Here is a 57954-nt window from a genome sequence, read left to right as displayed (position 1 = left end):
TGAAGGCAGGCTCCACTGTAACGGCTCCCTTCCTGTTGGAAAAAAGTGTTATAACAGCGCCCCCTTCTCTTCGCACTTTGAAAGTGCAAGTGGAACACACAGCAAGGCACAAAATTCAAACTCAGCCCAATGTAAGAGACAGTTATTTATAGGAATGCTTTTGAAATGAACAGTGCAACTTATGTAGAAAAATAAAACAATCTGTTAATACACACATAAATACCAGTGTGCTCTGTACTGATTACACCATCAGTTATCAGTAAATATTTTTACAAAAATATCAAAAATAAGTGTGACATTTCCTCCGATTCAATCAACTCTAGAACGATTTTTTTTGTGGAAAAGAAACAGCAACAAACTTAAAGGTGCTCATAATAGGTTTCTGAAGCATGTAACAAAACAGTAAAACCAAACAACAAAAAACAAGCACACTGTAAATCAAAGAACACACACAAAACACATGAAGTTGAAATAAGAAATTATAACAGTGTAAATAAAACCGCTTCATGTTTCAAAATTTATCGAATTTATCAAAATACGACCTACTGTCTTCAAGGTTGTGTGCCATAACATCCATATTCGGCGAGTCAGGCATCCTAATTTAACTGATGTATAAAAAGGTGGAAACCTCAGACCTGACCACAGTCTCTCATGATGGTGTGACTGCAGTTTAAAAGCTCTCGAAGACAATAATCAAACTGCGCTCTGAACAAAGTTGACAGTGGATTTTATGGCACAAAACTATTATGTAGGTGGGAGAAGCTCAGAGCAGCAGCAGCTGAATTGCTCTTTCTTCCTCTCCTCATTCGACCGAGATCTTCAGGGCTTCATGAAGAAAGGATGAGCCAGGGCTTTGGCGGCTGAGATGCGGCGACTCGGTCTGAATACCAAACATTGCTGCAGGTGAAGAGATGTTACACCTTACTAACGGTTTACAGACAATTACTATCCCTACTTTGTGAAATCACATTCTCAAAGTTGTTTGTTGCCTTTGATTAATCTTAGATTTTTGAAATATCACTTAGTCAAATCAGCAACACAAAGAACAAAATATTACTTATATTAAGACACAAAAGCAAGCAAGCAAGCACTGCACAAGTATGGAGGACCAAAAATGCCAAATAAATAAATATTTTAAAAATTTAATTAGTCATTACAATACTTTACTGAGTGTAATTATAATACAGTTTACTATTAATTTGTATAATTAATATTTCTATTAAATAGTTTATTTATTTTTATATATTTATTTTATTTATGTATTCTTTTTTTCCTTTTTGTACTTTTTTTCAAATGATTTTAAATTGTATAATTCTTAATGCACTTCTGTTTCTTTATGCAAATAAGGTGGGAGTCATTCAAAGTTTATCAGTAGGTTAACTTTTGGCTATTCTTTAAATAATTTCAGGACATGAAACAGCCTTGTTTAATTAGGCGGAATAATGCAAATATATTTGAATAAAAAATTTTAAAAAAAAATAAAATGGAACGAAAGGGAATAAATATAAAAGTAGAAATTTTAGAAAAAAAATTATCGTGAGTTTTAATATTAATTTAATAACTGGCATAATAATTAATGACGTGGTTTTTTTAAATTAATTAGTTTCTTTTTTATTTTGGGCAGTTTGGGTACTCCGTAGAGCGTGGATATGGGAACACTGGCTGCAAGCTGTGTAACAGGAACAGAACTGCTATGACATTTGGTTTAAAATGTAACGTTTCCATCAGAATGACACACATTTTTTTCAGTCCTGAGTTTAAATGCAGTGGCATCAATGTGTCCTGAAAATATAACATTTTTTTTTAACTCTGCTGTTTTTTAATGCTCTGCAAATATAAACTGTCTAAACTAAGATGATGAACAAGGTAAACATTATGTGGCAAACATGTTTGCCATGGCAACATAAGCTAAATATGCACCGCTCTGACTAAAAACAGCCTCATAGCGCTGATAGCAGGGCTGTGTACATCTCATGCCCTTTTTTTCATAAATTCAACTATTCTATTTTTTCTACTTTGTTGAATGAGTGATTACGGAGGGGATGTGGACACAGCTGTCATAAGTGCAACGTGAACACACAAACACAGATCTGCTCACAGACAAGAGGTCATTCTCATCTGGGCCCAGGTTGGGCAGCAGCTTGGTCAGAGAGCCTTGAGGTCCCCAGTTGACTGAATATGAGATCGGGCTGTCCGTGGGCCAGTCCTCCTCACCAGGCAAACCAATCACCCTGAAAAACATAAAGCAAGGAACAACCGTGCAGCAGCACAAAACACAGAGTATGGTACAATCAGAAAAGTTATGATTTGTATGGAAGGGTTCTCCCTCTTCTTTCTAAAAGCCACGGCTAAAATTTGCAAAGTTGCATCTGGACAAAAGCAAGACTGCATTAGGGCTGCCACGATTAGTCGACTAGTCACGATTACGTCGACTATCAAAATCGTCGACGACTAATTTAACAGTCGACGCGTCGTTTGAAGCTTTGTAAGATCCTAAAAGATGCAGGAATAAGTAGTAGGATTTAAGAGTGTAATAACGGACTGAAACAGAAGATGGCAGCACTGCGTGCACAAGGATGCCAGCTGCCATTAAACCCCGAAGAAGAAGAAGCTGTGTCCCAGAATTCATAGCGCGGCCCAGCTCAGTTTCCAACAATGGCGGCAGCTAGTTAGTTTTAATATTACTCTTATTATTCTTACTGGGTCACAAAATAAACGTTTAACATATTTTCAGAAGAAAATTTAGCTGTGTAAACTTCAAATATCTGCTCAGTTTATCAAGACACCACATATTTTCAAAAGCGCTCCGACGTTTTCGGAGACATCTGTTACCCACCAGCTCGATAGCTAAGCGGGGTTCAAGGCTCACCAGAGCCGGTGAGAGCACCGAACTCCCGGCAAATCGTTTTCAAACCTACCGCGGTCTTTCGCTACTCAGGTTAAACATGATATATAAATCATTTAGATAACTTAAAAATGTTATTGTTTTTTGTTTTTTTTTAGTATTTTATTTGTTCCTGAGTAAATCGGTTTGGCTGAGATTAAAGTTAAGGTTAGAGTTTACACAGTTTAAAGTTAAATTTATTAAAGTTGACACAGCTGTCAAGCAGACAACTGATTATCAGAAGTGTGAGGTGCTTGAGAATATACTCCGGTGTCCTGTTATATTTTAGATAGCAAGGAGCAGACGGCTGAGTTTATTAAACTTCACCTAAACAGTCTGCAAATTTCATTAACATTTAATAAACTATCATCTTGTCTTTATTTTTAGTTAGCACATACCTAAAACACTTAAAGCTGTAAGCTAATGATAGTTATATAATAGCAGATGCATGCTGGTGCAATAAGCTGTACGTTGTACATCCAATGGATGCATGATCTGATTAGTCGACTAATCGCAAAAATAATCGGTGACTAGTCGACTATCAAAATAATCGTTTGTGGCAGCCCTAGACTGCATACAGCCCTGTGAAAAGGTTATTTTTAATGTGACTATGTTATAAATCAACAGGGTTAACAGTCAAAGTTCTCTTCATTGTCCTTGATACAACAAAGGTAAACAAACTTGGATATATTTACAAACTTTTTGGTGAGGAGGATGGCTTGCATGGTTTAGAGGAGGGGGTTACTAATGTTTTGACAAATTTTCTTGCGTATTTTTGCAGTCAGCTGTAAAACTGGTAAAACTGGCATTGACCGCATCTTTGACTATAGACTTTTCTAATTTCACCTTGTCTCTTCTTTGCCTCCTCTGCTTGCATCTCTGTGGGGAGACTAAGACCCAAGAAGAGCAATAAAGGATTAAGCAAACTAAGAAATGAGGAAGTTAACCTCCAGCAGCCCCCAGTCCCTCAATAGAAAGGCCTACTTTGGTTCTGGGTTGGCTTTATCCCTATTGTTTTGGGTTTGGACCAACGATGACATGCACCACAGGGATGAAAATTCAAATGCTTGACCGCTTCATGTGTTTCTTGGTGCATTTTCAGTATTATTGTTACAAACAACCCTGCATGACAGCAGAGAGGCAGTGCAGAGCAAAGAAGCTCTCCCCCCCTTTTTTAAAGATATACACAAAAAATAAAAACACTCACTGGAAGATTTTTTGCAGCTGCTGCACCTCTGTGTATCCCCGAAACAACGGCCTGTGGGAACAAAGCTCAGCTCAAATCACACGCCAACTTCATCTCTATTTTCACAACTGTACAGAAGGTTTTATCTCTAAATTTAGAATAACATTCCAGTGTCAAATATGTCTTCCAGCGATACAAAGTCTGAGCGGCTCTTACCTCAAGAGGAAGAGCTCAGCAAAGATGCATCCAGCACTCCACATGTCCACCGAGGACATGTAAACAGAGTTCAGCAGCACCTCAGGAGCTCGATACCAGAGTGTCACCACCTGAGCAGAAACGGGAGAGAATATAAGAAATAAAGTTACAGGCGGGGGTGGAAGAAGTAAAGAAAAGGAATGCGTTTTTTTCACCTCAGGCCCAAGAACAGTGCCGAGTATATGAAAACTGTGTTAAGATAGGATCATTGTAGTGAAATGTAATCCTCAACATCAAATTTCTGTTGTCTCACTTACACCTGGGGTAAGAGCAATATTAAAGGTGAGGATCCGTGCCAGTCCAAAGTCTGCGATCTTGACTTCTCCACGGCTGCTGATGAGGACGTTTTCTGGTTTTAGGTCTCGGTGCAGCACCATGTTCATGTGTAGGAAGTCCAGGCCCTGCAGCAACTGCTGCATCACATCCTGGGAGCAGCATGGCAGTAATTACGATTCTATCTCTAGCTGTGAGCTTTGACTGCAAAGCAATATCAGATCATGACTCACACCTTTATGCAGTCACGGCTCAGTCCAGAAGCAGGAGCTTTTGAGAGGTAGGTGGACAGGTCCTGGTCAATGTATTCAAGGACCAGTGTGAGGTCCAGGCTCACGCCCACTGGTACAGCAGTTGCATCCAACAGCCTGTAGAGTAGTATACAGCAGTAGTGTTGAAACAAGTCATTGCACACAATTAATGCACAAGTAAAATGAAACCAGTTTAGGATAAATGTCAAAAAATCAGTTTAGAATAGTGGAAAGCTTGAAATTAACAGGACAAAGGGATGTTTAAAGTGAGGCTAGAGAGGAATTGTGGCAGGATGTTAACAAAAATAGAGGATGGAAAGACTGTACACAGATACCCATGAAATGATTTTCCAATGCTACCCTGTAAGCGTTCCCATAAAATTAAAAGGAACAAATCAAGCATAGTGCATGTAACACGAAGAGCCATCAGAGGCTACAGAATGAAGCTACAGAGTAAATAACATCAGGTCTAGCAAACTGGAAAAATAGCATCTCATACAAACCTATTTTCCATCTCATACTTAGATTTTACATGTAAAAGACGGGTATTAGTTAATAGGATATAAATGAGGGGTGCTATATGTGTATCATCAGTGTGTTTTGTCTAAAAAATTCAAATGTAGCAACTCAAGATCATCATTACAGCATCTGGAAGACATCAGTGTGGTTTCCTTCTTTGTGTCACGCCTGGTTACCTGTTCAGGTGGCTCTCTCCCTATGCCAGTACAGATTAGGGTACAGCCATTTCTTATTGCTGTAATTTCTAAGTGACCAATTAGTTGCAAAGTTTAATGTCAAACTTTGGTAAGTTCTATATTACAATGCTTTTATTACAATGCACATTTAATAAGATCATCTTTTTAAAAAGCAAGAAAACACTCTTATTAACGAAAAAATAACGTGTAAATATGAAAACGCATTAGCTAAAAACAATAATTATATTTTAGCATTAAAAACAGCATTTGGATTAAAGAGCTTGTGTATAATGGTGAATTAAGCACTGCAGAAACATCAAATATGATTTTGGTAATTACCAGTCTTGTTCATTTAGGGCAGCTGTAGACAAAACTATACATTGAGTAATAGTCTTAAAAATTGTTAAGCACTAAATACATTTTTTTCTTTTTATAAGTAAAATTTAAAAAAAAAAAAACAGAACAAAAGGGCCTTTCTTTAAAGATAGATTATGTCACACTGTGTTGTATTAGGACTGTAAATGACATATAAACCTACTTGACTATGTTGGGATGGTTAAAGTGCTGCATCTTGCGCAGCAGCGCCACCTCTCGGATCATGAAGGCAGGGATCCCGGAATCCGACGTGTCTCCGTGGATGGTGAACTTCTTCACCGCGAGGAGGCGCTGTTTCTCTCCCACCTCTCTGGCTTTGTAAACTTTACCATAGTAGCCTTGTCCTACTTCTGCCAAGAGCTCGTAGCACAAGGGTTGAGTGCCGATGCTCATTGTTCTTGAAATTCAGGGTAAATTAACCTGAACTTTGCACGAAAGACACACTTTTAGGGTGACAACGGCTCACACGGCCTTCTAGCTGCAGTCACAGTAAGCTAGCTAATGAGGCTCTGCGAGTAAACTGAGGGTTTGCAAACGGTAATAAACAGCTGTCACAGCACCGCTTCAAACCACCTGTAACACCGTTGTTTTTATGCATTAATAAACCCTGAATTGTGATTAAAATAGCCGCTGTTGTTCTTTAATTTTACCTGAGAGTGTTCAGCGCCCTTTTCGCCACCACCCGGCGACGACGGGAAAATGTCTTTGCATGACTGTCGCCAGCATGACAGAAATTATGAGAAAATCACACCCCTTTTAATCGCCAACTAATCAGAAAGCGCAAAACCTGCGTTTAGCTAGGCCCACTCCTGGTACACGTGTCCACGCTGCTGTCAAATGTCACTGTACACAGCATGCTGCGTTCAGGTGTTGGATATGAACTGAGTCCAGCGCACAAAAACAAAACAAATAAACAAAGAAGAGCTTTTGGCAAGTGGCCATTTTTTTAGTCCTTCACTCAAAGCTGAGTTTAGATGCTAATAATTACTACTGAAGTGGGTCTGCTTTACATGGAAAATTTCTAAAATTATTGGAGAAATGCATCCATCCATCTTCCCAGTACAATGAGAAATTAATTTGACCTTCTCATAAAACACACAGTGCACCAGAGATACAGTTGTAACCATTTTATTATTTGCACCCCTTGTTTAATGTTTAATGAAAGAACTGTTAAAAAAAAGTAAATCAAACATATGTCATAATTAGGCACATTATGTGCAAAAGAAAATTAGCACAAAATACCACACAACACGGTGGATATTAATTCTGTCTTTGTGAATGACTCACAAAGCATTTACATGAGTCATGTTAAAGCCTGAATAAGTACAAGTAGGCTTTTATAAGGACCACATTATTCAGACATGTTAAATCTGGTATTACAGACCACTTAACCAAACCACAGAAGAGAAATGTAAATTAATATGAGTTCTCCAAGTGTTATGGAAGATTAAACTCTCTACAGTATTTTAATGTTACTGATGAGCAAAAGTGTCACCACACAGCACTGATTAATTGCTGCATGAAGCGCTCTCTCAGCTAAATGGTGTTAGGCAGTTACTCCCCTTTCAGCTTGGAATTAATGAATGCTGTCCTCTTTGCCAAGGCGATGGTATCCAGATGGAGGTTTCGGTTGAGAATGGCAGAGCCGCAAGTGAGAACTCCGGCGAGGGCGCCGGCGAAACCGCACAGAAACAAATCCTGGCCTGTGAAACAAAGGCATCAAGTGTTATACATGCAAAGTAAATCACAGCACACTGACTGGATGTTTGGATGTTCTAAACACACAGACTCACACACACCTGTCAGATAGAGGTTCTTCAGTGGCGTCTGAGCTCTCACGGTAATGCTCAGCTCAGGGTCGAACCGGCTGATGCCGTGATCCGCGCCATAGATCTCACCTTTAGGGGTTCCGATGTAGTGTGTGTTTGTGATGGGAGTACCAGCATCAATGTATTCAATCTGCACAAGGAGAAAAAACAAACATATGACTGCACAGAGAGGGCCTTCATTCTTATTTAACTAGGAATTTGAGACCACTTCCATTCATCTGTCTTCTTCCATTTATCCCATTCTGGGTCACAGCTCGGCTGGAGTCTATTTTCCAGCTGTCATGGACCAAGAGGTGGACTACAGGTTAGGACAGGTTACTAATCTATTACAGGGCTAACACAGATAGATGATCACCAGTTAGCCTAACAAGCATGTCTTCAGTTACTAAAATCATGCTCTGTTGGGTTGTGACTGATTTGGCTGTTGAAAAATGTCTGATTTCTCTGCTTTGAGAAGCCCTTTCATTGTTTTTGCAGTTTGCTTTGGGTTATTATTAGCAGACACATTATTAATAAAAACTAGTGATACAGCTCCACTGGTAGCCATACATGCTCATGCCACAACGCTGCATCTCTGACAGATAATGTGGTATTATTTGGATCATGAGCTGTTTCTCTCCATACTTTTCTTTTCCCCTGTAAAAATGAAATAAACCTATCAGGGAGTGTTTGCCATCTCCCTGATAAGTTTATTTTGTTGGGGGTCTTTTGGCCTAATGACGACCTCGTTCACTTGAACTTTACTTGTGACCTCACATTAACAGTTCCAGAGAAAAACTACCAAAACAAGTTCACCTTGGAATCAATCCCATCTGCACAATCTGCGACAGAATAATGAAGGAGCAGAAGTCACTTAGTTATTAAACTGCTTGTCAGGCAATTACCCAATTACATGTGGGACAACATCTAAAAATGGCTGTAATTCCTAAACAATTCATGCACTTGTTTAACATATTGTTTATTTGAATTCAAATCCGATGTTGTGGTGCAAAGAGGTCCTAATTGTATTAGTCGTGAACTGTTTGGCTTCAGAAAGATGTTTTAGCTGTTTTTCAAACCTCCAACTTTATGCAGCCTGAACCATTCCCTCCTTAGATATGTCACAATACAACACCACTGTCACTCTTTGACAAAACAACATCAAGCTGTTTTTGGCTTCACTAATACGTCTCTTTGCCACTTTCTGACAGCACACAAGAGGCTCTGCAATGTGACTTCTTGGCCACCCTTGAAACTTTCCCACAATAAACAGGCGGTGTGTACATAAGGTGGGGATTTAATCAGTACAAACTCGTGAACTGCACTCAACAACAAGTAGTCTTAAAATGTTATTTTGGTGGTTTTGATTTGATGGTCAGTTCAAAATGAGCAATTATTAACAAATTGTGCAGCAGAGAATTTTAGATTATAAAAGAATTCTCACACAAACTTCTATTCTTCCCTTTTGGAGAATTGCTCCACCACGATTCATGAGAGATCAGCCACAATAAAAAGAAAGCACGTTCTGCAGCACTGAGAGGGTTTGAAGCAATGGAAGACAGATCGGCTCCTAAAAATAAGCTCTAGGAACAAAGGCCATAGCTGTTGAGTGCATTCTTGATTAAATTATATAAATAAGGTGGTTGTAACCAAAGTTTGACTTTATATAGTACATAAGTGCCAAATTCCATCATTAAACCTGTCTACTAGAAGCTACATGGGAAGAGTTTTTACCTTGTCTCTGGTGATCTTGGGGAAAACATCCATTACTACTTCTAGAATGGTGTCAATGAATGCTTGTTTCAGCTCCATGTAGTCGCGCCCTCTGTTTGTCACCTTGCCGTCCTTCCACTCCTCAAACCATTCATATTTGGCAAAAGTAACCAGACTCAAAGTAGACTTCCCTAATGTGAAGAAAAAATGAGACTGTTTTTGAAAAAGTTTAATAAAATAATCCATCAGGTTGAGATTTCGTGATTCTGTACCTGGTGATCTCGCCTCCCAAGTAGGATCTTTAGCTGAGGGAGAGGCGACAAAGATGAGAGGTACATTTTTTGCTGCCTCTTCTCTGTCTTTCTTCATATAATTCCCGACCCTTAAAAAAATTAAAAATAAGAGACTCTTCTGAATTCATACTGACATTAAGGACTGGACCAAAAACTACCTTTAGGCATCTGCAACATCTGCATTCTGAACATTTATCTCTATCATTCAGCATGAAAAATCAGACATTTCTGATACTTTCTTGCTGTGGCAAAAAAAAAATGTACAACTAAGAATTTATACTTGTGTATCTCATTATTATGCTGTAATATTCTGATTTGGCTATAAATACCAAAGTCTATATTTGGTCCTAATTCTAAAAGGAATGAAAACAAAAGCTTGACATCGTACAGTTCATCGAAATTGTTCTCAGCAAAGATCCAGTAGTTGTCTGCTTTCAGGCCCAGCTCCTCCTTGGTCCCATTCAGACCCATGAAAACGCTCAGACCACCTTCACCATGCTTCAGCATACTCAGCTGCTTCTGGATAGCTGGAAGGCAGCAGAGGCACAGCACACAGTACAGCTTTACAAACAGATCAAAGCAATATAAAACTAATGTTAGAAGCATGAGTCATTCCCCTGATTAGAGGGAAAAACAAGTACTGCAACAAGTAGCACTGTGCATCAGCATCAGTACTTATACTTTAAAATCCCTTGAGTGCTGACATGATTACTCAGTGAATCAATCAGCAGAGGGCGAATAAGGAACTTTGTTATTTACTTATCTCTTAAATTTATCCTCTCAAATGTGAGGGCTGGGTACTTTTCTCCGTTTTATATCATGACACGCTGGTGTTTTAGGGAGGAAAATTCAGGGTTTAGGCTGCAACTCATACAAATAAAGGAACTGTTGGCAAGACGTTTTTTCTACGTTGGGGCTTTCTAATTGATCAGAATAAAGAAAATCCTTAGTTACAGTTACAAGTCTGTTGGAGCCCTGATCAACTTTAACTCCTCAACTGTAACTGGACCCAGGAGCAGACTGAGCCAACTCTGGCAGGAATTTGATCTCATCCCCGGCCACTGTGCTCACACGAGCCCACAGTCTGCTAACCCTAGTAGTGTGTTTACCATGATCTTTTATCATGCTGTAAGTCTATGTTTTGAAAGCTGTGCCAAAAGTTATGTTAGTTATATTTATCTAAGTTATATTTGTAATAAGATATTTATATATTTTTTTCTAAATATCACAGTTATTGTCAGTACCGGGTGATAGTAAGACCTCACTATTTGTCGACTATGCTCAGAGGGAAGGTAATCCAGATTAAATTGCAAAAAATCTGAGATGGCTTCTCTTAAACTGAGCTCCCTCTCTCTTGCTCTCTTGGGTAACTTGTCCAATGTTATATGTATAAAAGCAGGTAGACTGCTGAGAAAGAGCGGGGACTGCACATGGGCATCTTTCTTTGTTTGTGGTAAACACAGTGTGACACTGTAACTAGAGCAAACAGCTCAGTGGTGAGTGTGATGGGTGTTTTTGGAGAGGTCCTTCAGTTGAAACCTGCTTATTATAATATGACCAGTCAAACTGACTGTTTATAGGAGTGAGCCTGAAGCTTAGCTGAGACGTGACAAAGACAGTGTCCACTATCTCGCCACTTTCCTGTCAAAAAATCTTCACTGTTCCATCAAATAAAGGTTAAAAAAAGTCCTTTCTTACCTGGCATGGTCTGGAGGTCTTTGGGAATCAGCTTCTGGTATGTGTTGAAAATGCCAGCATCAGAGATGATCAGAGGAGCATGGATGTGTACTTCCTCCTGACCTTTCATTACGCTGACACCTGAAACCATAAAACACAAACACAGTGAATCACCTCCTCTGTGGGATGTTAAGCTAACTGTGTGTAGAGAAACTGAGGACCCACCACAAGCTTCCTTGGCATCATTGAATAAGATGCGATTGACTGGAGCTCGAACCAGAACAGCGCCCCCTGCCTTTTCAATGATGGGGATCATATGGTAGGCGATCTCACTAGCTCCGCCTTTAGGGTACCAGGCGCCATTCAGGTAGTGGGTGATCAGCAAACTGTGCATGGCAAAGCTGGCATCTTTGGGAATTTTACCTGCAGATCAGAGATGGAAACCAACAGTGTGAGCAGCATGGCAAAGAACTGATCTGATTACACCACTAAAACCATAGCCGGGCTCACCATAGGTGCCAAAGATGTAGCTGAAGACAGCCCTGAGGTCCTTGTTCTCTGTCAGCTCGTTGACCACATCTGTAAGGCTGCGGGGAGCCATCTTGAAGAAGAAAGACAGATGCCTGACTAGGCCGGTGTGAACCAGGAACTTAGCCAGTGGGAGAGGGAGAATCTTCAGAAGAGCGAGGAACCAAACTCCGTTTCCAGTTTTCTGAACATGAAACACACAGCGGAAAAAAGTGTAAGCAAAGTAGTCTTGTCTCCTGTGCTTACAAATTACATGCATTTAGTGATAATTAAATATTTCTAAATTATCACTAAATGTACATAATATTCATACTCATTACATATCATGTGGCAACAGCAAGGAAATATATTCCTGGCTATACTTCTACAGGAGAATGGACGTTTGTGAAACAGATGGGTGGTGCCATAAGGCCATAAAAACTTGGCCATAAGGTGCCATGTGCCATGAGGCCAGTCCAAGTGCACCTTTCCTTATTACTCCATAAAACGTTATGATAAATTAATAAAGTATTGTTATTGCTATCAATATTTGATATGCTCTAATTTCCCAAAAATGGATCACTTTGTTTTGTGGAGTAAAATAGACCAAAAGTACTGCAAAAATGATCAGTTTTACAATATTTAGCTGTATCTGTTGGGAGAAGTTAGTTAATGCTGACACGGTTCCAAGAAAGATAAAGAGTCTCTTAGAAAAATCCCTTGTGAGAGAAACTATTATTATACGTTTCAAAAGATCTGAACCAGAGACACAAAGACTGTTTGCATAACTTAAAGCGATTGATAAGAAGAAGGTTAATTAAAAAGTGTGACCTCCAAAAGCACCAAGGAAAGACTGCTCCTTTATTTGCATGCCAAAGGGCAAACTTTGGTGCAACTCAGTCTGTGTGAAGTTGTGTAATGTTGCAGCTATAAAAAAAAAAAGATGCTGCCTCATGAATCCGACCTTTGAATTACCAGCTGATTATCTGTGCAACATCCACAGATGTTGGCTAATAAAGGTTCTCCATGCTAAAGTGCAATGCATAAACACATAGTTCCCAGGAGGAAAGGTCTTCACATGCTGGAATAACGAATAACGAATAATAACGAATGTAAAAAGGTCCACCCAATAAAATATGAGCCTAATTATTACTCAAAAAATAAGAATGCAATGCTAATAAAAGTCGCTGAAGTCAAGTTGCAGATGCACAAACTAAATTGTGATTCTACCGTGGCCAGCTTCATGAACTCATCAATAGCCTTTTCCTCTCCTGGGAAACACTTCTTCAGTTCATCTGTGAAGCGTCTCTTGCCACTGTAGATGGGGTACCGGCGGCGGTTTTCTGGAGGTCCCAGCACAACGTGATCGAATGGGTTCTCCAGAGGCTCCCACTCCAGCTGTCCATTGGTCATCTGATCCAGCATGCATCGAAACGGCTTGTGGTCCAACAGTTCGCCAATGTAGTGGATTCCTGTGGGATGATTGTGTAGATCACAGAGAGGAGACTTCAGATCCCTTAATCGAGATCAAAAAGTATTTACCAAACCAAAGATCATCATTAAAAAAACTTTTTTGAAAAAACAGTCAAATCTTCTCTTTTCTTTAAAAAATACATATATTTTAATTTTAGGGAATAATAAAGTAACACGAGTCACTGATCTCACCAACATCAAACTCAAAGCCCTTCTCAGTGAACGTGTGGCAGCATCCTCCGGCCCGGCTGTGCTGCTCCAGAACCAAAACCCTTTTTCCAACTTTTGCAAGCAGCACGGCAAGTCCGAGCCCACCAACCCCACTGCCGACGACGATGGCATCCAGGTTCTCCGGTACTCTATTGGCCACAAAACCTAAAGAGGTGGAAAAGAACCATTCAATCACCAGCATGGCTTTAGCAAAACAATAATAAATTGGAGAATTCTAGTCATGCACCACCAATAAGAATCATTTTAAAAACATAACTGGTGTCAGATTCACAAAAACTCCAGATATTCTGTTTTGCTCACTTTTATACCATGGTGTATTCAGGCTATTACTACAACTTACTATATTACTACAATTTCTCAAACCAAACACCAAATAAAATGGTAAGTTTAATGGGGTAAAAAAAATCAGCAGACTGGGTATATTTATAGGATTCTAACCTTGAGGGGTAAAAAACTATTTTTTGTGACTTATTTATTAATTTATAGTATGACATTTACACATTTTTGTAGTACTTTTTTTCCCTCATATTTTTTCCCAATGTAATAACATAAAATATCCAAGTAATGTTTATTGTAAATTTATAGACTGTGATCTCCCGTTTTTGTCCAGATTTCCTTCTTCCTTCTTTTATTTGTGCAGAGATTATCTGAGATTTTTAGGCTGCTTCCTTTTTTTTGCAGTCTTGGTTTGGCAAAAGTACCAAAGGAATCTTGCACTTTTATAAACTTTGCAATGTCCATTCCAAACCCATAGATCTCATCTTATATCTATTTATATATGTTTATATGAGGAGTGCATGAAATTAGCACAATTTAAAACTACTTCCAGTTTCAGTTCTGACTAAGCATCTGTCTGCTGACTTATAAAAATCCACAAACAAATATAAATAAGAATGAGTCAAATAGTTGACTTGAATAGTTCAAATGCAAAGGCTGACACTTGACCTGCATAACTCCGCGTGTAATGGACCTTTCACTCACCTTGCTTCAGCACTTTATTTTTCTCTTTCTTGTCGTAAACTCTCTTCTTTAGCGGTTCACGAGTGTCCTTCTCAAAGGGATCAGGCCCGCGGCCGCCGAAGACATAATGTAATAAAAATATGACAATCGCCGCACAAATAATGCCCACAGCGATCATCATTGCGCCCCTTCAGAAACCACTCGGCACAGTCACGGTGTTCACTTCCTCATTGGGTTCCATCAAAAACCAGAGCCTTTACTTAACAGCGCGGATCAGTACCGCCCACATAACTGGCAGGTGGCGAAACTGCCCAATCAGAATCTTCCTTTTGGGAAGCGTTATTATATTTCGACCAATTATCGTCAAGTTCAACGTGACAGCTTCCTTTTTCAGGAGAAAAAAGAAAATCGTCGCATTACAAAGTCGTTTTACAAAGATGTTTTTTCCCGTATTTACGTATTTATGTTTTTAAGTTGAAATTTACTGTGTCCTAATGAATTTAATACGTTTTTATTGCTGCTGCTTTTATCGTCCTTAAGTGTTTTGCTGCTGCTTTATTCACATAAAGCAGTGTTCATCTTATTTGTAAAAGCTCCATGGCCAAAGCATAAAATTTGTCTTTTCAGCAGGGTAGTGTACATGATCCACAACATCTCTTTGCAGTGTTTTACTTTTGTTAAACCACTGATTAAATTAACTATTAAAAAAAAAAAACCCCCAAAAAACCAAACAGCTTCCTAAAGGTGCTTTACATTGTAAGATAAAGACCTTACAATAATGCTAAAAAATTATCTTAAAATTGGGCTGTCTCTGCCTCGTAATAAGGTTTTAAAAAGTTGTCACCCCTAGAAGTTAAACACGTTCCACCTTTGCAGTTACAGAATTCCTCGCTCCGGCTTATCTTAGACGTTTTATTAAATGTTAAAAAAACACTTTGTGTGATGTTTCAAAGCTTCTGAAAACCCTCATTTGTGTATTTGGGGAGGAAATTATTTAAGTACAGCTATATTTAACGCCCATTTAATCAGACTTTACCAAAACCTCACAGTAAGCTCTACACCCTTCCAACCCTAAAAGAAAAATCTACATCTTTTCCATGCATTTCCTGCACCATTCATTGTTTATTCATTTTTTTTTACATCTGTTTGCAAATAGAACCAACACTTTACAAAATATTTTAGCTGGGGCATTTCCCCAGTTATCATCCATCCACGCTGCAGGTCTTGCAAGTCCAGACTGCGGTTCACAGGTCCAGTTCCAACACCCACCTACTCTACCTGATGGCATGGTCAGTGTAAGCTAAATATGATGTGTGAGGTGCAAAATTTTATGATTGTTAATAATATTGTGGACTTGTAGCAGGGAAAAGTACCTTATCAGTGATGTCAGCTCATCAAATATGTAAACTTGTCTCCAACTGTTTATGGTCTATTACAGTTTGCAACATTTATACATTAAGTTTTTGACTCTTTAAGACATCCTGTGTGGTTCCCTCAAGCAAAATCTGCATATTGAGCTTAAAAAACCCTTGACCTTAAGACTTGTATACAGTGAGAGCCAAATCGAAGGATTTCTTAAGGTGGATTTTGCAACTGGAGCCCTGTGAACTTAAGGTGTCCTTATAAATTGTATCCCTGCTGATAAATGTTGATCAGAATGCCTTAAACTTCTCCATTGCAGTCTAACCTCATAGAAAATGATTGACGTTTTTGTCTGAACTGTTAATCAGTCTGTGTAACAGGGTCTAGTTAGTGCAGCAAGCTGTGGCGAAGAAAGTTAATGACAAGAAACTCCAGAAAATAAATGCCTTCTCTGGAATTCATCTTCAAGCTTTGCTCAAATGCCTCCATGACTGCCAGAACCGACTCTGATGAGCAAAATACAAACGACAAAAAACGGTCGACAAGGAAACTCTAAAACAGAAGCCCTTATTCTTGTGTACACTTTTGGTATTTATTATCTCACCTTTTCAGCCGTTTTCTCTTTAAAATATTTTTGATCCTTTTGATTTTTATCTCTAAAACTTAAGGATGACAGAATTATTGTAGTTGCAAAAAGCACTTCCAACAAACAGTAGGCTCTAGTCTGTATGCGTTAGGGTGTAATTCGCAGTTATGTTTGGCATTATTTACACATACGGTATGCTTTGTCACCAACAATGAGCGTTTGGTATCCAGTAACCTGTGCAAACTGTTCTTGTGAGTGTGTGTATGGTACAATCAAGACAGCTTTCAGATGTACAGTTGTTTGGGATGGTAACTACAATGGCTTAAGGTCCATGTGATCGAGGAAGGAGGGAAGAGCTGAAGACTCCCCCCTGCCTCCCTGCCTGGCAGCGGTAGTGCAGGTCAAAGTTCAAAAGGTCAAAAAGTAAAAATGGGCGGTGGGTTTCCATTCTTAAAGTAGGAGGTCATCAGTTCATCTGTCAGGTGGCCAGTGCGATTGTGCCACCTCCTCACCTGATGGTGCCACTTGCTTTCTGCATTAGAAGGGATGTCACTGCAAAACCAATCCCACCTGGAAAAGAAGCAACGGAGCCGTTACGAAAACAGTCACAAATGTAGCTTGGGTTTGTGCAGGAGTCACTATGGCACATGTAAGGCATCTGTAGTAGTACTGCATGAGACTGGCAAAAAGGATGAAAATGTAACAGAAAAGCTAGATGCATGACAAAGACATGAACAATTAGCCTTTAAAAAAATAAAATAAATCATGCCACAAACAAAACTGCAATACAAGTGTGAATCCAACTGCAGTGACAGGTTAAGCAGTCTCTTGCATGAACAACCATAAAAAGCAAATACTTATGTGAGCAGCACACAATGATACAAAAACAATTTATACCCAAAATTAATGCAGACAACAATTATATATTTTTGTAAATTAATCTGAAACATTAAAATTCCCTTAAGATAGTTTCATATATGCGCTACAGCAGATGCCTATATGGCAGGAATGCAGCAACCCACATTTGTCCAACCTGCAGCACTTTGCCATATCTTCTCCTGCACTCCATCCCCCATTTCCTGTCTATTCTTCACTGCAAACCTGTTACTAAAAAGGCAAAAAGCCCAAAACAAAATATTTTAAAAGAAACAAGTCATTTCAGAAACGCACCTTTTCCGGCCCCATGCTGGGACACTTCCAATTGTACAGGTAATACTGTAGATTCCCATCACCGATGCCAAACTTAAGCTTTTCCAAGAAAGTCTTGTTTTCCATTAGATCCAGTGCATTAAAGACATCAAACCCTTTCTGAATAAAGAAACAGGAAAAATTATTAGGTTTTTGCAAGTAAACATTTCAGAGAACACGTTTTAAAAGATTGAACATGCACCGATTTGGCCAAGATGAGGGCATCAGACATCAGGTCGAGCAGGGTGGTGGTGGTGTGCACATTGTAGAAGGAGTACGCCGCTTTTAGACTGCGGTGCACAGGATGATTCATAATGGTAGAGGGCAGCGTGTAGAAACTCAGGAAGTCTGTCACTTTGCCATCATTCTGTAATGACAACAAAGTAACCCTTAGTTACTTGGAGAGAATTTTAAAGGGTTTTTTTTTTTTCCCTCAAAGATTTTTTCTGGATTCTTTACCTCCACCACATAAGTGTCAATAATATTTTCTTGGGGCAGCAACCAGTGTGCCACCTCTTCCTGATTCATGACTGGCACCAGGTTGAACTGGCTCAGATATTCACGGAGGAGGCGATGCACCACGGGCACGTCCTTCTTGGTCATTGGCCGCAGACCAGAAGTCTTTGGGGCCTGAAAGAGAGATGACAAGGACGAAGACGTTAAAAGACATGCTGGAAGAAAGAGGTGATTTCTAAAGTGACTGAAAATTTGTGTTAGTCGCCAACAACCTCTGGCAAGCGGTACAACTTCATGGTGCGCTGCATAGTCATGTTCCTACTCAGATGGGAAAACTTCACTTCAATTAGTTTTCGAGGGTTCAAAGAGCGATGCCAGTACCTGCACGAAGGAAACATCATTAAGTATCGATTAATGCAGTGAATGAAATCTAACCCTAGGGCTTGGGGTTAGAAAATATCCCTGTCACACCCACCTGCATGTGCCCACAGGTTTGGGTAGTACCACTCCAGCAGTATACACTGCCTGAAAGATTCCCTGCAGGTTGACCCGTCTGGTGATCTCTCTGATCAGAACTGGAGCGACTCGTTTGGAGCGAAGCTTCTTGTGGACGCAGAGGAAATTAATCTCAACCATTTTCTTCTCTCTAAAGCAGAAAAAAAAACAATCATGAGACATTTATTTATTTGAATAACACACTGAATACAATCTATTAGAAATACTAGTCATAGACCAGTAATAGAAGAAACAAAACAAAACATGTTCCATTGGGAAGTAAATAATGGACGGAGGATAACATATTGACACCCCCCCCGCACTATTCTGTTTACTTACATGTCATAGATGTGGATGGTGGCAGGAATGGCACTGATAAAGCCGACCAGCTTCTGGTTGGAGTTAACCCTCACTCCACAGTGCCACTGAGGCAACCAGCCAGGAGGTCGCAGGGCCCTGAGGAGGACAAGGTGAGTTAAAAATGCCACACATTTCTATGCACTTGTATTAATATTTGAACAATATTTAAATATGAGAAATTACCAGAGCAGGAACTCAGGAGAATAGTCAAATCGGAACATGTTATCATCATCTTCAACATAGTTCTCGTTGAGAAGGGTGTAAAGCTCCTTGAGCTGGTTGTAGAGAGAAGAAAAGAATAAGAGACAAAGTCATCTTAAAAAGTCAAGAGCACCAAATTAAAAAAAACAAAAAAAACAAAACCACATTTCTACAATGAACATTTGACAAAAGGACAACGTTTCTAATCGGACTGCTACTACACTCTGACCAAACAACAAGCACTTCATCATAAACAGTCACATAATTACTGAGAGGACAAACTTGGAATAAAAACAAAAATCCAAAGCACCACGAGTCCAGGACTTTGTTACTGAAAGACGAATTCCTCCTGTGCATGCTTGCTGTGAGTGTTTGTGTTTATATGCTTTCTTACCACAGCGGGGTTCCCCAGGTCGAGGGTGTCCCAGCTGAAGCCCTGCGGGAGGCTGTAGGGCTCTTCTCGAATGTTGTCTTTGTCAGGTTCAATGGAGCCGTGTGATGTCACCGTCTCCCCTGAAGGAAAAGTACACAGAAGTCTGACAAAGCACAAAAACCTGCAAATTATATACACTTCTCTTTTAGACACCACTCTTAGAAGACCAGAAAGCAATGGCACATATCCACTGGACACCTCATTAGGTACACATTCCCAACATTTATGCAAATCTCTCATCAGCCCTTTACCTGACAGCAACTCTGTGCATGTAGGCAGGTAGACATTGATAAGATGTCCTGCTGAATTTCAAACCAAGCATCAAAATGGGGAGGAAAGTTGATTTAGGCGACTATGACTGTAGCATGGTTGTTGGTGCTGGATGGATTGGTCTGAATATTTCAGAAACTGCTGATCTATGACTGATTATCCCCACAACCATCTCTAGGACTTACAGAGAATGGCCAGAAAATATCCAGTGAGTCATTTGGGAGAAAACGTCAAAGGAGTATAGAGCCAGACTCCTTTGAGCTGATAGAAAAGCACCAGGACCTCAATTAACTACTTGTTACAGCAAAACTATGCAGCAGAGCATTTCTAAATGCACAACAGTCAAACCTTCAAGCAGACTACAGTGGGTGCCACTCCTGTCAGCTACGAACAGGAGACTGTGGCTAAAATTCAGCTTACCAAAACTGCAGAACAGAAGACAGGAAAAATACTGCCTGGTTTGATGAGTCCTAAATTCTGCTGTGACTTTCGGATGGTAGGGTCAGAGTTTGGATAGATTTATGTTGCCAACAGCTCAGGACACTGGCAGTGAAGCAATAGTGTGGGGAAAGCTTCCTTGGTCACATTGGGCCTCTCAGAATAAAACAACATTTAAACACCACAGCCTACCTGAGTACTGTTGCTGGCAATGTGATTCCCTTTATGACCATAGTGTACCCATCTTCTGATGGCTGTTTCCAGTAGGCTACCATGTCATATAATAAAAGGTCAAGTAATCTCAAACTGGATACTTGAACATGAAATGAGGTCAGTGTACTCAAATGGCCTCCTGATTCACCAGATTGCAAACAAAAAGAGCACATGTGCGGTATATTAAAATGGGAGAAATTGATTTGCAGCTTCCTCATAACCATGCCTAATTATCAATTCCTTTCACAATTTCAGGCACATTTCACCAACAGATTGCAAAATAATGCTGTTGTACTGAGCTTTTGCATACTTGAGTCATAAGTACAAGCCTTTTTTCCTTCTGTTCACTCTGTGTTAACTGACCATCTGTGTAAGCCCACTTTTGTCCACATGCAGAAAAAACCCCAAAACAACAACAAAAACATTCTTTTATCAATCCCTAAAGATTTGACCTATAAGTAGGGCTGCCACAAACGATTATTTTGATAGTCGACTAGTCACCGATTATTTTTGCGATTAGTCGACTAATCAGATCATGCTTCCATTGGACGTAAAACGTACAGCTTATTGCACCAGCACGCATCTGCTTTTATATAACTATCATTAGCTTACAGCTTTAAGTGTTTAAGGTATGTGCTAACTAAAAATAAAGACAAGATGATAGTTTATTAAATTTTAATGAAATTTGCAGATTGTTTCAGTGGAGTTTAATAAACTCAGCCGTCTGCTCCTTGCTGTCTAAAATATAACAGGACACCGGAGTATATTCTCGAGCATCTCACACTTCTGATAACCAGCTGTCTGCTTGACGTTTATTCAGCTCTGTAAAAACTAACTTTAATCTCAGCCAAACCGATTTACTCAGGAACAAATAAAATACTAAAAAAAAAGCCAAACAATAACATTTTTAAGTTATCTAAGTGACTTATATATCATGTTTAACCTGAGTAGCGAAAGACGGCGGTGGGTTTGAAAACGATTTGCCGGGAGTCCGGTGTTCTCACCGGCTCTAGTGAGCCTTGAACCCCGGCTAGCTATCGAGCTGGTGGGTAACAGACGTCTCCGAAAACGTCGGGGCGCTTTTGAAAATATGTGGTGTCTTGATAAACTGAGCAGATATTTGAGGTTTACACAGCTACATTCTCGCCTGAAAATATGTTAAACGTGTATTTTGTGGCCCAGAAAGAATAATAAGAGTAATATTAAAACTAACTAGCTGCCGCCATTGTTGGAAACTGAGCTGGGCCGCGCTATGAATTCTGGGATAGGTTGGGCCACGAAGTATACACCCGACCCATCCTTCAAATCTGGGGAAATGAAGGGTGCATTTGTTGGCCGTGTTTGTCGGAGTCTTCGAATTTGGACAGTCTTCATCGTGTCGCTGTAACGTAATCGGCCTACAAATGCGGGCACAGGAGGATGTGGTTCCTGAATTTGGACACAGCTACGATACCGGACACTGCTTCTTCTTCTTTGGGGTTTAACGGCTGCTGGCACCCTTGTACATGAAGTGCTGCTGTCTTCTGTTTCAGTCTGTTATTACACTCTTAAATCCTAATACTTATTCCTGCGTCTTTTGGGATCTTACAAAGCTTCAAAGGGCGCGTCGACTATTAAATTAGTCGTCGATGATTTTAATAGTCGACGTAATCGTGACTAGTCGACTAATCGTGGCAGTCCTACCAATAAGCTACATATTGGCATGAAAAACAGAACTACACCATCTGTAACCATACCTAGTTTGGGCACAGGCTGTGTGTCCCAGAACTGGTAACTCCTCCGAGTGGCCTCCTCCATGGTTTTGGCTGGACCTTGGCCAACAGAGAACAGTTCAATGGCCTTTTGGATCTCCTGTAGCTTATCAGCTGGCAACGAATTCACCTGTTTGGGAAGTAAACACAAATATACATCAAACAAGACAACGACAAACAGAAGTCAACACTGTTGATCCTATCTAAACAGTCTTTAACCATTCTGTATCTAAACTGTGATTTTAGTAGTTTACACCTTAACTGGACTGTTTCTCCTTTCCTTTTAGGTTAGGTTTATAACCCATTAAGACAGAAATGCATAAATTCATGCCTTGGCAAGGGGGTCCTGAGCTGCTTCTGTGGCACCAGATTTCTTCTTCTTTTTTTGCTTCTTTTTCTTCTTCTTGGCGCCAGTGTCGTCCCCAAGACCCCTCTCACTGGAACAGGACAGAAATAGATGGCATCCTTTTTAAGACTGATCTCAGAAGAAAAGAAAATCATGTTGGAAATTTATTTTCTGCGATCTGCTTTTAAACAACAGCCAAGATTATTAAACCACCGACACTTCCAACACAATTTACATTTCATTGCTGATGCAAACCCTGATGTCGAGGAGTAGCTGTGTGTTTAAACTAACAACAAGATGTTTAGCTCTAGGGCAGCTAAAGACACAATAAAACCAGTCCTTCAGCTAAAACATACAGAAATTCACAAGTCGTTTGCAGGATGTTTAGAAGTGAGCGCAGATTTTCAGAATAACCCTCTCTTCTGATCTGCTCCAACCAGAAAAGCCACATATCTCCAGCCAGCCACTTCATCTTCTGGCAACATACTTACACAGGATAATCTCATTAGTGTCCAAGAGGGGAGAAATGCAGGCCGGTACACGGTCTGTATTTGAAACACCAGCACAGATGGTGAATCAGATGACATCTAGAAGAAGAGTATCTGTGCGTGTGTGTTTATGTACTGTATGTACAAGAGCCCAGCAAGTGACTGGAACAATGGACAACAAAACATTCAATGGTTTGTTCTCCCACTTTCCATTTCAACAGGGTAGAGCAGTTAAGGGGCCAAACAATTGTTTCTGAGTGCAGGAAGGTTCAAAGACCTGCAAGGCAATATGTTTCACTTTAGCTAGGGTGACCAACCGTCCTCTTTTCCCCGGACATGTCCATTTTTCACGTTGTGTCCGGGGGGATTTTCAAGATTGATAAAAAAAGGCCGGGTTTTCCTATATTCCAACAGAGGACCCATGTGTGTGACGTCATCCCTGAACTGCTGCTTTGTGAGTTGTTCTGCGCTCACAGACGGGACAGACAGCGCACAGCAACTGTTTAAAAGATCCCAAAGCGCAAGTGCATCTTTTCAGACGAACTGCAAAAGAAATTTCACTCGTACCGACCCAGTACTGGTAATTTTTCTTATGCAGATGAGGCATTATTTCTGTACCATTATTTAATTCAGGGGCTTTTAAGGTTTTTTTTTGCACTTGATGACTTGTAAAAGCCTATACGACATAGTTCACAATTCACAATCCATTAACTGCACAGAGAAGTTATCTTTTAAATATGTTAAATATGTTTCTTTAAGCAAGTTCTTCATGACTGAGCCAAGTGTCCTCTTTTTTGGAAATCAAAATATGGTCATCCTACTTTAGCCATACAGCAACGTGGGTTTGAGGTAGAATTCTGCAACATTAGGTTTATTCTTTTCTCAGATTTTATCTTTATTCGCTTCTTTGTGTCTCTAAAAACGGAAACGCGTGGCTGTGGGGTCAGATTTCCTCCAGTTAGTGATCAGATGTTTGCGAAAACTACCTTACAGAGACGCATTCTTATTCCACTTGTTCTACTAAAAACAAAGGTCAGCTGCTTTGCGGACACGCCCTTTCATATGTGACACCACTTCTCTCTTAAAAAAAAAAAAAAAATACAATAAGGAAAAACCAGGGTTTCTATCAATGCTTGTATTGAGTAAGAGCAACCGAGCTAGGCTGCTTTAAGGTCGTGAACAATTCTGTGACTAAAGAGGGAATTCAAAGCCCTCACTTCACAACGCCGGGGCCCAGGTATATTATGTTTAAGCTGAGTGCTTTTTGCATGCACGTTTGTGCTTGTTTCACTTTTGATCTTGCACCGAATCCACACACACACACAGACAATGCCAGGTACGCTAGCATGCAAGCTAACACGCTACATGTCAGCTGGCGTAAAGGTGATTTGCATCCTTTACCGTCAACACAGCAACGGCATGCGAAGAACACCGGAAACTATCAATTTAATTAAAAGTTTATTTTTTTTTCTGCAAGTTTTATGAGTAACAGAAACATGCGTGTTGGTGTAAAATTGGCTTCTAAACGCACTTTGCTTTCTCCTTTCTAACCATATACTTAGGAAAACGCTAAGTCCAGCCTATATTTGGAAAAGACATCCTTCTCAGCCAACCGGATGAAAGAACAAGCAAGCGAACGTTGCTACTAACCAATAGGATGAAAGAAAATGGGCTGGACAACGTCTAAGGATGGCCGTCTATCCCGACTGCTCACCGAGGTTTAGTTTAAGTTAATTTTGTTAAAATCTCCAGAACCGTGACGTATTTTACGCCACCGACCCAGTAAGCCTGCCTCCTTACCCATCGTCAAAGTGGTGCTCTTCATTTTCACAGTCGCTGCAGTGTGCGTGATCCTCTACATCTTCTTTCTCCGGCATCGGTGCTGTCTCATTCTCATCCGCCATCTTCAACCAGGAAGTGAGACTCCACCGCGTGCCCCTTGACACCTTTAAAAGAGTCTCGACGCTATTGGCTGAAACATGCAGTGGAGGCGTAGCCATGGTCGTCTTTTTTTACCCGATCATTTCCAAATATTTACGATAAACAGAAGGCTTGTAATGGAGCGGGCACGGTTTGTCGTTTTAAAGCGTCCATTTTTAAGTTCTCACAGCCCCAGTAAAAATAAATTTTTTGTGTATTTAATATATTTTTCCATCTAAAGACAAACAGCCATGTGGCGCCCATACAACCCAAAGGCAAATGAAATCACTTGAGTGGAAACACGTGTAAGATGGTGAATCTTGCAAGATAATCTGAGGCCTAATAAATTAATATTACAGCAGGGTGAGTAAGAAGGCAAAGTCATGCTCAGATTTAGGTGGATTATTTAATGAGACCAACTAAACAGATTAAGCATTGTGGCGTTGATATTTCTTATTTGAAAGTCAGTTAAAAGGCACTAACAGTTAGGTAAAAATGTACATTAGCTGTTCTTTTACGTAGTCTGCGTATTGATTAGCGCCTCCAAAGCAGCCAAAACCTTTTAGGCCCACATCTTATTTATTTTCATAATAAATAAACCCTGACAGGAGCATTAAAGAACCCAGTTTTTGCATAAAGTAAGCTAACAGGATATTCTTCTATTGACGTTTTGCATGAATACATTAAAAGTAGTGACACGGTGTTTAACAATAATTACTACAGCAATGGAGTTACAGCTACGGCAACAACACTTGGACAAAATACCCACAGAGTCGCAACATACACAGTATAAGAAATCGTGGCAGTCATATGAGACGATAACATGATTATATTTGCTAATGATTATTTCAGAGAGCCGTGTGTGATTACTTTTTGTTAGCAATGCAACATTTTGACCTAAATATCAACAGGGACTATATTAATATATTTGAGGTGTGTTTTTGAACCTTTTCTGCTGATGTTAAAAACATGTCTGTGATGATTTTAGCGTTAACTTTAGACTTTTTAGCAACATATTTCTTGAGGGGGAAAACTACTAATACTGACCTCCTCATTTTTCTGTCATTGTGGTGTTGCCTACTGACATTCACAACCCACTGTGTGTGTTTTTGTATTTAATTAAGTTTACCACAAAATATTCAGTGGGTGGATTAACTCATAATTCATGGAGATGCTCGGAAACAAAAGAAGTCCAGTTGTTGGAGAAATTGCTGCCATGCTATGTAATGTGAAATGTCATAAATATTGCTAAGAGTTTTCATTTTTTTGTCTTTACTTTTGGCCTAATCAGGCAGGGACATATCCATTGATAGTTCTAATGTTGGAATGTAAAGATTTATCATGTTTTAGGCTGACAGCTTTAGAGTACCACAGAAAAGTCAGACAAAAATTCACAGATTAGAACCTTCTGGTTATGCATTTATTAAAGTGTCAGGTGTCCACACACAACACTGTGGACTTTTGAAACTTAAACAGACACTTGTATCTTTTGACAGCATGTGAAAAAAATTGTTAGAAGTGCTTTATAAAAACATTTTTCTTGCAAACATAACCACTCAAACGCATCCCACAGCTTCTATATTAAACATTAAGAGAGCAAAGTTTTACTTCACTCACTATTAAATACATATTACATTCTTCTCAAAACCAGCGTGACCATTAAAACTGTAATTACAGTAATTACTTTTCATCGCTGGACCATTTTATTATCAGTGAACCTCCTTATAAGAGTATTAAAAGATTCACTGTAGCCTGGAGTAATTAATGGTTGTATTAGATTGATGCAATTAGTTTTTAACAGCATTTTTTCTAGATCTGAATACGAAGACAAAAGTTGACAAAATGAAAGAAGCTTATATGGAAATACTGTATCGTTAAAAGTCAAATATGATTTTAAACAAGCACATTTGAACATATGTGAAATGATGCTAAGATAAAATACAAGACATTTAAGAAAAAAGCTTATCTTTGCAAGTTAAGCCTGTCATGTTCTGCTGGAAGATGTGAGAATATGTTAACATTTGTCTTCCAGAGAGAATTTAAAAGTGCCCAGATATGGGCCACGGCGCCCTGGGGCACTCACTAACACAAAATTAAATCTGTATTACAGCACAGTTAATGCTGCCAATAATAACATCTAAAACACTGATGTTTATGTATATTGTCAAACACAGTTAGTTACACTTGGTTTACATCTCATTGCAATTCTGTTATAGCGTCAATTTAAGAAGTGCTATTTTACTTAAGCGATCATTATTCTTCAAGTTAAAAAAACACGTTAAAAAATAAAATGATGACATAAAATAAATGATCTTCATTCTCTCTAACAGTCCCTTTTCTGCATTTTTTTATGAATTACAGTCACCAGAGGGCATGTCTCCATCTCTGACAGACACCTTTCTTCAAGCACTGGGAAGTGGTTTTGTGTAAATTGGACCACTTGGGGTCTGAACTGTAAGACAACAGCAGCATTCTGTCTCTGTCTGTTTACACTCGGAGCTCCTCCTTCCAAGGTCCTTCATTGTCCAGATATCTGATTGTCTTGTTCAGATGTGTGTCACGCTTTGCCTTTGGCAGCGGCAATACGCTCAGCCATAGTTTTGACAGGAACACCTCTGCGAGTCACTTTGACATGGATAAAGAGTGTAGCAGGAGAAAGGCTAGAACCATCTGCCTTCAGTAAGTGAATATGTCGATAACCTGGGTGGGGAGAAGAAACAAAAAAAACAAAAGAGTATGACACATATTAAAAAGAACATCCGAGAGTGAAGAACTGGTAGACGACTGACTTGTAGACTAAATCTTAAAAAGCACCTATGCGAAAGCTTGTAAAAGGTAAAGTGAACTGCCCCACAAAGTCATTTTTGGCAGCATGATCGTGATCCTCCACTACAAACCGCACCAGGGCCAGCTCAGGGACCTGCAGCTGGAAGCTCAGAGTACAGTCCCAGCGAGGGTTGAAACCTGCAGAGGGCGCACAAGAGCTGTAAATACACCATCTGGTGCATTAAACCTTTCAAACAAACTAATCATGGCATTGGATTGAATAGACTCCTACACAAATATATATTCCAAGATTTGAATAAGGTACAAAGAAGCTTTCTGACATCATCTCTTGTCTCCTGTCACTGCATTATAAAAGTAACACTGATTTACAGAAATGCCTGCATTTAATTTAAATATGCATAGATAACAAAGATATTATCGCTCTGCAAAGAAAAAAAAAAATCATATAAAAATAAATTTTAAAAATTTTATTGTTGTGGATAAAAAAAATAAATAATAAAAATTACCATTGTTGTCAATGCGGTGGGTTTTTTGTCTTGCTTTATCAATAGACACCCCATGAATTTCCACCCACACTTGTGGATCCACAATGGAGCTCGCCTTCTCTGTGTTGATTTTTGGCAGCTGTTGTGCAGATATTATCTGAAAAAGCAAAACGTAATTCGTCATTGTGTGCATGAAATTATCATTAGAAATGTATAAAAAGTCTATTAGAGGCAACTTTTTTATAAAATCCGAAATTGCAAATTGCCCTAACAGGGCTGGACAGTCTGGATAGCACACAATAGCTCTATGTTTAGACTCTAGTTTAGACATAAGGGAACTCTTCCAGAGGAACAACAGAGGATGGCCTCTCCTCTATGATAAAAATTTAAGTATGGACAGTAATAACGAGCTAAATGACACTCCGAAAAATAAACTTGCCACAAAAAGGAAGGAAACTTACTTTTTTCTTCTAACAATGTTTCTTAGCAATAAATTCTATACTGTTGGAAAGCCTCTTTATTTGTCTATAAAAAAAAAACAAGACATACCAGGGGCCTCACAACAGCCTAGTACCTCCTCCTCATGCTGGTGACCAGCTTGGTCGCACACTGCTGTGGGATGGGATGACATTTTTCAACCAGCATTTACTGCTGTTAAACTACCAATATGTCTTGTTTCTTCACAATTCAATTATCCAATCCAATAAATGACACCAAACAAGAGTTAATAGCAGAATAAGCTGTTTGGTGTTGGCAGAGAAGATTTGGCAAGTTTTTCATGAGTGCAACCCACATACTGCTCAACCCACAAATGCATTTTCCTTACAAATGTGGTATCCTTCCAGTGGCACATACGATTTACTACCAAGAAGTATTGCTACCACAAAGAAATAACCAACCAAACACTAATTTCCTTTTTTTATGTTAAGTTTAGAACAGCGGTACAGAAATCTTACTATAACATCTATCTCCTCCTTAACAGGTAGGCACATCTGAACGAAACTTTGGAAAAACTTCATCACATATACTGCAGTTATTAAAATCTATATGCTTTAAAAAATATTTAAATTCTTTAGATTTTGTATATATATATATATATATATATATATAGATATAGATATAGATATAGTTCATTTCATCATCCCCCTGTAAATGTGATTCTTAGTAACAGTTACTCACTCGTATAGTCAGCTGAGTGGGGGTATGACCGGGTCCTCCTCCCGTGTTTTCTGGGTTAAAGTTGGATGTGGGACTGCACAGGAAGCTGGGTTTGAGGACGTATCCACAGCCACCATTTGCGAGGAAGCGGCCCTGGTTCAGGTCCATTTGCTCCCCAGCAGTCTGGAAGTTTAGAGCCACTTAACGGCACAAAGAGGAAAGTGGAGGGACACGGGATTAAATTAACGGAATCAGAGATGTCAGTGGGTTACATGTGACATGACAGTAAATTTACAGAAATAAAACACGTCTCTGGGTTTTTAAAAAACTTTTTTTTGCTTCCATCTGAACAGCAGTGTAGCTTTCAGTGTGGAGTACCAACCCAGCTGGCATCCACAGTTCCACATTTCCTGAGGATCATAGTTGGATGATTGAAGGCGCTGGCCACAAGGGTAGATCCGGCTCAGCTGCCTGCTGTTGTGTCTTACAAAAAGCTTCCCTGTAAATGAAAAGACAGAAATCCACAAGCCATGATATGTTGAGGGCTAATTATATTTTCTGTAGAACCAGCTGCACAAAAGACATGATGCTGGCAAAGTTTTTGAGTTTCTCTCTCTGATGTCAAGATGCAATTATTTCAACAATTGTACCAGACTCTTTGATGTGCTTGAGGGCATCGTTTTCAGAGAAAGAAGACATTTCATTTGGCGGTTTTTCAGACACATTTCCAAACCCGCGGAAGGGGACACTCTTGCAGTAAACCACCAGGTCGGATAGCTCGGGGCACAGTTTCGAACGGACCTGGAAAAGGCAATGCAAAGAAAATTGGTCAATTAACTAAAGTGTTTGTGTTAACAGCTTCCACGACTCAATAACAAGCCTTTCTTGAACTGACCTTTGCAGGATCCTTCATGGGTGTGCTCTTAATGCTGCTGGCTAGTTCATCTTCAGAGCTCGAAGAGAAGCTGGTGCAGCTGCTGTTCTTCACCAGCTCACCCAGGTGAGGAGTGTGTTTCTTTCCTTTTACCAAAATACGCCCCTTAAGCTCCTGCAGGGAAGGCCATTGGAATAAATTACTTTATTAGAAAAGCAAATGGGTCCAGCTGTGCTTGTATGTGTGTGGTTGTTGTACTTCGGGAGAAGGCAGGTCTCTCAGTGGCTGGTCACTAAGAGGCTTGGTGAGCAGTTTTTTGCCCAGGATACTACGGAGGTGTTTGTCCATGACAGCCTGCTGCTCCACAGAACAGTGATTCTCCAAGGACAGAATTAGAGGGTATGGGGACGTCTGCAGGGAGAAACACAGGAAAACTCTTATGCTAAGCCATTAAAATGCAATTAGATCGCATTATAGCAATGCAAAACCCAAGAGTATAATACTATACAAAATACCACAGGATTGCCTCAGAGTCAGGTGTATAACCAAAAGAAGTGCAGTGTGTTGGCACAGCTGTGAGCACAACGCATAACTGCATATTTCCATGAGTGAAAGCTACAAAATCTCTTACCTTGAAGGCATACTGACCGATGGTTTCAATTACTTCCTTAAAGGGCACTTTGGAGGTGAGTGTGTGCCCGTGGTAGATGACAGGTTCACCTTTATCTCCATCCCAGCAGTCTAGCTCCACACAGCGGCAGCCCTGAATTAGAGCCCTGACAGTGACAGATTTATTCATTTGAAACCGCAGGCACATATCTCACTAGACTGACTGAGGGCCAATGTTGCATTCTTCTCTGTCTCAATACCTCATGTACGGCTCAGTGCTGCTCGCACCGGTGACTTGGTCCTTGGTAAGGTAAGTGTTGTGTGACGAGGAGATGAAGTAATGGGCCAGGGGGTGGGTCATATCCTGGTAAACTCTGGCATGGTTAGGGTTGAAGACATCATTCTCCAGAGACAGCATGTACATGGTGAAACCATTTTGTGTCATGAGCAGGTTCTTCTGAGCTGCAATAGATGGTATTATATTTCCATCAATTTGTAATCTTTAAGTGGATTTAACAGGATAATGAAGGGCTTTAAACAAGTTAAAAGAAAGCAGGGATACATGGAAGACATGAAATGGCATAACATATCAGCCTATGTATATCATTTAGGAAGCAGAGGACAGCATGAGGAAGAAAGCTCAAAACTGTGGAAAGGGAATCAGACCTAGAGTTGCCAGAAGTATTATTTCTTCTTTTATGCTGTTGATTTACATAATTAATAATATATATTATGCTATAAGTGCATTAAACTTGACTTTTCCTGTATTTAACAATCGGTTGAATTCAATTCAGTTTAAATGACACCAAAATTAGGTTGCAGTTGGTTTTTAGCATGCAACATTAAAACAGGACAACACTGGCCACAACCACCAAACAGGTGGGCCTCTGAAAATAGATAACCAAGTTTTAGAAAAAAAACAATGTTGGTGTGCACAAACCAGAGACAGATAAACAAATCACAAACCGGCACAACTCAGATAACCTAGCCTGCAAATGTACTATTTTTTTATTGAGACCTCTCATGAACATAAGAGGTTTATAAAACTTTTTTAGAGTTATATTCTATTAAATATATATACCGGTATCCAATCTAAGGAATAATTTCTTGTCTTAATTTGAAACTAAATTCTGTCAAACAGTTGACTCATAACTACATTCTTCCTGTGGTTAATATTATTTCTTGTTTACAGTAATTATTGTCAAGGGAATTAGTTGTACTGGTGACCAATCCAGGGTGTAGTCTGCCTTTTCCCAAATGACAGCTGGGATAGGCTCCACCCCCCTTAAATGGTTAAACAGTTAAAGAAATGGATGGATTGACTGGAACAGCCTTACTTAGTTTGGTATTACAAACAGTTTATGTTATTTAATTATAAAAAAAAACACTTAGTAACTGGAGCACAACTCAAGTAGTTCAGTGATTTATCTCAACTTGTGCTACTGTTGTACTTGCTTAGTTATTTTATTTTCTTTTCTTTTGGTTTTTTTTTATATCCTCCTTAGACCCAGAAATTAATTTTTGTCCTCCTTGAAGGGCATGAGTCTAAGACCTCTACACCAAGCGCCATTTATACAATCTATATGAGACCTACTGTACTGTGAAGAGGATATATTTTTATTAATGCCACATTTGGAGCAATAGGGCAAACAGAACACTTGGACTTTCTTCTTGAAATGATGGGAACTGTAGCTTCCATATTTTATGACCACAGGGCAGTTTAAGTGATTTTTTTTAACAGATATGTTTAGTAATTTTACTCTTTTCATAAACAAAACTTTTATTCAGTGTCCTTTACAGTGGACAGCAGAACTTACCACCTCACTTTTTCATGTCCATCATTTAGAAAGCAGAGGACAGATGGAGGAAAAAAAGCTCAAAATTGTGGAAAGGGAATCAGACCTAGAGTTGCTTAAAGTTTGATTTCTTCTTTTATCCTGTTGATTTACATAATTAATAATATATAATATGGTAGAAATGCATTCAAAACCCAATGTTGGTGTGCACAAGCCAGAGACAGATAAACAAATTACAAACAGGCACAACTCAGATAACCTAGGCTCCAAATGTACCATTTCATGTAGACCTCTTATAAACATACAAGGTTTACAAGGCTTTTTTAGAGTATAGAGTTATATGCACACTAAATCTATATTTTAATAGATATATATATAATGCAATCTAAGGAACTCATGCAAGGAGCCTCTCTGTCATACCATTCCTGATCACTATTAATGCTTTGGGTGATGAGACCTAAAAACCCCGGTTGAGGTGAGTATTAGGTGTACAGAATGAAGTTTAATAAAAAGCATGATGTTGATAGGTTACATGTTAAAATTATGTTTTAATGCTCAGATTTGTTTCCTTCTTTTTATTCAGAAATCCACCAAAAATGGAACCAATATCATTCATTCTGTAATCAAACATGATGTCCATTACGAGGGACAGAAGATTAAAATAAATAAATAGCTTTTTTTCTGTAATATGTTTCTCTCAAACACAATACTTATATCCCTTTATGCCCCTTTATGTCACAAATCTCAGATCATGTCAGACTGTTTCTTGAGCATGACAATGAGTTCACTGTACTCAAAGTCACCAAAAGAGCACCTTTAGGATGTGGTGGAAGGAGAGATTTCTATTTTGGATGTGCAGCTGACAGATCTGCAGGAACAGTGTGATGTCATCATGACCAAAAATCAGGATTGTTTCCTGAACATTCTTGAATCAATGCTATATAGAAGGAGGCCGAAACGGGTACTAAGAAGGCATACCTATTAAAAATGGTTAGTGAATGGTTAGCACTGTCATTATGGCTGAATTATAATAACTCAGTGATAAGAAAAGCGAAACAAAGTACAACTTTTCTTTCTTAAAACAAAGAGCTCTCACTGGTGGATTGCTTTTTTTGCACAGCAGCAGGATTGTGCCTCAGATTTTATGGTGATAGGCTAAATTGCTATTTCTTTTGTATGGAGACGGCATCAAAAGTCACATTCAGAATGTATTTATATGTAAATATTTTGGGTTCCTCCTTTGAGTCCTTTAATGAGTGCTTTTACAACTTACCCCAGTCATTGAGCTCATAGGTGAGTATAAGACTCCGAGCATGATTCAGCGACGCGTCCTCCCCTTGGTCTCCCAGGAAATCACGCAGCTCAGCAGTGGAGAGCACACTACCTTTACTTGAATAGTGTCTAAACACGGCATCTAGCTCAGGCCGTCGCAGCAGCTCCCTGCAGAACTCTTCAATTTCTGTATGATCCAGGCGGCCATCGCCAGATCGGTCACACCGCTGAGGTGCACAGAAGAGGTGTGTTAAAAAGAGCCAAGAAAGAGAACACACAGAGAAGAAAATAGACAAATATCAAAGGCTGTTCGCTTTTATTTTGGGAGTGCATCAAACTCCCTGTGGGAAAAACACCTCTATAATAATTCAACGCAGCTGTGCGCACCTACATTGAAAACATGCTTCTCTGCACTGTAAGCTGCACAGAGAAGAAGAATAACACTAACAATTCTGCTATAATAGTGAAGTGAGGGACATAGCAGGTAGTAATCCCTGCACAAAAAAGAAATAAATGGCTCGTGATTTGTTGTGGGGAAGATAAGAGGGAGGGGGTAAAGATGTGGAGTGAGGCCGGTGGTTGGCTTGCTGCTGGGGTTGGTAATTGAACACAGACTCTGGACTCCAGGGTGTCCGAGTAAAATGATACCTCCTTAACCAGATAGCAACAACTCTACAGCTCTGTACTTCCCTCACTTCTTTACACTCAGTGCTGCAGTATAATGAGCATGCAGGTACTAAAACATCACATGACTCTGACCTTGAATAAGCAGCGGGCATATTGCTCGCTCACGTCAATGTTGATCATTAGCAGCAGCCGTTTGACCTCATCGTAGCTCATCTTGCCGTCGTTGTTCTGATCTGCTCGCTTGAGGTACCCTCGAATCCAAGTGTAGGGAGTTAAGAAATCAAGCAAGACTAAAGCATAGGGTCAATCTGTTAAGACGATACTTTCATATGGGATGTTACTGGGTTTTATTTGTTATAAATCCACTTAATACCTGCTCTTTTCCCAAGGGAGATTATTTTTGCTAAACCTCCTTTTTCTTATATTTGATCTCTTTTTTATTCTATCCTACTGTTATTGAAAGGGTCTGTATTTTTCCTTTTCATACTCACCCTTTCTAGCAAGAATTAAAGGACAAAATGCATGTTTGGTACATGAATTTGATTTGAAACTGAGTCAAGTAAAGCATTATCTTCCAAAACAGATACTGAAATTGTCTCTTAGTGTTTTTCCAGACTGATAATGCTATAGCCTTTTGACACGATAACTATCAGCAACTGACTCATCTTTATGCATTTAGTGCTTTTCACATTGTGTTGGACCATTAAAGCAAAAGCCTTTTACAATTCAATGTCAATTTTTAACCTGTTGACAGTTTATGGTGTCCTTGCACAGCCACATAAAGTGAAAAGCATTTGCTTTACTTGACGTCAGTTTTATTTCACAATGAAAACAAAATGAGAAACAAACAGAGCAGCGGGGAAGATCTTATACTCTACCTGAACACTACACTGCTATTTTCCTCTGGCTATGAGAGATTATAATTAAGAGTGATAGCTGGCCTATATTTAGACAGGGCTTTTTTGTCGAGCAATTACCGCTCACCTTAGCTATGCTGTGTACGTAGGACGGTACATGTGACAGCAGAGTCAGTCACCATAGCAATGCTGCCTCAGCTACGCTATATTTATTCTAGCATATCGGAAATTGGGCAGGATATTGGTCCAGTTTTTCCTTCTGACTCATGCTGGCCACTCGCTCCTTTAACATGCGGAGACCTCGCACCCAGTGCTGAGCTTCCTCTGCAGTGGGGCACTTCAGGTCCAGGCTCTTCCTGGCTCCTTTGAAGACCACTGTGAAGCACTGGTTCTCTGGTAGGGTTCCAGACAGCCGCCTCAGTGCCTCCGACTGGTAGCCTTCACACACACACTCCACCTCCGTCACTGCAACTGGGACAGGAGCGATAATGTTGATGAGTAAACTGCTTCAGCAGGATAGCATGGTTGCACAAGAAGAAGCTAAAGGTCAAGTGTGAGGCGTTTTTAGAGAATGCGAGTGACACATTAATGAGACTGAAACATATTGGGATCCACACATGTTTGTCAGCACACTAATTTTAAAACAAAAAAAAAAATGACATGAGAGTAATGACTTAGACCTTCAGTGTGAGGTTCCTGTACTGACAGCTTAAGAATCAGGCTTCATTTAAAGTATGAGACATGAAAAAAAGAAATCTAACTGTGCTGCTAGAGGCCATTCAGTATCAGATAAAATATAGTCTAAAATATATATGAATGTTTTCAGTAAAAGTATTTAAATGAAATCTTGTGCCCCCCCCCCCATAAAATTAAAACCTATTTATTCAAAGTTTTATTTATTTATTATTATTTTTCAAAAGGTTGTGTGGATGCCACCTGCAGCGGCTCGCCACCTGCCTGACTAAGAATTACCAAGAAAATTATTATATTCAGGAAAGTTCAAATGGGCTATTTCCTTAATCTAAAAGTAAAAAATAATTAAGGGATTTCTCATTTACCGTAAATACATTTTCCGTAGCGCAGCAAATAGCACATTTGCCCTACATGTTCACAATCAGGAGGAAACATAAAACCCAACCACCAGGGGTCAAAAGTAGCGTCCTATTGCCAGCTCCAACCTGGGATAAATGGGAGGGGTGTGGGAAATAAAGGAGCAGCTGCATGTACGGTACATCGCATCATCATAATATTAAGACAGCCCCAAAACATATCTGCACCCAAACGACCACTCCTAAAAAGAATATAAATAACCAGCAACGAGGTCTTGTTTATTTCAGCATGACAGTAGCAAACATGTTCTGCATTCTGCACAACATCACTTTGTAAAGCCGGTTGTGAATCCAGTCTGTCCACAGTTCAGACCAGTGAGTCATTAAAAGCTTTTGGCATGCCAAAGAAGAAGTAGAAGAAGAAGAAGAAGCAGCAGCTACTGTTGGCTACTCCCATATTCACAAGGGGTTGGCTTCAAAACTTAAAAATTCATAAGCATTGCAAGTTTTAACATTTTATATGCTCTTTGTACTTTAGTAAGGAAATATAGGATTTACGTTATTTGTTTTTATTTACTTTTTTTTTTCAGCTCAAAAAGGGGAAAGGAGTTCTTTTCCCAAAAAATATGCATATGCATTTTTACATTTTGAATCTCAACAATTCAACATCCTTAAAGGGCATAAGTGCACTGCACTGCAAGTCTTCATTTTTGGCCCAGGAAAAAACCTCAGATTTACAACTATAAACGAGGGGAGGAAACAGGCTGGCACTAACACACAGTGTCTCCTAGTCTATTCTAACACTAGAACTTTATTCAGCACAGGAGCTCTTCTGCTTCTGCACTGAGATGCCTGCTGGGCAATAAGTATTCTCTGACAATAACCTCATTCTCTTGCTAGAGGTCATAAAAGCCTCTGCAATCCACCTCTTCGAAATTACTCCACATTCTTCCTTTGTGGTCATCTCGGAGCCATGGTAAAAGTACCATATACATGTGGGTGTGTGCCCATGTGTAGTGTGAAGGTTTAGGTGATGTATTTTATGCCAGGATCACACGCAAACCTGAACTTCAGACATTAGATCAAATCAGACCTGGGAGCCTAGAAAGAGGGAAGAGAGCCAGACCTTTATCCCGTACAGAGATTTGGTCCTCAGCAGCCTGCCAGTGTCTTAAGTGGTCACTCTGTTCTCACGCTGCTTGATGTCATCATTCTATGGAGTGTTACACGCTGCAGCTCGGCCGCTCTGTGTCTATTTGCGGCATGGCTGGCACAATCAAGACGGCCTTCACACCCATTGACCCACAAACCTGCCCACCCACGCACGCTGTGAGACAAGCGGGAAGGGTTAGGATTAAACTGCATTCTAACATAAGGGTGGAGAGCACAAACAGCACAGAGGTGGGAGAGCCAAAGGTCAGGCAACAAGGGAGAAAACAAAGCTGATCTCATATTACGTGCTCAAAGCTTTCCACCTTGAAGTAAATTTTCATTTCAACAGAAAGAATTAGCTACAAAGACCTAAATGGAATGGGAGACTGAACAGATGCTGCTGTGAAGTCTCTTTTGCTCTTTTACTTTCATTAACTCTTCCAGGAATTGTGCTTCGGTAATTTAGGCCGTCAGTCCAACTCTCTGATGCCGTGACAGAAGAGTTGCGCTCTGAACAAGATTTGTGTCCTACATACTGTGCTGACATCCATGAATTGATTCCCTGAATAACTAGATAAAAGACATTACTATCTTTCCCCCTGTGTGCTTTGGCACAACATCCTAATATAGCTACTACATGACTAGTTGTTTAAAACAGTGGGCTGAAAAGCAAAGCATTATAATAGCATTACATAATATAATGGATGAGCTGTGAAATTAAGTTTAAAGTCTACTAACTTCTTCCCCGACTATTTATATTTATTTATATTACTGAAAATTGTGCTTTGCAAAAGATACTTTAGGTACTCGAGGAGGTCTGATTGCTAAAAGCATTGAAAATAAATATTAACAGCAAAAAACCCCAAAAACAATCTCATCTGCTTTTGCAGTTTAATTTTACCCTTAAGCAACTTGCAAACCTCCAACTATAACTTATCTTGTTTTTCCCCTTGTGTACATAACCTTAAGGAGTTTGTGCAAAGAGTGATAACAGGCCCAAACTTGCATAAGTGGGAGTTGAGTCTATAGGATTCTATGTAATATCAGTTTTGTTTACCCGCTATAACAGAAAACACTCAATTCAATTAAACTTGGACATTGATCATTAGCTTGACGTTTGCTTTTCAAGGTGAAACATTCAAACATGGGGGAATCTCCACCTACCACTCTCAACCAGGGTAACCTATAGGCATGTTTCCTCTGTGTTGACTTTCTAGAGAGCAGCTACACTCTCCTTCCACATGTCAAACAATCACTGGAGTGATATTTAAAGGGCCTATCACAAGTTAGTCACACCCTGAAGCATACCATGCTTTTTCTGCAGTTTTACTTTTACTGAGAATATCTGCATTATAAATGTTGTGTTAAATAATACTTAAATTAGGCTACTGATACCATAATGTTCTATTGAGGACTTTCAAATAATCTTAATGCTTTCTGAAACTAAAGGAATAAATGCGCATTTAAGAAATTTCTGCACTGGCTTTACTTTTCAGTCTCAGAAGCTAAATCCAGTTTTATGGGCTGGCAAATTATAAACTGATCCCATCAAAGAGCTCATGCCAATTTCTGTCGGAGGTCTAAGTGTCAGAAAGACTATTAAATGTACAGTGGCTTGCAAAAGTATTCGGCCCCCTTGAACTTTTCCACAGTTTGTCACATTACAGCCACAATCATGAATCAATTTTATTGGAATTCCACGTGAAAGACCAATACAAAGTGGTGTACACGTGAGAAGTGGAATGGAAATCATACATGATTCCAAACATTTTTTACAAATAAATAACTGAAAAGTGGGGTGTGCGTAATTATTCAGCCCCCTGAGTCAATACTTTGTAGAACCACCTTTTGCTGCAATTACAGCTGCCATCTTTTAGGGTATGTCTCTACCAGCTTTGCACATCTAGAGACTGAAATTCTTGCCCATTCTTCTTTGCAAAACAGCTCCACAACTGCCCTGTGACGGCCTCAGAGGTTGTCTAAGAGAATATTGGGAGCAACAACACCATGAAGTCCAAAGAACACACCAGACAGGTCAGGGATAAAGTTATTGTGAAATTTAAAGCAGGCTTAGGCTACAAAAAGATTTCCCAAGCCTTGAACATCCCACGGAGCACTGTTGAAGCGATCATTCAGAAATGGAAGGAGTATGGCACAACTGTAAACCTACCAAGACAAGGCCGTCCACCTAAACTCACAGGCCGAACAAGGAGAGCGCTGATCAGAAATGCAGCCACGAGGCCCATGTTGACTCTGGACGAGCTGCAGAGACCTACAGCTCAGGTGAGGGAATCTGTCCATAGGACAACTATTAGTCGTGCACTGCACAAAGTTGGCCTTTATGGAAGAGTGGCAAGAAGAAAGCCATTGTTAACAGAAAACCATAAGAAGTCCCGTTTGCAGTTTCCCACAAGCCATGTGGGGGACACAGCAAACATGTGGAAGAAGGTGCTCTGGTCAGATGAGACCAAAATGGAACTTTTTGGCCAAAATGCAAAACGTTATGTGTGGTGGAAAACTAACACTGCACATCACTCTGAACACACCATCCCCACTGTCAAATATGGTGGTGGCAGCATCATGCTCTGGGGGTGCTTCTCTTCAGCAGGGACAGGGAAGCTGGTCAGAGTTGATGGGAAGATGGATGGAGCCAAATACAGGGCAATCTTGGAAGAAAACCTCTTGGAGTCTGCAAAAGACTTGAGACTGGGGCAGAGGTTCACCTTCCAGCAGGACAACGACCCTAAACATAAAGCCAGGGCAACAATGGAATGGTTTAAAACAAAACATATCCATGTGTTAGAATGGCCCAGTCAAAGTCCAGATCTAAATCCAATCAAGAATCTGTGGCAAGATCTGAAACCTGCTGTTCACAAACGCTGTCCATCTAATCTGACTGAGCTGGAGCTGTTTTGCAAAGAAGAATGGGCAAGAATTTCAGTCTCTAGATGTGCAAAGCTGGTAGAGACATACCCTAAAAGACTGGCAGCTGTAATTGCAGCAAAAGGTGGTTCTACAAAGTATTGACTCAGGGGGCTGAATAATTACGCACACCCCACTTTTCAGTTATTTATTTGTAAAAAATGTTTGGAATCATGTATGATTTTCGTTCCACTTCTCACGTGTACACCACTTTGTATTGGTCTTTCACATGGAATTCCAATAAAATTGACTCATGATTGTGGCTGTAATGTGACAAAATGTGGAAAGGTTCAAGGGGGCCGAATACTTTTGCAAGCCACTGTATATTAGGAAGTTTGAATTGGTAAGTCATAACCACTACAGATCACATGATTACCCTCCTCAGTTACCAGAGAAACTAGAACTGTCTTTAAATGGGCAAAGTAGGGGAGAGGGCAGAAGACAGAGCCAAGATAAAGCAGCTCAACAACCCCAAACAATGTGCAGGCTGAATGAGCGCACTGAATCACATCTCAGTTTCTATTGGACTAATGGCGGGACGCTTGCGTTGCTTGCTTTAAATATAATTCAGTTTGTGCTGTTCTCACGTATACTCTTCCATTACTTAAGTTTCCTTTCTATTTATCGTATTAGTTCACTCATGCTCACAATCAAAGCTCCTTTTCCTCCTCAACTCCTATTCATAACTAGCTCACTTCTCCTCTTCATTAGGTCATGATGTCTGCTCAAGCCAGCCCCCCACCCCACCACACACTGAGCTCTCCTTACAGAGTACTCTGACCATAAAGCTGGATTTCAGACAAACTTACATGTCTGCTGGGCTTTGCCTTTGCGGGAGCTCTTGGACTCGCACCACACGGTGAGTCCGTCCTCCAGCAGCCGCATGCTTCGGTTCCTTTGCCAACTTGTAGACCGAACTTTCAGCATGCTGGAACCCGCCATCATCACACGTATGTCCTCATTTTCATGAAGCCCTGGAGAATACACACATTCACAAAACAGAGCTGTTAATGCATGCATGACTCTGGTTGACACTGTGCAAATGCATCATCAGCAACTTAAGTTCAGCTTGTCTTCACATACATGCCTATTTTTTGATCAGTTTAATCAGGTTCATAAGTGCACATCTGTTTTCCCAAGTTCCTTAACTCTAATGCCAAACATATTATATTTGATACAGGAGTTTATGTCAGTGTTTGAGACCTCTAAATCATCATCAACAAAACCTAAATTAATTGCACATTAAATTTTTGGGCAATAGATTGCACGAAAGCCAGATGCAGTAAAACTGATACTGAAATTAAAAGTCACATACGCAAACTGATATTTAATTTCTTTCTTTTTTGTCAGAAGGTTCAATAAACTCTCCAGTATAAAAAAAAATTTCTGACAGTTATTTAGTGATTCAAGCTTCACAGGGCATACTTTTATGAAATTTTAGACAAATTACAGTGCAATGCTTTAACTGAAATGCTTAGCACAAAATTGACAGTGCTTACAGATTGATCCATCCATTCTCTTCCATTCTTATCCTTTTGAGGGTCGTAGCGGGGCTGGAGCCTATCCCAGCTGTCTTAGGGCAAGAGGCAGGGTACCACCTGGACAGGTCGCTAGTCTGTCGCAGGGCTAACACATAAAGACAGACAACCATTCGCACTCACATTCACAACTATGGGCAACTTTAGAGTTACCAATTAACCGAACTCCACTAACTGCATGTCTTTGGACTGTGGGAGGAAGCCGGAGTACCCTCAGAGAACCCACGCAAACAATATAATGTTTACTATGTTTATGCATCAAGACTGACAGAAGAGGATTTCTATAAGGGCTTGAAGTGCTGCTGTTTAAAGTTTATGCACACAAACTTAACCTTCTACACCGAATATCTAACGAGTTTGGTCAGTAGCTTGACAAGTGTTAAATGTTTGCTAAATGCAGCAGCTAGTGTGTTGTTATCATAATTTCCAATAAGTACACAATTAGCAGTTTGAATTAAGACAAAACTACCCTATGGAGAGTCACAAATTATGCATGTGAGTCTGTAGTGGATTTAAGAAGTGAACTATGGGTTCTGAGTACGTACTGTTAGCATGCTACATGCATTAACTTCAGCGAAAAGCTCAAGACATAATTGCCCGTGTTTGATGTGAATCTCATCGGTTTTGATCAAAAGTCTGACCTAGATGAAGCAAAAGGGATCACCTCTAAAGTACACTTCATGACATTCAGCCAGAGGCATTACAAATGTGACAATAAGCCATAAAGGGTCTACAAAATTTTGTGTCATTCCATGTAAGGAGTGTAGAGACATATCCTGGGGTCAACAACCGTTACTATCAAAAGAACAATTATTGAGTAACTTTTGCCCAACAAGTTCTGTGTGGAGCTGCAAAACATATTTGAACCTCATTTTAAAACTGACTGCATATGAACCATAGATTCATCAGCATTACTAATAGGTGTAAAAAATTAAATCACATGTGGCTACTCTGCTTTGTTTAACTTATAACCTTTTAAACAGTACATTTGCGCAATAACTGAAACTAGCCCTCTGACTGAACAATGGGCTGTGAGGTCAGCTCCTTGATCATTAATATGCAAATTGTCAGTTTCAGTCATTGTGCCATGTACTGTTTATAAGGTTGGGGAAACCTTCAGTCAGCTGAAACTGAAGAAGCCACCTGGATGAGTGACGAAACATTTCTCACACTGAAAATGCAACGACCAGATGAACAGAATCAACCTTTTGGGATTTACTTACCTGGATGATTGAACGTGCTTTAAGACACTGTGATGGTGGAAAATGATCAAAAGTCACAAATTTTGATATTGCATAAAAGAGTTTTAAAAAAGATACTAAAATAACATTTTAAAAAATGAGGCAGTTCTCATCTTTTTACTTCAGCGACATACAGCAATCAGCCTTCGGACCTGTAAACACAGTGATATCCTGCCTGTTCTTTTTAAATCACCTGTTTTATTATTTGCTAATTTCTTCCTGCAGAGCAAATCAGTAAGCCAGCAGCGCTGGCAGTGAAAGCAAACAAATCTGTCCGCACACCATTTCCTCAATAACTTTTTTTTTTTTTTTTCCATTTATAACTAGGGAGACTAAATGTTCATGTGTTTACATCCATGCAATCCACTGAGCCTCATATTAGAGTAAATGAAAATTAAGAGGATAACACAGGATATGCTTTTTTAAAAAAGCCACACAAAGTCATTGGAGACTTAACTCAACCTAATCCACTGTTTACATTGTCAGAACTGTAGTATGTGCCATTTCTGCAGCGTTAGCATGCCTAGCTATCTTACCCATCAGTCACTTAGGCCTAGAGAGTGTTTGGCGACCTTTTGGAAACCTCTGGTTGTTAAGGGAAAAAATGTATTCCCTGATTCACTGAAATCAGGTTTTTGATAGAGGGTGCTCTATCAAAAACCTTGTTGTGATTGCTTTGGTTGCTAGCAGATAATTGTGGTTACCTGTGGTTTGCATGAAAGATGCTGACTTGTCTGCAAACACTCACTATTTACTCTCTAAATGGTAGTGAAATTTGAAAGTGTGGTGGAAACCAGAAATGTAGAACGTTCACCTCCAGAGTAAAAGTTCCACGTCAGCGCTGAAGCCAACACATTGCAACAGGTGTAGCTTTTACTTTGAAGGTGAATGGTGTCCGTTTCCAATTTGCGACACATTTACAGTTTCACAACCACTGGGCAAGCAGTTTGTGTTTACAGACAAGCTGCCATCTTACACCCAAACTGCCGTAACCACAGCAAACTGCTAGTGAAAGCAATTAAAACGAGGTTTTTGGTATAGTATTGTAATCAATTTAACACTAGCAACTCCCACCAGCTGCTTGCCAACTGGTTGCAGAATACATGTATTTTTCCCTATTAGATGGTCACAGACTGATCTGTAGGCCTGTGTGATTGGGGTCTTAGATGCTAGCATGACTAAAATATCACTCCATCTTCAAATAATCTCAGAAATATTGCAAAATAAAATGTGTTTTTTTATGTGTCTCAGTACTTAGATGTCATCACCTCATTTTTTTAAAAATGTGACTTTATAGTTGCTTTCGTGTTTATCTGCTTTATTCAGTCCTTTTCTGTTTATCCTTTGAGACTTTTGAGAGCTTGAGAGTGTTTGCTGATTTTAAAAATGCCTGTCTTTCAGTCAGCCATCTTATTTACTTGAAAACTGACCTTGAACAAATACTTGGACAAATATGCTCAACGCATGTTTGCTTATATCCAAAACCTTGGGCTGTGTTATATATACAAACCTTGGAAGAAATGACCGGTGCTTTCGGCGTGTGAGTGAAGCTTTCATGGATCATCTAAAAAAACGTTACTTTATGATTTGGCAGTGTTTGTCTGTTTTCTTTAAGGTGAATAAACCACTATAAGTTTAAAAGAAAGCTGAGAGAACCTGATCAATGAGATGTAATTCAGTCATGATAGTTTGTAGATTTACTTCTCTCCGGGGGCAGGAGCAGGCCAAAAGGCAGCAGGAATGAAAGCTGCTATAACAGCTGGAGTATGGAAAGCTTGTGAAAATGTTTGTCCAGCTGTATTGCTCGTATTAGTGTTTCCTCGCTATTAACATCAATGGAGATGCAAGATTCACAATTTCAGTGGTGCCTTAGATAGTAAGCATATATCACTACTTGGTTGTGGAACTGAAAGGATCAGGCCATATAATCAACGAAGAAAAAACGCACTGCAAATTTTAAAGGCCCTTTATTGTAACATGACAGATTTTAAGACATATCTAAAACTAAATTATCCATTAATGGCAGAAGTAACTGGGAATGAAAATAAATCCACAGCTCAGGCTGAAAGGAGTGTCTGTTTACAAAGCAGAAAACACAGCAGTTTTTCCACTCTCATTTAAAAGGTTCAAATATGAGAGACCCACAGAGGGCTCAGAGTGTGAAAACTGCCCACTTCATCTTTTATTTTCTTTCTTTCTGTATTTTTTTAAATGCACATTTGTCACACTTAAATTTAAGATCAATGAATTGTTAATATTAGACAAACACAACCCCTGTAAATACAAAATGCAGTTTTTAAATGATGATTTGATTTATTAAGGGGGGAAAGCTATCCAAACCAATCTGACCCTATGTAATGAAGTAGTCTGCCCCTCTCATTAAATCATGAATGAACTGTAATTAACTACATGTTTTGAAATTATTTCAAGAGCTACACGTAGACTGTTAGAATCTGTGTGTTTTGAGTTTTGTGAGTTTTTGATTCGCTTCTGGATTTATATGTTATTATTATTTGCCTAGTCCTTTGGCATTTAGTATTTTTCACCCAGTGCTTATAATTCTAGTTTTTAGTCCCTTTTTTGGTTGAGTCAGTTCCCTTTTTGTCCACTCTGTCTTAGTCTTGTTTCCTTGGTTGTTTCTCTGTCTGTTTGTGTCCAGTCTCCATCTCTGTATTTGTTTACGTTTGTCTGTGTCTAGTCTGCATTTCTGTTTCCTGTTTACTTCATCATCTTATGGTCTTGTGTCTTTCCTTGACTGACCTGTTTTTTTATTTTACATGGTCCCTGTCTGTTTCTCCAGTCGTGTCCCCTTGTCTGTCTGGTTTCTCCGTGTCCAGTCGTTTTAGTGCCGTATCCCCTCAGTCTTGTCTCCATTTGTTTACTTTCTTCCCTGGATCAAGTTTGTGTGTCTGGAGTTTGTTTCCTGCCTCTCGTCCTATGTGTGTTGTGTTAAGTTTTGCTCGTTAGCCTGATTTAGTTCACCTGTGTTCCCTGGTGTGTTCAATTTAAGTTCCTTGTATCCTTGTTTCCTGCATATTCAGCAATAAAGCTGCTGTCAGGTTCAGTTCTCCATCTGAGTCCCGCATATTGGGTCCACACCTCTGGATGCCACACAGCAACACATGACACAGGACTACAACCAGACCCAGTGAATCAAAAAATCATTTAGATAGAACCTGTCTGACAAAGTAAAGTAGACTAAAAAAAGAAAACCTCAAAAAGCAACCTATCGCACCATTGTCTATAAAAGACTGGGCAAAAATAGTATCCATGGGACAGTTCCAAGGTGAAAACCACACAGGCTTGTCTCACATTTGGCAGAAAACATCTTGATGGTCCCCAAGACTGGAAAAAATATTCTGTGTACAGACAAGACAACATTTGGGGAAGGTATGAGTCCTGTTGGATCTGCCATAAAACTAACAGCATTTCATAAAAAGAACATCATGGGGGTGGTAGTATAACAGTCTGAGGCTGCTTTGTTAAAACTGATGGAGCCATGGACTCTGCTCTCTACCAGATAATCCTGAAAGATGAAATCCAGCCATCAGTTCATGGCCTGAATCTGGTGGCCAAAGTTCCTCCACAGTGATGTGAAAGACTCAGTCAGTTATTGCAAATGCTCGATTGCAGTTGGTCCTGTCAAAGTAGCACAACCAGTTATTAGATTCTGGGAGCAGTTGCTTTTTCACTTAGGGCCAAGTAGGTTTGGATAGATTTATTTAAATTAATTAATTATTAAATCATCATTTAAAAACAACATTTTGTATTTACTCAGGTTATCTTTGTCTAATTTTACATTTTGCTTGATGATCAGGACGGGGTCAAATACTTTTCCACTGTGTATTTCAACAGGTTCTTTTTATTTATAGTAGTAAGAAGTGTTTCCTTTAAATTATGCATGCTTGTGACTTTGCTGCTTTCTCATTTAGTTAATCATTTCAGTAAATGTGAGGTTAAAAGGTTAAGTTGTTACAGTTCCCATTGGGAGGGTTTGAAAATGTTTTAACTTTCACTTTAACAGTTCTTAATAAAGTAAATGTATCTGAATATGTAACTGCTTCAAACAACTGGTTTAACTGGTTTAAAAAGTTATGTTAAGAACTTGGTTGCTGCAAATAGCCTACTGAATAATCAGTAACGCAACTAACACAGGTGTTAAACAGCATTCAGCCATGGCATGTTTAGTCTTTTGCAAGAACAAACGGGCTCTCTTATGGAACCTTCCCTTTTAGTACTGCTGAAGGAAATACCCAAAACCAGCTCTCACTCACTGCTCAAATTATTCTTCAGGCTTTAGTCTTTTCTATTCATGTCTAAAGAAAGGGCTTCATTTGATTCTTTAGCTCTTAAATCACAGTCCTCATCGTGTCAGTGCCAAGTTCTGGACTAAGTAACGGACCCCCAAAGTTATAGCAAACAGAAACTGCCCTCCACTCCCTCCCTCCCCCTGAGTGAAAGCGCACTGGGTGAAACCATGGATTTCTCCCCATCGGGGTTGAAAACAAAGAACTCCCCCTGCCAGGCCGTCCATAACAAGCCTGTTTTTCCAAGCTGTTACCACATGCAAGGCATTCCCACAAGCACAGCACAAGGACCTAATTAACTGCAGGTCAGTGACCACGCTAAGCTAGCCAAACAGCCTTAACTAGCTCTCTCTCAACCTGCTGCTTCACTTTTTATTATTCCCTCTCCCTCTACAGCCACATTCTTGTTTTACTACCTGTATAATTTTATTATCTGCCCACAATGCAAAGAGTGAGTAGCTGCAAGTCCCCAAGTGTGGCCATATCCACAGATTTAATAAATTTGGTACAGTTTGGTGTGCTTCTGAAAAGCCTCTTCATAAGTGTGAAAGTACTCTCTGAAATGTCTAACATTTCGGTTTAGCATGTTGGTGTACTATTTTAAAAGAGGCTGAAAAGCCTGTAGCATAGAAGTGTTTTTGCCCCAGTGCTAATGTTATTGTACGAAACATGCTCACAAATGTCAGTGTTTGCTGATATTTACTATGTTTACTGTCTTAGTTTGCCATTTTGATTTGCTACCTTTTGCTAATGAGCTATTACCAACAGATATTTAGTCATTAATTAAAGCTGTGATTTTAATGATGACGTAAGAAAAAGTATGCTAATTTGCTTGATAAGCCTAATGTAATAGCACACTCGGAGTAAAAAACCCCATTGAGGAAACACTGACAATTTAAAAGGGTTTTAAAAAAGTACAACTGTTAAACCTTATCTTTAAATCAAGATAGAGTCCAGATATCCATCAAAAAGAGGCGCTTACTGAGAGTGGTTTTGTCAGCAGGTACATGCAAACAAGTCAGCTAGCTGACATCTACAGAAGCTAAAGCTTAGCTTATTCTGGCTGAAGTAGTTCCAAATCACCAAACTTTAAAGCACTGCTAGAGTTTGTGCATAAAGATGAAAACTAAACACCAGTTATATTTTGGTAGTTAGTAAAGTTTGGCTAATTAACACTTACAAATGAGCCGACTTTTAACAAGGTACACCTTGTTAATACCAGGCCGGGCCTGTGACGGCCTATAAGCTAGTTATAACATCAATTCAACAAGTTTCTGGAAACATTACTCAGAGATTTTGGTCTATTTTGACGTGATAATGTCATGCAGTTAGTCTTGCTCTCTGGAAATATTTTACCCTTCTCTGGAAACACTAGGAATTACTGTACAGAAAATTACAGTAGTTCATCAGTTTCTAAAATACTCAGAGATCATCCTGTCTGGAACCAACAACCGTGCCACATTCAAAATCTCTTCAATCACCTTTCTTTCCCATTCTGACACTCAGTTTGACCTTCAGGGGGTTATCTTAACCGTGTGTACATGGGTATAATGCAATTGCTGCCACATGATTGGCTGAACAAATATTTGTCACACTTCAAATCAGGCATTCTTAGGATAATACTGGCACAGTGGCACTCTCTTAGAAATAAAGGGTTTTCAATAAAAGTACTCAAGGATCATTCAGCGAGGAGCAACATCTGCAATTTCTCCAGTTGGCAAAGACAACTGTGATAATGTGGCAGGAAGAAGACATAAAACTGCCGAAACTGCAGCCAAGAGAATGTCTGGGATGACACGATCCAAAATATAAGGTTAGTAAAGAAGATGTTGTGTAGTTTTGAAAAAGTATGATCCCAAAATTATGGCTAGACAGGTATTTATAATTTGCTGAAATAACGGTGTCTGGGACAGTTAACCCAGACGCTGTACTGTACACTGAGTTTTTAAAAGCCTACTTAAGAGGGATGCTACTAATGAGCATTGCTTTAAAAAGTGTTGCCTCATGTAAATGAGTTCCTCAGTCAAAGCAGTAAAAGCTAGGACTGAAAAACACAGTTCATCTCCTATGGAGGTAACAGAGGTGTGCATCACATATTTAATGTCAATTAACCAAACGTTCATGCAGGAAAGAGAAAGGGACACCAAAGCCAATAAGATTCATCCTCAGGGGAACATGAAAGTTAATGAAATTTCATGACAATACAATGAATAGTTAGAAGAGATCTTTTCGTCTCATCCCAACAGACTGACATTATCTATCTCTACAACTGTGCCACTTGCAAGTGAATAAAGCAAATGGATAAAAAAACCCAGTGTGAACTGTTGAAAATAACTGAAAACAATTAACATTTTAATTAACTCAGCAATGGAGATTCCTCCGAGGGTGCTTTGACACTGTGAGCAGCAGTGGAGCTTTAACGCTGAAAGGAGGATTAAAATCCAAATAACTATATCAGCTGGTCAGTGCACTGCGCTTGCATGAGTCCTCTTCACTCAGGCCCACATACCAACTCCTCCCGGGACACGGTTCACGTTTCTGTCAGCATAGCAGCAGTCACAAGAGTCAGCTAGCATGGATTCTCGCATAAAGATAGACAAGTAAGGGTGCTGTAGATTTAATACGGGCCAATTAAAGTTTCTCAGCTCTGTCGCACAGCTGTCCCCTCTAGGAGGCAAACAGTGGCATTCAGTCTGCATCTCCAAAATCAAAAGTGTTTAGGCAAAATGATGAGATTCCAGCTCAAAAGAAGAAAAATGATCAGTTGGAAACCGTATTTTCCTTCTTTGGAATCGGGACTCTCTGTGGAATTTCCTGATGTGAACCCCCCCTAACCCCCGAAAAAAGGACTGAGTAGAAAAAAGTGAGTGTTATTTGGAAATGCAGAATCGCTGCCAATGGTTTCTGGACAGCAGAGAGTTGAACATGAAAGCAGAGCAGCCTCTTTGTATTCAGTTGAAAACAAGCAGCTTTTAGTCCAACATTCTCTTTGTCTCTTATAATGAATGAAACATCATTTATTTGCTCATTAATAAGCAAGTTATGACCACACAGTAAGTAGGACTCACTGTGTGTGACTAGACTCGCTCTGAACAATATCTGGATTCCAGTAAAATATTAAAAAAATGTTGAGAAATAAATGAGCTTTTGTAAAAAACTGTCATTTTATTTGCCAATATGTGGTTAAATATGCCGTCAAAGCACAATTTAAGGTTGCAATGCATATTAACAAGGCTATGATCGTGATTTTTAAGCCACATTAAAGTCAAACCTCTACTGTTGATTTACTGTTTTCCAACCTGAGGTTGGCAGACTTAACCATAGGCAGGAGAAAACCAGACTGTGAGAGCGGTATGGTTTGGTAGAAGGGAAAGGGGATTCCTATTTTCTTTTGGACAGTGCACAACTTGAAAAAAAATTTGAAATTTGAATGGAGTTGAATAGAGCTGACTTTAGCTTGAACACGCCAGTATATATTTTTACCTTACCTGTCTAATAAACTGGCAATACTTTTCTTTGCTACAGTGTGAGCCTGCACACACAAAAACAGCTGAGTTGTGATTATTTAGGGAAAAAAAAGGTTATTCACAATCGGAATAAGTGTCTGTTGTTACACAACTGATATTTATTGTATGTTGGGGCTCAGTTAGATTAGATCCCATTGAGGTTAAATCCTTCTAAACACCTGACCATTCAAACCTAATAACAGATGATAACCTTGTTGATTGTGACCTGTTTGGCAGGGAATGTTGTTGACCACAATCGCAGACATAAAGCATATGTAAAGCTCTCAGATTTACAGCTGAGTTTACTCAGATACCAAACAGATACCACATATTCCCTGCAGCGGCCTCCGAAAACATCACCTCAGCTCACGATCGTGTTTACATTCAGCTTGTAGGTGCAACGTGTGAAATTGTCCCATCTCTTCGGTCTAAACCGACTGAAACTCATCATGGATGTTGTTTTGTAAATCCTTGGCTTATGCAGGCTGTTTGCTCACACAAGAAACTAATTGCTGTGTACCACCGTTAACAGCGCTGCCAACAGCAGCAGACTCTCTCCTTGAAATCAAATCCCCCAAAACCCCCGTGGGGACGTCTGTGGCAATGAATATATTTATCCATGTGTGCACTAGTCTGATTCAAACATGGATTATCTCAAAACTAACAAATCTCTGCCTCTCAGGCCACATTCGTCACTTTGTCTGTGGGCTCACCGTGAGTGAGAAATGTTTGAACGAGGAAGGCGGATCAGTCCTGTGACACCACATGACGCAAAACCTTTGAACTTAGGTCAGTCCCACCAGCAGATTGCGAAACTATTCGGTGTTTTCGCTTTGATGTGAAAGCAGCTAAAACATGGTGGGTGGACAGTCACCTGACTAATTTATGACAACAAGTGGTGGTGGTGAGTCTACTTGGGTGACCTCACTTGCTTTATTATTAAGTATTAGTGGGACACTCAAATATAGCAATGCCAGTGTTGCGTTTTCAGGCGCAGATACAGTTTCAGACTTCAGTAATGCTTAAACGAGTCTGTGCATAGTGTCAGAGTTTAAACATGGTGTCACTGCAGAAGTATGGATCCATGTTTACACACTGTTGCAAAAACATTAAAATTCTGCATTTCTGTTTTCACTAAACATGCAAGAAGAGCTGAGATTGTTTCTGCATATTGATTTTTACTTATTAAGGTCTTTGCTTTCAATCACAATTTTGGCCTATAGTGACTTTAGGATAAATAAAGATGTTATTTCCAGCCACCCCCTTACCACTAGGGGCTGCCACAGTAGATAACGCCACATGTTTGATTTGGCAGAGTTCTTAAACAGACGCCAACCCCAAAAGGGACTTGTATCTCTGGCAAGAATCAAACCAGCAACCACTACACCACTGGAGATAAAACAATTATTATTCCCCATTCTGGGTTGTTATAATTATCTTCCTGGAGTTTAACGTCATGATCCGGAGTCTGCTTAAATTGTGTTTCCTTTCACATTTTCTGACGAAAGTTATCTGTTTATCAGTGATCCCCCAAGTTTCACATTTTCCTCTCCTGGTGCGTTTCCTGTATCTCGTCTAGTCCCCGTCTCTGCATTAGAGAGCCTCTGTTTAGTTATTCCTCGTTTTATTTAGTTAGTTTCTCGTGTGTTGTATTTAATTTTGCGTCTTTTGTCTCGTTTTCCTCAGTTAGTTTCAGCTGTGTTAACATGTGCTTTCCATACCCCTGATTAAACCACATGCATATTTAATCCCTATGTTTTTCTTGGTTCATTGTTGTGCTGTACTGTTTGTCAGCTCGTTAGTGCCTCCCTCATATGTTCCTGTTTGGATTGCTTTGTGTTGTTCTTTGTCAGCTAACTGGACTTTCTGTTTCAGTTAAATAAAGGTTGGTTTCATGTTTATTTTAAACTGGTCAGATTATCCAGTCACTGGCATACAGTGCTCTGCTCTAAGTGGTAGTGTTACTCGGTTCATAAAGAGAAGTTTAGAATTTACTAGAGTGCCTTTGTTGTGATATTTCGATGAACTTACCTACCTGGTCTTTTTCCTAGAAATTAACAATGGAGTGTCTACCTGTTTCACCTATCCTGTATACTTGCCTGTGCATCTCTGCAGCAACTAACCACCCCCCCATCCTGCTGCATTGATCAATTAAACACTTAAGACTCCATTTTATTAAGATATTAAGAAAAAGAGTTGGATTTAATTCCTCAGTAATTGTGTTAAAATTATGATTTAAAAGACTGACCAAAAATAATTATGATACTGCAGACCAGAAATACTCAGACCAGCCCATTTTACACCACCAACCATGCCATGTTCAAAGTCACTTCAATTACCTTTCTTCCTCATTCCAGTGCTCCGCTTGACCGTCAGCAGGTTGTTCTAATCATGTCTACATACCTAAATGCACCGTGTTCCTGCCAGGTGATTGGCTGATTAGCTATTTGTCTTAATAAGCAGTTGAACAGATGTGCCTAATTAGGTAGTCAGTGAGTGCATTCGTCATGCTTATGCTGTTACAATGTTGGATGCTCATGTGAAACACTGCCAAAGTTTCAGGCTTCATGCTGCTCTGAATGCTCAGTTTCAGACCGGTTTCTACTCTTGGCTATGTGTCACACATCAATGAGAGTGGAAATCCCTGATATAGTACAGCTTATTACTGCATCATATTGTGCCAGTGCAGCACCTCAAGATAAATATTTATAAGTGAGTCATGCAAAGCTACTCTAGTAAAGTCCAGGAATTAAAAATATGGGGTTGGGGGGAAAAACATAATGCGTTCCCTTTATACATATAAAACTGAAAAAAAGAAAAAAGAAATAAATAAAATAAAAAGCAAAGATTTCATCCAACATTTCTGTCTGTGAGCTAATTTTGTATGCCTGCATATATACGTCGTTAACACTGGTTCAGCCTTCCAGAAATCCAACGTCTTCTCAGAGATTCTGACAGGTGCGCTATGGCTGCTCAGCAAGTGTCTATTTTGGGGCGAGTTTGGGAAGGGGCAGTGACATATCAGGACTGAACTGTGAGGGGAGAAGGCTGGGATGGGAATGGCGAGGAGCCTGAATCAGAGCAGTAGTCCAGTGAGCAACTCTGCTCTTCATAAACACATGACCGTTGTAACTACACCCACAAATACTCAGAATTTCGTTTCTGTTTGATGCCATTATCTGTAACCTCGGTCATAGTCATTTTCTAAGAACATCATCATTAAAAAAAAAAAGCAAGCCTGTTATGCGTGTTTTGTTAATGTATTTTTTGTAAACTGGGGGAAGTAAATGAATGAAACAAATTAAGGAGACTACAAATTAAACCAAACAATCTGTAACTAAGAAGTGAGCAATTATCAAGGAAAGTAGGTGAAATGAATCATCTTTTCAGAATGATGCAAAGAGTTCTCGAATTACACAGCCTTCTAAGAGAACCTATGTTATGAATTATGAAGGCATAAATAGCTACCGATTATAATTGCTGTCTTAGAAAAAGGCAGTGTAAACAACATAACAAACAAGGTGACTAAAAATCACTGAAGCCTCAGTTAAGTTTGTACCAACAATGAGCGGAAAAAAAAAACACTTCAGCCTGGAGCTGACGGTGAACTCCTAGGAGCAGGTCAGATTTGGAGGTGTCCTTACCGAGCCTCCTGATGAGGTCCGTCGTCTTCTCATTCACTTTCCTCCTGTGCTCCCTGGGACTGGTCTTGCCGGTGCCTACGCCTAACATGATCGCTACATAAACTCCAGCGAAATAAACTTAAGCTTGTAACTTTACGGGTTTGAGGAAGCTGAGGGCGCAGGTGTCCTTAAACTGCCCCAGACAGACCCCCAGCCCGCAGAAAGAGAGCGAGCGAGAGAGAGAGAGAGACAACCGACCGCAGGAGTCCCCTCCCCAGATTTGCTACTCATGTTTGTGCGCAGGACTCCAAACGAGTCGCACGCTTCTGGAGCCAACACCTTACTCCTCCTCCTCCTCTTCCTGCCCCAACGAAAACGCAGAGGAACCTTGATCGTGGATCAGGTATGGTCAAGTCCCCCTCCATACATTAATTTGTATACACACTTGTTAAAATGGTTTAAAGCGCACTATGTGAGCACAGAGTCTCAACAGTTGCGTATCAAAGCCTTTTTGGTTAAATCTGTTCTTCAAAAAAAAAATGTTTATTTTCGAGTTTATTTTGCGCCGGTGCCATGCTGTATTCCAAAAAGAAAAACTGTGCTGTTACACCTACCTTTTCATATATAAATTTTAAAAAGCTTGCATACTTACATGAATATAGTGGCGTGATTAACGTCCACAGGCAAAGAGCAGGTTGCCCTTTGTCTAGGCTCAGCAAACATTTAAACAGCTGAAATCTTTTCTTTCAGGGGAGGTAAAGCAAACATATGACCCTGATTGTTCAGGCAAACTTTCAAATATGTAAACACCTTCCTCTAAATGGAGATCAAGAGCAGAAAAAAAGTGCTTCCACTTTAGTAAAACTGTTCCCCATTCAAATGTCAGTGACTGAGGAGCTGGCGTCCCCTGTTGGTTATTAAAAGTAACTGCTTAGCTCTCAACAACAACAATCAGTTCCGTAATGCCACATTCATCATCTGTGGCCAGTATGTTCATGCTGTCTGCACAGATTTAAAGGGTTGGTTATGAAAGTGAAAACCTGCACTGCAGTCTTTTTTAATTTTTTGGTTATTAGATGGTGCTCACAGTACCAGAGCACTGCCTGCAAACTTAATTAAGTCTTAGTAATGGAGTTATAACAGAGAGTGACAGAGCTGAGTCACAGCCATGTGCAAAGCAAACACACACGTACAGGTTTGGTAGGCTGGGTGGATGGAGCCTAAGGTGATGTTTCTTTAACCTGGTCATTTAATGAAGCTGGTGGATTGAATGTTTCCCTTACTAAAACACCCATCTGGACCTGCTGTCTGCACAAACTCCTCCTGCACCTCCTCTTCAGGCCCGTGCACCAGCGTATAATAGTATATTACATATATCTTTCATCTCCGCTCAATTGCAGCAACTACTATGTTGGACAGGGTGAGAGATTAAGTCATGCCTGCTAATCCTCACAAGCTGTGATCTATGCAGGAGCAGCTCTGGTGCTGTAGCTGCGCACCGCTCCTTGATTTGAGAATATGGGAAGCCCTGGTACTGTTTCTCAATCTCCATGGTCATTAGGTTTCATATTAACTAGAACAGATCACCTCCCCTCTCAAAGGATTTCCCAGTTTGCCTTGCTTATTTGCCAAAGCTGAAACTCTGCCTGCTTCTATTAGTAGAAACAGTGGGCCTGTGTTGTTTGTAGCCAGTCTTCACTGGCAGTGTTAGGAGAGACCAGTCACCCACCATAAGGCCACAGACTGAATAACCCACTTCTTCCATTAATGGAAGCAAACTGCTTTGTGAAAACTGGACACAATTTGTGGATGACACAGTGAAGCATGCACAGTTAAGGATTAACACAGAATAATGACTAACTCTTTAACCAGTGTGACAACAAATATGTGTGCATGTTGTATGCACATGTAAATAATGTGCATCAGAAAACAAACAAAACAAATTAACCACATTAACATATTCCACATAAAGGTTTCAACCTTTTTCCCCACAGTATTTTATTTCCATTTGTTTATTTCACACAAGCCGATAATACAGAAAAGTTGTGAATAGTGTAGCAGATTATTGGTTTGGCGAGTTACACCCATCTAGAGCTTGCTAACACCAGTTAACTAAAGGGAAACTGGAAAGATCAGGCGCGGTCTACTTCCTGAAAGCAAGACAGTTGCTCAAACGTCTCATGTGAAGGACTGTTTCGAAAAACGAATGTTTTCAGTCTGTTTGTGTATGTTTTCGGTACTCTGACTTGTACATTTCGAATAACTGTGGCAGTACTTGAAATGTGTACACTAATCGCTTTAGTGAAACGAGAAAATCACATCGGAATAAAACAGCCCAGGAATTACGCGGGCCCCAAATGAACACGTTGGCCTAGTTAGCAGATGGCTATCATTACCAGTAGCACAGCGCATTGTAGTTGCTTTACTTTGCTGCAGTTGAATCGACAAACTGACACAAGCCAAACAATTTTATTTAAAAACGGTCTAGCACTCATGGTTTGATACTTTTTATATTCTCGCTACACGGTAGCGTACGCTAACTTACGTTAGCTTACCTAGCTTTAGGTGCAGTATGGCGTTTTTCGTCATACTCACACCGACTAGGAGCGTTTTTCTGTGACCAATGAGTTAAACATTAAGTTTATTTTTGTTGTTGTACGTATGGCTTCGTATGTATGTGGAGTCGTGTAGTGTTTAGTTTGGGAGCCACGACACGTAGCGCCCGTTGGCTAACGTTAGCTAGCTAGCGTTTCCTTAGCCGTTAACACGAGACAACAGTGTAAAAACTAACACTGCGTATCAGAACGTTGGCTGCGCGGAAAAACTCAAACGCTGATCTACACCACTTCGTCAACTGCTAATAGGATTACTGAGCAAGTGTGAGATCGCCTGACCCACCCTTTAACAACGAGGGGTTCGGAACAGCGCTCTCCACGGCAGCTTCACAATAAATGTCGTTTGTTTACGCTGATTCCAGAGTTCCCCTGGCCCTCTGCCCCACAACATATCACTCCGCACAGAAGACACTTTTGACACGGAAACAGTCAATCTCTCAAATGGCGC

At 39.8% G+C, this 57954-nt stretch overlaps 4 protein-coding genes across 4 annotated transcripts; all 4 read right to left on the bottom strand.

Moving 5' to 3' along the window:
- Nucleotides 1-819: 819 nt before the first annotated feature.
- On the bottom strand, nucleotides 820-6312 carry cdk21 (cyclin-dependent kinase 21). The gene is made up of 7 exons (XM_063472705.1): nucleotides 6083-6312; nucleotides 4834-4966; nucleotides 4583-4750; nucleotides 4287-4396; nucleotides 4092-4142; nucleotides 2099-2231; nucleotides 820-897 (listed from the first exon to the last, which is right to left on the bottom strand). Exons 1-7 carry the CDS (start codon nucleotides 6310-6312, stop codon nucleotides 820-822), a joined length of 903 nt encoding a protein of 300 aa, XP_063328775.1.
- Nucleotides 6313-7050: 738 nt separating this feature from the next.
- Nucleotides 7051-14824, bottom strand: retsat.2 (retinol saturase, tandem duplicate 2). Its single transcript, XM_063470811.1, has 11 exons — nucleotides 14603-14824; nucleotides 13583-13765; nucleotides 13148-13389; nucleotides 11921-12122; nucleotides 11636-11833; nucleotides 11432-11551; nucleotides 10122-10260; nucleotides 9713-9822; nucleotides 9462-9631; nucleotides 7719-7878; nucleotides 7051-7622 (listed from the first exon to the last, which is right to left on the bottom strand). Exons 1-11 carry the CDS (start codon nucleotides 14760-14762, stop codon nucleotides 7474-7476), a joined length of 1833 nt encoding a protein of 610 aa, XP_063326881.1. The 5' UTR covers nucleotides 14763-14824; the 3' UTR covers nucleotides 7051-7473.
- An 804-nt stretch (nucleotides 14825-15628) lies between these two features.
- Nucleotides 15629-25092, bottom strand: nmt1a (N-myristoyltransferase 1a). The gene is made up of 12 exons (XM_063472310.1): nucleotides 24969-25092; nucleotides 22666-22771; nucleotides 22320-22464; nucleotides 19624-19742; nucleotides 19212-19303; nucleotides 19008-19124; nucleotides 18649-18819; nucleotides 18446-18554; nucleotides 18177-18347; nucleotides 17920-18084; nucleotides 17700-17837; nucleotides 15629-17099 (listed from the first exon to the last, which is right to left on the bottom strand). The coding sequence occupies exons 1-12, from the start codon at nucleotides 25070-25072 to the stop codon at nucleotides 17079-17081; spliced, it is 1458 nt and encodes a 485-aa protein (XP_063328380.1). The 5' UTR covers nucleotides 25073-25092; the 3' UTR covers nucleotides 15629-17078.
- A 1386-nt stretch (nucleotides 25093-26478) lies between these two features.
- Nucleotides 26479-55206, bottom strand: plcd3a (phospholipase C, delta 3a). Its single transcript, XM_063472308.1, has 15 exons — nucleotides 54913-55206; nucleotides 41486-41650; nucleotides 35796-36024; nucleotides 34829-34958; nucleotides 34071-34296; nucleotides 31262-31463; nucleotides 31024-31168; nucleotides 30651-30803; nucleotides 30414-30566; nucleotides 30169-30319; nucleotides 29901-30017; nucleotides 29540-29718; nucleotides 28382-28517; nucleotides 27903-28052; nucleotides 26479-27788 (listed from the first exon to the last, which is right to left on the bottom strand). The coding sequence occupies exons 1-15, from the start codon at nucleotides 54998-55000 to the stop codon at nucleotides 27646-27648; spliced, it is 2367 nt and encodes a 788-aa protein (XP_063328378.1). The 5' UTR covers nucleotides 55001-55206; the 3' UTR covers nucleotides 26479-27645.
- Nucleotides 55207-57954: the final 2748 nt, after the last annotated feature.

Source organism: Pelmatolapia mariae, linkage group LG4 (genome assembly GCF_036321145.2).
Source record: "Pelmatolapia mariae isolate MD_Pm_ZW linkage group LG4, Pm_UMD_F_2, whole genome shotgun sequence".
Classification (NCBI taxonomy): domain Eukaryota; kingdom Metazoa; phylum Chordata; class Actinopteri; order Cichliformes; family Cichlidae; genus Pelmatolapia; species Pelmatolapia mariae.
This window is presented reverse-complemented; position numbering and strand designations above follow the sequence as displayed.

What these genes read in the sequence shown, in the direction of transcription:
- nmt1a (XM_063472310.1), bottom strand. Translation starts at nt 25,072, where the DNA reads ATGGCGGATGAGAATGAGACAGCACCGATGCCGGAGAAAGAAGATGTA. An exon ending in ACAGCCTGTGCCCAAACTAG is followed by an intron (nt 19,743 to 22,319) that starts GTATGGTTACAG and finishes CTTTTCCTTCAG; the next exon opens with GGGAGACGGTGACATCACAC. An exon ending in TTGACACTTATGTGGTGGAG is followed by an intron (nt 18,085 to 18,176) that starts GTAAAGAATCCA and finishes TTGTCATTACAG; the next exon opens with AATGATGGCAAAGTGACAGA.
- cdk21 (XM_063472705.1), bottom strand. Translation starts at nt 6,312, where the DNA reads ATGAGCATCGGCACTCAACCCTTGTGCTACGAGCTCTTGGCAGAAGTA. An exon ending in AACCATCCCAACATAGTCAA is followed by an intron (nt 4,967 to 6,082) that starts GTAGGTTTATAT and finishes ACTACTCTACAG; the next exon opens with GCTGTTGGATGCAACTGCTG. An exon ending in ATGAGAATGACCTCTTGTCT is followed by an intron (nt 898 to 2,098) that starts GTGAGCAGATCT and finishes CTTCACCTGCAG; the next exon opens with CAATGTTTGGTATTCAGACC.
- retsat.2 (XM_063470811.1), bottom strand. Translation starts at nt 14,762, where the DNA reads ATGATGATCGCTGTGGGCATTATTTGTGCGGCGATTGTCATATTTTTA. An exon ending in AAATAAAGTGCTGAAGCAAG is followed by an intron (nt 13,766 to 14,602) that starts GTGAGTGAAAGG and finishes CCACCTCTTTAG; the next exon opens with GTTTTGTGGCCAATAGAGTA. An exon ending in TTGGGAGGCGAGATCACCAG is followed by an intron (nt 9,632 to 9,712) that starts GTACAGAATCAC and finishes TCTTCACATTAG; the next exon opens with GGAAGTCTACTTTGAGTCTG.
- plcd3a (XM_063472308.1), bottom strand. Translation starts at nt 55,000, where the DNA reads ATGTTAGGCGTAGGCACCGGCAAGACCAGTCCCAGGGAGCACAGGAGG. An exon ending in CAGAAGGAAAAACTGGACCA is followed by an intron (nt 34,959 to 35,795) that starts ATATCCTGCCCA and finishes AACTCCCTACAC; the next exon opens with TTGGATTCGAGGGTACCTCA. An exon ending in ATGCCCGCTGCTTATTCAAG is followed by an intron (nt 34,297 to 34,828) that starts GTCAGAGTCATG and finishes TGTGCACCTCAG; the next exon opens with CGGTGTGACCGATCTGGCGA.